This window comes from Cuculus canorus, chromosome Z (assembly GCF_017976375.1).
Source record: "Cuculus canorus isolate bCucCan1 chromosome Z, bCucCan1.pri, whole genome shotgun sequence".
In the NCBI taxonomy this organism is placed as follows: Eukaryota; Metazoa; Chordata; class Aves; order Cuculiformes; family Cuculidae; genus Cuculus; species Cuculus canorus.
This window is the reverse complement of record NC_071441.1, coordinates 13,063,864-13,135,952: the sequence shown is the minus strand read 5'-3', so window position 1 is coordinate 13,135,952 and position 72,089 is coordinate 13,063,864. Positions and strand designations below refer to the sequence as shown.

Here is a 72,089-nt window from a genome sequence, read left to right as displayed (position 1 = left end):
GCATGCATAGCTCTGCTGGGAGCATCTACTCATTGTACACCAGTATGCAGTTCATGTTCTCATTCTTAACATCAGGAAAACTCTGTCTGGGTTTGTTTAAATGATATACCATATGGGAACTGAAATATTATCTTGGTAATTAACATTTTGTCAGAGTAATCAAGACTTCCATATTTCATTTCTTAGTTCTGTAAGATCATAGATCATGGCCTGAATTGGTGATGACCTCCTGGTAGCCATTGTAGTACATATTGACTTCCCATTTGCTCTGCGGTGCTGAGAGCTTAGACGATCCCAAACACTGACATCCCCTTCTTTCACAGTCTGTGCAGCTAAAGGTGGGACCATGATCGGGGCCATAGAGATGCATTACTGCCACTGTCCCCTAAGGTCCCTTAGCTTGTGGAGACCTGTAGTGCTCCAAGAAGCTACCTTCTTCTCAGTACTGATGCTATAATGTATGAGGAGGTGGCTGTACCAGCATAACAGTTGCTTTACATGCCATAATACCTGACATGTTTGCAGCGTTGCTGGGTAACGCTTTCAAACTTCATATATTTTATTATTAATGAAGAATATCATATCCTCAGCACAAGATATCTTCATGGAGTTTTTAGTGTAACTCTTTGAGATAAAGTCTAGGAATGGGCATTTTCCAGCTTGCTCATAAGTAAAGCTCAGAGTTTTTAATATAAAAAACTTCGAGCTGCTCTCTGGGAGGTAGAGATACCATCATAGAAATACCATGAAGCAACAAGGTTCACCTCAGACCTGCTTTTCAACCCTTGCCTGCTCCTGATGGCTTTACCCTCTGCCTCGAACATATTTTTCTTCAGTAGCTGAGCCACTGGGACTTCCTTGCACTTTCCACTTTGTCCTACCCACCTCACTGAGGGCAGGATGTGACAGTGCATCTGTCCAGGAGCAGATTCCTTTGGGTTCACTCTTGCTTTTCTCCCAGTCTTGAAGACTTGTTACTTCCCACAGATAGTTTATGAACAGATTCTTGTTCCCTCTTCCCAAATTGTCCCTTTTCCTTGTTCGTAAAAAGCTGCTCCTACCTAGCTGTTAGAGAACTCAACAACTGCAGATAGGAACCAAGTATTGGTACTTCAGCATAAAATTCAGAGCAAGTTTCTGTCTCTGCAAAGTGCACTGCTGCATTCTGCACTTCACCCTTGTGCATATCCCATAAGAAAAGCAAAAGCAAGAGACAAGGGCTCGGCTCACTGCTTCTCATCTGGCAGAGTGCTCTTGGGGCAGATGAGCCTGCTCTCCATCAGAATGACCTAATTCTTCATGCATCCATATTGATTTGATCTGCGTCATCATCAGTTCAGTGTTCATTAATGCAATTGGGTGCAGAAAGCTTTCAGGGGAAATAATTGAAGAGAAAGAACAATATATGCTATCCTCTTGTAGGAGTGGAATTTGATTAATTTTGTGCCTTTCAGTTGAAACCTACTCAGTGACATTTTCAAAAGGCTGTGTGCAAAGCGCCCGCCTGCCTCCATCCCTCTCTTAGCTGCTGGAGCCACTTGAGGCCATTGTGATGGAGGTCTTGTGTGCTGCAGGTTGCCAGCATGTGGGCTCTGCCCTGGGCAGACAGCAAATCCTGCCCTGGGGCAGGTTTGCATTCAGTTCTGACTCAACAGTTCAGGCAAGCAGTTTCTCCCAGTGGGGATACAGGTCAGCGTGGAGGCCTAAGGCATAGTTCTCTTAATTGTGCCTCTGTAACTACATTTTTCCAATGGAGCGATTTGAATTTTTTATCTGTGAAAGACAGCACAAAAGTTGAATTGACCTCACAGGTTTTGCTCTGTGGATTACACTGTGTCAGGCATAAGATGATCCACAGAGGAGGAACAGCCTTCTTGCATAGCCCCATAGAGCCTTAAGAAGTTGTATTTGCTAACTTCCTGCTTCAAGATGAAAAAACTTTGTTTCTTCTTGTTAAGTGTCTGATTAGAATCAGAACTGCTGGATTTGTTAGTGTTATAAATGATATGTGGGTGTAGAGCCACTCTTGATGAGCATGAGAAGTTAATGAGATTGCTTTATGCTAGAGGCACCAACAGATATACGCTCCCAATTGGTATGGACATTGCACGCTTGTCAGGCGAAAACTGAATGCATAAGAAATACTTGATGGAGTGATGTGAAAGCTTTATGGGTGTTTAGTTCGAAACATAGACTATATGTACCAAATAACACCATCATAAATTTTTAAAACTGGTATGAGGTAGGACAAAGAATAGTGCTCTGAGATTCAGTGCAGGCATTACTGGATGCTGGTTTCATTTAATTTTTTTCAAACTTCAGTTTTTTTCTTCTCACAGGCACTGTCTCTGACCATTGCTACTTCCATTGTTTGACTGCTGAACTATAGCTGAACACAGCAGTAGGATATGTGACTAATGGAAAATAGACTGAAATTAGGTAGATGTGAGCCGTATACGAAAATATTTTTTTGGCCATAATACAGCAGTTATTTTGTTGTGCGATATTAATAGCCTTTTTATCACTTTACTTCTAATTGCAAAAGGAGAGTATAACAAAGATGATACAACAGTGTAGTTTACGTAAACAAATCTTTTATAAAATAGAACTGGAGAAAACCCCTATTGGTAACAGCTATTCAGTTCCATACACAGTGTGCAATGCATAGCCATACTCAGAACAGAAGAAATGAAACAGAGAACAAAGATTTTTGAGCACTCTGTAGTAACTGCCATTTGCTGTAGGTATTAAAAAAAAAAAAAGGCTTTCTGGTGCATATTTCTCTCCCTCTCTCGGGAGTTTGCTTTGCGTGGTTAGTGAGTCCAGTCTGCAGTTGCCATGAGGCATACCTGACCCCTCAATCACATTGATTCCCTTCCCAGGTGGGCATACAATTATTAATAGAAAAAATCCTGTTCCAGGACAGAAGAAAGGGAAGTTTTATCATGTTGGCTTTCAGGAAGTGGAAGAGGAGTATTATGTAACACTGCCTTATATGTTTCTGTGTTAATATACTGCAGTGGTCTTGAATAGTTCTATGAAATTTAGAAAAGCACCGAGATAAATTCTTTTGCCTAAGCTTCTATTTTTGACATGGAAGCTTTTCAGCTAAATGAACGACAGGGAAAATAAGTGGTAAGGGAGAGAGAGGAAAGTACTTTGTAGGTGCTCTGATCAATTTACCAATGCAGCTGACATCAACGTGCGTTAGAGATTTATCCTTCCTAGATGATTTGTTCCATGAGGGCTGAGCTTCAGTAAAAAATAAAGCCTGTATAAAGCCCAGGAATTAACCATCTTGTGGGTTTTTTTAAAGCTTTCTATGAAACATCTTATCTCGGGAAGCCAAGATATGGTACTTGCAACTAGCATCCCTGCATTGTTCGTGTCTTGATGACTGACACTATCACTGTGTAACTTGCTACATTCCTGCTAGAGGGAATACTAGGATAAATACAGTAACACCAGCGTTGATGAGCATATAGTATATATAGTTTATAGGATAGTATAATATTAAGAGTAGCTTTCAGAATTCGGCTGAACCTGGGATAATTCAGAGTAGTAACTAACCTCTTTGCAAGACAGCGTAGTTCTTAAATAACTACGATTGACTCTTTCTCTAGCTCCATTGAGAACACAAGGCAAGCAAACCTTGGTAACAGCAGCAGATATCCAGCACCTGACTCCAGCAGAGTCCTCTATTTCAGCAGTGGAAGACAGATATTAAGAGCTTGTGAATTTGGGTTAGTGCTGAGCCTGAACCAAACAATTAACCCATCTAAGAGAATTGATGGTTGGTCACCAGCAGAAACGATATTAAGCCAAAACATAGTATCATGAGGGGAGTGCTAGTGGTATCAAGGGGGACAGAGTTGTGACACTTGTGATTACTACAGCACGTCATCAGTCTTGTGGAATTTGGTGTCATTTATGACGATGCACCTGCTATAGGGATATGTTCTTGAATGCAGGGGACACACCAATCTTCACTAAAACTTCCACACTTACCAGCCGTTACTACAAGAGATGTTTGGAGCATGTCTACTGAGTGCAATGGAAGCTTTGCAAGCAGTTTGGTGCTGAGAAAAGATACCATTTCGTTTACCAAAAGCAGTCCTGGAAACAAGTAAATTATCTGTCCTTGGCCTAACATGCAGAAGTCATTGTGCAGGTCTCTCTTTGCAGTTACCATGTTTGATGTTACTCCAAAAATTTCTGTACTATCTTCTACTTCACGATGCAGACAGACCCCTAGATATCAGCATCTCCCAGATATAGATAAAAATGATGGCACTTCCACAGCACTGCTATGTTTGCACATAACTTAGTGTTGAGCTGCTGTTTATTTTGAACACTGAAATGTTCCTAGTCTGCTACTGGAAGGCTACCATGAACCTTCTGGAAGTCTTAGCTCACTGTTTGATGAATACTGATATTAGGCACTTCTATGAGTGTTAAAGTCACGTTTTATAAAAATCTCGGTGTGAATAGGTGACAAAATTCCCTATCACATTTATTCACCTCATTGGTTAAGCACAGCTTGCATCGCACCTGGATTTCTAACTCATCAGCCATGCATAACTTTGGTGCTCCTCTGGCACTCACCCTCTCCAATTGCTGAGACTTTCTTGGAGCCAAGGGCTAGGAGAGAGACCATTCTGCTGGACAACTGTGAGTTCCTGGGTGCTGTCTAGATGGCAGATGGATCCTATGCAAATAACATGGAGATTCAAGCTAAAATGGGGTAGGAGCTAGGAGGCAGAGAGAAGAAGGAGAGCAACCATCTTCATATGCTGCCTAGTCCCTAAATCTAATCTTGTGAGTGAGCAATTTGGGGGCAAGGCATGCAGGTTAATTCACACCACCTCCCTGTTCTGGGTAAAATAATCTTTTTGACCTTGGACTGAAATGTGAAAGACATGCTTATGATAACTCTTTCAACTGAGTGGTGATAATGAGCAGCTGAGAGTTCAAGCAAGAGCCCACAACCAGCCTGTTCTGGTAGAGCTGCGAGGGCAGTGCCTGCCCTGGAGAAGCAGTTAAATTCTGCAGGGCTAATCTCAGTAATTACAGCTTCACAAGAATGGCTGATCTGGAATGTACTCCAGAGTTATGCAGTTGCCATAAGAATTATTTTGCATAATTTTTTAGATGTCTAGAAATAATGTGAATAAGAAAGTAAAATGCAGGGTTAAATTATAGTAAAATACAACAGGCTTTACTGCACTGACCAATAGGTCCCGTGAATGTGAGGTAAATCCTTTATTCTGGTGACATTTACTTTTGGTTATTTTTAGGATTCACAAAGTGTTCTGAAATGGACAAGACAATAGTAGGTGCGAAAGAGATTCATTTGCAGGAAGATGGGCTATATGATCTTTAGTTATTAGTAATCATGGAGACACAAGAGCTTTCTAGAGATAAAAAGACATGCTGCATATCCTGTAAATCTGCACACTCTGAATTGTCATTGAGAGGAATAATAAGATAGTTGTGGGTAGCAGAAATTTTTTTTTTTAAATAAAGACAGACAAAGTGGTGCTTGTAAAATAAGGATTTTGTACCTTATGGTAAAACCATAGCAATTCTGCCTTTCTGTTATGATGAAACATACACTTTAAGATACAGCGGGTTTGTTTTGTTGTGGAACCAAGTAAGTGAGCCTCGGAGTCAGGTAAATAATAAGTGGCTGCATAGAAAGAAAACAGATCTGGAAGAGGAGCTTGAATTAGGAAATGATAAGGCATGGCATTGCATGCCAAATCAGGAGGGGCATACACAGCACAAGGCTCAAAGAAATCTTCCACTTCTGAATTCCCTGGGACTGTTAGATCTAGGACGCTAGATATCTTGGCTGCGGAGACTGTTATTTCTCATTCAAATGTCTAATCCTTTTCTGAATCTTAGAAAGCTGGTCTCAAAAGCAACCCCACGACAAAGATTTCTTCCCTGTGAGATGAATTGTTATGTTGGCATGATTTTCAATAGCATTATAACAGCAAGTAGAGCATACAGATTTTGTATAGCAAAAATGTATACTATTTTTGTATGGCATGTTTGCTTTTGAGAGTTCTTTTGGATACATTTCAAAGAGAATATAAATTACAGGCATGTTTTTATTGATCAGAGCCATGTCCTGTTTTGTCAGGGTTTTGTTGTTCATGGTTTGAGGTGTTATTAGCTCTATCCAGCAAACTGTTTTATCCTGCAAGTGTGTTGTGTTGCTATAGTTTAGGAAGGCACTGCTGCTGGACACCGCAATGACAGAGGTGTGAGTGCTTTTGTCTGAGGAAATGTTAAGAGTCAAGACGGGGAGGCAGTTACACGGATGATTATGTGTGGTAGAGAGCCGCAAATTATAAGCCAAAAAGATCAATGCATTTGAGAAGCTGCATCTAGTTACTGCCAGATGCTGCTGTACAATAGCTGAAATACAATTTGTACATCACCAAGATTAGAGGAGAGCTTATGAGAGCATGCATGGGAACATCTCCTGGCCCTGACCAGACATAGCTGTCCTGTTCGTGTAACTGCAGCTGTGACACCAAGAGCCTGGTGCAGCACTGCTGTTTCTGTGGATAGCCCATTTGCAGATCCCGAATGACCCTAAATCCATTGAATAGGACTCTATTCAGAGAGGGTATTGTGCTGCAGAATTATGGCCTGACTCAGATTTATGTCTAAACCACACTATACCACTTTGGCAGTGCCAGCAGGTCAGTCAAGTGGGTATAAACGGGAGTCAGCATCTGAGGCAGCTCTAAAGAACAAGGAAAGCTCTGACAGCTGAGCAATGGGTATTTGAGCTGCAGCATTTTTTTCTCTTTATTTTGTTTGTCACTTTATATAATTTATATGGCAGCTTGAGTGTTTGCAGTGCTATGTAACAGATAAAACTTTCTATTAAAACTTTCTATTAAAACTTTCTATTAAAACTTTCTATTAACCATGAAGGGACATAGGATGTGAAGAGACAGACAACTGTGCAGGTGGAGAGGATGCCTCAAATATATGGAAAGGAGAAAACCAAAAGAGCTACAGAAGAAATAAAAGAAGGTATTCAGTGGTGTGGGAAATAGAATGGCAGCAACACTGGGACAGGCTTAGGGAGAGAAATGCAAGAAAGTGAAGACAGGAAACAAAGGACCATTATCTTCATGGCAGACATAGAAAAGGCAAAGGAAAGGCAGTGTTGCAAGTAACTTTGGAGGGAATTGGAAGCAGAGGTTGCCCACACCAAGGAGAGGCTGCAAGTGATGGGCAAGTATGTGCAACTTAAGTCTGTTTCAGATCTATCACTACCACAGCAAATAATTTTTGAATTTAAATCTTGTCCCAACTACAGACCTTATAGAGCCTGGATATTCTTGAAGAAGCAGGTTGGTCAGAGGACCATAGGACGCAGAGGTCTTTCTCTGCTTCGGCAAAGTGAACCAAAGGAAAGAGTATAAAATGTCTTTCCACATTATCTTTTCCCTACAGAGAAGGGATGGAGGCCACAACAACCCCATGCAATGCTACAGGTTTAGGGACAAATGGCTGGATAGCTTCACAGTGGAAAAGGATGTGGGGATGTTGGTCAACAGCTGGCTGAACATGAGCCAGCAGAGTGCCCAGGAGGACAAGAAGGCCAATAGCGTCATCTTGGATCAGAAATAGTCTGGCCAGAAGGACCAAAGAAGTGATCATCCCTCTGCACTTTGCCCTGGTGAGGCTGCACCTTGAATACTGTGTTCAGTTGTGGGCCCTCAGTAAAAGAAATACCATGGAACTGCAGGACCACGTGCAAAGAAGGGCGACAAAGCTGGAATAGGGTTTGGAGCACAAATCTTATGAGGAGCAGCCAAGGGAACTGGCGTTGTTTAGTCTGGAGAAGAGGCCAAAGGGAGACCTTATCGCTCTCTACAACTACTGGAAAGGAGGTTGTAGTGAGGTGGGTGTTGGTCTCTTCTCCTAAGTGACAAATGGTGGGATGAGAGGAAATGGCTTCAAGTTGTGCCAGTAGAGGTTTAGATTGGATATTAGGAATACTGCTTCACTGAAAGGGATGTCAAGCACTGGAATTAGTTGCCCAGTTTTGAGTTGCTCTGGAAATACTTAAAAGATGTGTAGATGTGGCACTTAGGGACATCATTTAGCTCTGGACTTGGCAGTGTTGGGATAAGGGTTGAACTCACTGATCTTAAGAGTCTTTTTCAACTTAAACCATTCTGTGATTCTGTGATCTGTGAGAAAAATGTTCTAGAAAAAACAGGTTCTTTTTTCTTCTAATTAGTATCTACTGTTTTCTCATGTGCCTGTAACAAAAATTCAGGTTATAGAAAGTTTGCAAAGTTTGCATTGTCCTGATATGCTAACTTAGTGTTACTGCCAGGAAAGATGTAGGAAGCAGGATTATCTAAGTAAAATGAAGTCTAGTAGTGAAATTTATGTGTAGGGCCTCATTGCTCTGGTGCCAAAGTCCTGCTGTCATCAAGTTCAGTGGGAATGGGCACTACTGAGAAGTAATAGCTTAGGATTTCCTTGTCTTGAATACATTTGTGTAACTTTTGGTAGCTGGCCCCTAGCCAGTGTGGTAAGAATGGATATTTCTACAAACACTTACAATGGAAAATGATGATGCTTAATTGTAGGAAGATGTTTATGTAAATCTCCACAGATCAGCTTTGTTTGTAATAAATCACTGCTTAATATTATTTAGAGTTCACATGGCATAAAGTGCTGTTTATTTGGAACAAAATTTGGATTTTTGTTTTATGCCTCATGCTTTCAGAGCCATTCTGAGTGGGTTGACATTGTTCTTTGTTTAGTTTTAAGGGAAATAAGTCTGGTTTTGATCAGCTTTCTCCCTGTTCTGCTAAGGATTTTTGATGGACAGCTACATTCTTTTTGTTGACAAGTATGAATGAGAGATCATCTTAATGCATTAAATTTAGATACAGATCAAGGATAGCTCCACCCACATTCAAAACACAAAGATGTTCAATTAACTGTATTTTGACAGTGCTGAAAATGGTCTGCTTTTATCAGGGTGACTCAGTACACTTTTTCAAAATACACTGAAGAGGCTCAAAGTATTTAATTTAACATCCCTTACTTTACTGAGACTTTGCTAATCAAAATTAATTACTTCTGCCTTGTACAACTAGGTCACCTTAACATTTTCTCAGATTTATATCTACTTTGAAGAAACCACACTGGATCAATTCAAAGTAGATAAGATATGCTGACAAGCTATTCAGCTCTCAAAATATGTTCTTTCCGTGAGATGGTCATTTTCTTATCCAGGGAAAATCAAAGCTGCTTTTCATCTGAATGTAGCAATGAAAGCATATTCAGCTTAACAAGAAACAGCAACTGTGTATTTGTGATCTCCTTTACTATTCTAAAATGTTTGATTAGGTCTTCTGTTAATCCAAGTAAAGCAAATAAAATGAGACTGAAACTCCTGATGCAAGCCATACTTGTATTTGCTCTTAGCCTTGCTTTTCTATGGCACATTGACACTGGAGGCTTGGGAATTATTCATACATTTTGGTAATAGTTATTTCTTTATTAGAAGCAGTATTATACTATGTGGATTTTTGTAAGTTGTGGAATATGGAATATTCATAAACCACTTCCCTGCATTCATCATCATGTTAGCTGAATGTTTAGAGATGTAATACTGTAACTACTGTCAAATGAGCACCAGTTAACTTCATTCCACTCTGCATCCCTTTCCTCTTCTGATGGTTGAGGTAATTAATTAGTTAACTAGTTAAGGCTGATGGGTTTAATATACTTAAACTCATGGTCTGGGTCATGGAATATGCAACTTGATCTCTGTTGTAAAGTACCTAAGGCAAGTCAAATGTACATCATCTGAGAGATGGAAGGCTGAAGTCCACATCTAAAAGAAAATGATGGAGGGCAACCTTGGTCATCACTGACTTGCTCCTTGAATGTCTACAAAGGTTTTAAATCATAACGTGTCTTGTGGGTCCTCCCTGCCCCACTTGCATTTGTGTGGCAGACTGTACCATATCAAAATCTCCATGATATTTGAAAATTCCTGGCAATCAGGTGAAGTCTCTGGCCACTAGAAAAGGGGAAAAATTGTGCCCATATTTAAAAAGGGTAGAAAGGACAACCCTGGGAACTATTAACTTGTCAGCTTCACCTCTGTGACTGGGAAGATCACAGAACAGATCCTCCTAGAAACTTTGCTAAAGCACATGGAGGACAGGAACGTGGAGACAACCCGCATGGCTTCACCCGGGGCAAGTCCTGCCTGACCAACCTAATGTGTTTCTATGATGGGGTGACCAGATCCGTGGACGCAGGAATAGCAATGGATGTAATCTATCTGGACTTCCGTAAAGCCTTTGACATGATCCCCCCACAACATTCTTCTCTCTAAACTGGAGAGATAGGGATTTGATGAGTGGACTGTTAAGTGGATGAGGAATAGGTTGGATGGCTGCATTCGGAGAGTAGTGATCAACAGCTCAATGTCCAAATGGAGATCAGTGATGACCGGTGTCCTTTAGGAGTCCATACTGGGAGCAGTGCTGTTTAATATTTTTCATTGATGATATGGTCAGAGAGATTGAGTGCACCCTCTGCAAGTTTGCAGATGGAAAAACTGAAAGGTGCAGCTGACACACCAAAAGGCTGATGTGTCCACTAGAGGAGCTTGGGCAAGCTGGAGAAGTGGGCCTATGTGAACCTCACGAAGTTCAACAAGACCAGCTGCAAGGGTCTTACACCTGGGCTGGGGCAATCTGCGGATTCAATACAGGATGGGGATGTTGTGGTTGAGAGGAGCCTTACAGAGATGGACTTGGGGATACTGATGGGTGAAAAGCTGGATATGAACTGGCATTGTGTGCTTACAGCCCAGAAAGCCAACTGTACCCTGGTCTGGATCAAAAGAAGTGCAGCCAGCACCTCGAGAGGTCATTCTACCACTCAACTCTGCTCTGATGAGACCTCACCTGGAGTAGTGTGTCCAGCTGTAGGGCTCTTAGCACTGTCATCTGAGCCATTCAACTTTTTTTTGGCACATTGAGGTTTCATTTTGAATGTTGTTTTGTTCCTGCTTATAAAACGGAAAAATTTGTAAACACAGGAAACGTTACAGAAATTAATGAATTAAATACATAAGCTTCTAACTTATCTTCAGGTTTCTAACTTCTTTCTAGAAGCCATAAATACTTTGTTGATATGGACATTTGCTGGCATAGGGCCTATGTTCTTTCAGATGATGGAATTAATATATTCTTGACTCCCACACCTTGTTTTGGGGAAAACATAGTTTCCTTTTATCTTACAGTATTCTTTGAGAGAATACCTTATTGACATAGAATCAGAGAATTGTAAAATAGTTAGGGTTGGAAGGGACCTTAAAGATTGTCTAGTTCCAACACTCTATAACCCATGCAGAATGAATAAAACTGGCTAAACAGTCTTCTGCACTTTCTGAGGAGGCTGAATCTGCCCAAAGTCAGGGTATCACTTCAGCAAACTTGTTCTAGCTCTAGTGGCATTTTCTTTGATTTCTGCTTTGTTTGGGTTTTTTGTTTCCAATTTTCTTTAAAATATTGGTAGTAATTATGGACTGCCTGAATCTTAATGTTAAGTATGCCCTTAAGTCGCAATATCTTCTGGACCCCTCACCACAAGAAGGATGTTGAGGCTCTGGAGCGTGTCCAGAGAAGAGCAACGAAGCTGGTGAAGGGGCTGGAGAACAAGTCCTACGAGGAGCGGCTGAGAGAGCTGGGGTGGTTTAGCCTGGAGAAGAGGAGGCTGAGGGGAGACCTTATTACTCTCTACAACTACCTGAAAGGAGGGTGTGGAGAGGAGGGAGCTGGCCTCTTCTCCCAAGTGATAGGGGACAGGACAAGAGGGAATGGCCTCAAGCTCCATCAGGGAAGGTTCAGGTTGGATATCAGAAAAAAATTCTTCACAGTAAGAGTCATTGGGTACTGGCAGAGGCTGCCCAGGGAGGTGGTCGAGTCGCCTTCCCTGGAGGTGTTTAAGGAACGGTTGGATGAAGTGCTGAGGGACATGGTTTAGGGAGTGTTAGTAATGGTTGGACTCGATGATCCAATGGGTCCTTTCCAACCTTGTGATTCTGTGATCTTTAAGCTTTAATGTAGATTGCTACAATTTCACAATCAATTTTACTTATGCTCACTTTTAAGAGGAAAAAACAATGTAACTCAATTACACATCACATTTAGAGATAAAATATTTTTTTTCCTTAAAAAGAAGTCACCCATTTTTCTCTGTGTTAACATTCATTCAAAAGACAATGTTCTTGTGCTAATTTAAGTTACAGGTGAAAAATAAGAACAAGGCACATTACCATCTGTACGCTACTTAGTCCTCTTAGATATAGGATTCTGTTGATGGCTAACTTTGTAAAACTGTTATCTCCCAGTAATTCTCAATTTTAGTATGCAACTGGTAAATGTCATCTTGATTTTGTTGCATTCTAGTGGATGATCACTTTTAAATTAGATCTCTGCCTGTTCTGAAATTTCACATCATCAAATTATGCTCTTTAAATTCCTCACTTACCAGCCCTAGCTGCTTCCTAAAATGCAGCACCTCCTTTCTTTATGTTATTTTTAGAAATAACAAGTACTGTGGAGAATCTCTTTCTAATCACTTTGCAAGTACCTCTTACACTGGGAAAAAATGGCATCTTCTGCACTTGTTGAAAACCAAAGTTTCTCAGAAGTCCTGAAGTACTGTCACAGATTTCTCAAGTCTCGTGAAATGAAAGAAGGCTTTTACTATTCACAGGATTTGCTGGCCAGGTATGGCTGCCATTTCAAGGAAATTTTAACTAACCTGAGTACAATTCAAAATCTTTTCTGTGATCTTATACTGCACATATTAGAATTACAGGCTTAAACATAATTTATAAAATGTCAAGTTTTTCTTTCTTTTAGCAACTGAACTGTCATCTGTCTTTCATATTTCTCTCTTTTAATCAAAAATGTTAATTTCAGAGCAATGTATTTCATAGGCTCCTTTGCACAGGACCTAGAACTTGTGCTTCTTTTTCTCTTCCTTATAGCAACAGCATCTTCTAATTTCATTTTATAATCCAGGAAGTATTTTATGTCATTGCAACATGCTGATTTAAAGAGGCAGTTTTGATTATTTTTTATGTGCTTTCCATCATCATGTCATCAGCAGAAAGAGAAAAAAAATATTTTCATGTGCTTTCTATCATCACATCATCAGCTGAGGGATGTGTGCTGAGGGTAAAGATACCCTTTCACTGAAGCATACTCCAGCACCAGCCTTTTTTATTTCTGTGGGGTGATGAATCTGATGTGCTTGAAGGTACACCCTTGTCCTTGGGCCAGGCAGAGCTCATCATTGAGTAAAATGACTCTGACAGCTTGAGCAAGTTTTGAAGGTCTTCTGCACTCTTACTCTTCGTGTTTTTCTGGAAAAAAAAAAAAAAACAACCAAACCAACAAACCCCAAACCAAATCCAAAAGCCAGTGGATCCAAGAGAAATGAACAACTTCATCCCCACAGTGGAGACACCAAATAGCATGTGAACTGGCATAGAAAACTGAGAGGATGAAGTATGCGCCACCCAAAAAGTGACTAAACTTACCTCTTTGTGTTGGAGCATGGAGTCCCTTGTGTGGTCTCTTATGCACTGTGCACATGAAATTTCTTGAAACCAGCTTGTCTTGTGTCTGCCCTGTCTGTTGTTCGTCCGACAGGGGCTGCATTTCACCCCATCACTTCAGTGTGTCTCTCTCCTTGTCACCCATTCAACTTTTTGAAAAATAGTTTGGTAAAGCAGCAGAATGGCTATGAGTGCATTTCTAGTTGTCAACTTTGAGATCTCTCCTTCAGAGAGGGAGTAGTTGTGTTGTTTAGCTTTGAACATGTGAATAGCCAAGCCGGACACAAGTTTTGTGTTTTATTCTGCAAGTAGTTGGGTTCACATTCATTGTCTCTCTTGCAAAAGTCAGTTCCTTAAGGACTTCATGGCAGCCACAGCTCTGCCCTTGGATGTACCCCCAGCTTGGCACACTGGTAAGCTCCTGAGCTTCTCTAGCCCATGGCTCTTCACTGGTGTCTGAAGAGCCTTTGGTATTGTATAAGTCTACGGATGGTAAAAATAAAGACTATTGAAACAAGCAGCAGACTGTTGACATAAATATAAAAGGCAAGGCAGCTAAGCCCATAGAGAAGAATGAAAAGGAACTATAGAGAAGTCTGTTTCTTCTTTCATATAAAAAGTTTGTGCCATCAACCTTCCTTCACACTTAGTGCTTTCTTTGCTGCTTCATATGTGATTCTATTTCTGTTCTCTTCTCAAATCAGCTGCCAAAATTCCCATGCATGGAGTAACCTCAAAATGCACATTTCCTATTTATGCGTCACTTGTGATTTTTGAGTGCTCCCTTGTAGTGCATGCACACTTTTCTCTGTGGAACAAAAATTCCTTTCATGCTAGTGACAAAGCTGAGGAAAATGATGCATAAACTAACTGGAAATCAAATATTAATATGAAGATTCTCTCCTGCTAGAAGACAGGGAGATACATGCTCAGGTATGAATTCAGCTTTAGATGGACAGTGGATGCTGGCCGTGTTCAAAGATCTAGTCCAAGGGAGGAGGGATGGATGACAGACCAAGCAGGATCTGGAGTTAGCAAGATATTCCGAGTGTTGGGCTGCTCCTTTTTACCTCCATCAAGGGTGAAGGTAAGATCAATGAGAACTTTAAACTTTGTTGCTTCCTAAAAATCTTCTTCCTTTTGTTTGGCCTATATTTAGGTTTTAATTTTTTTCCTAGTGTTTCTGACCTGAAGAGAAGGATATGGGCCTTGTAAGCTCGATCTACTTTTTCCAGCTTAACCAGTTGGCCTGTTAGAATAAATTCTCTCCCTTCCCATGTAACATCTCTTCATTTATGTCCTCAGACCATCAGAACTGCAATTACTGCTGTGACAGGTATTTGAAAGGGCTTCCAACCAATGACAAACAAGGCAAGTTTTTATGAGGCTCTCTTTGGTGACTGTCACCTTTTGAAAACCTGGAAAATGACTTATTAGATAAGAAGTGACAATTACTGTACGATGTCCAAAGCAAGTATATATTGTATTATTGCATTGTTCAAATGGTATAGCAATAGTATTTATGGTACGTTTGCACAGTGAATAACAGCAGAATACAAATGAAAGTTGTGGCACAGTAATGACTAAAAAAAAAACCAAATTAAGCCTTTTATGCTAGACCTAGTACAAAAAGTGGCTTACATACTACACACAGAACTGATTCACGAACTATTAATTGTCCTCTGGATTATTCTTTTTTTTTTTTTTTTGTTTGCTTATGTAATAATCGTTTAACTTTTTTCTTGTTGCACAGAATCATAATTTTGTTCTGATCTTACAATTCATGTAGGATGTACCAAGGGAGGCAAAATGCCTGTCTTTCTATGAGATGCAGAGAAAGTTTTCAATTGCTTTTTAGAACTAATGTAAACAGTCTCTTTAATACTGAACATTTTTTGTTCCCATCAAAGCTTGTCCTTTAAATGACCTTTGAGAATTCTTCCAGTGATTCAGTTATGCACCAAATTAACATTTCTAAAACTCTGGGCAAAAGGTGCAAAGGGTATTGGGAGTTTCTGAGGGTGGATTAGGAATTGCCACATTCAAGAAATCTGAAAAGGTGTTAGCTGTCTCCCTGTTACAATTGTACTCCTACTAGCATCATTCACAAGCCTAGCAGTTTATGTATCTGTACTGGAACAGCACACACCTCCAGAATATGAGGGGCTGTTGCCTAGTTACTTGTGATTTTATCCCTTTTTCAGCTGAAATATACCCAGATGCAAATTACAACATATGGTGACACTGACAAAACTCTGTTGAGCATGGAGTCTATAAAAAATGGTTTGCATTCATCTCTGGTCATTTTTGTCTTATGACAGAAGAGATAGAAGCGGTATTCTTAATTCATGGTACTCAAGACAAATTATGGACACAAGATACTGCAGATACTCTTTTATCTAGTTGTTCAGTTTTCTAAGAAAAATGTATAACAGAAGCCAATTCTAGAAGAGCAGAGAGGAGCCTGTCTTTTGTTATGACGTGTTGTATTTCTCAGGAAAGGGAGAAGTATTTCACGCTTTGTTGTTTTGACCAAGGCATGACAACTAATCTATGGTATGTAGCAGCCAGACAAACAGCTTGTTATATACGTATCACTTCACTATGGGGCATGCCTGGCAACTCAGATGATACCCTGACTGCAAAATTTTACAAGGTCTGTTTCTCAGGAATGCAATACTTCTGGCCCATCTTTAACTTAATACTGCAACAGCTGAAAGTGGCACATAAGATGTACAAATACACATCAGAAATACTGTGGTAAGTTAACTAAGCCTATAAATGAAGTTCTATAATTAACAGCAAATTATTAGACTGTTGTAGCTGTAGATATGGAAATAGCCCAGCTTCTTTTCTTACAAACCTCAAAAGCTAAATTGCATTCAAAGCTCTTGAATAATCCTACAATCAACATCCCAGTTTTCCAGGTGGCAGGTCAGGAAAACAGGAAGGATCAGCACACAGTGAGGGATAAAATCATGGGCTAAGCAGCAATAATGATCTTATTCTCCTTGTCGTTTGAGAACATCTCTCTTATCTCAGGGACTTTCTGCTGTGCTGGCTCATAAATAACTTTTTCTCAGTTTTAGCCAGACTTTCTAATGGAAGAAGACAGTTCCAGTCTCATTGGCTGTCTGGTTTTGCTGGTCAGTTACCCCAGTTTTCAGATTTCAAACAAGTGCAGTACAGAACAAAATGTCTGAAAAGTGAGCAAGGGCAGTTCTGTAAGTTTTTTGAAATTGAGGTCCTAGATGGAAGAGAGAGAATCAAATGAGTACTACATGGAGGGAACAATAGGCAGAGCTTCACTACAATATACATTATTTTGGCATAGGCTGTCTGGGTTGCTGCCCTTCATGGCATGGATGAGTTGGTGGAAGAGTGGGTTGTAAGGAGCTGAGTTAATTTCAAGGAAACCGTTCAAGGGGAACATTATGGGACAACACGTACAAATCCTAAGAAGACGAAGCTTGCTTAGCACAGTTCTTTTCATCTCCTCAAGTAATTTTAGATGATGTATATACTTTCAGCTTTAATCTTGCTCCTGTTTCCTTAGCTCGTGTGCTGAGAGCCTTTTGAATCTACTTTGAATGTAAGTTTGATTGCATCAAAAGTAGGTCCTTATAAGTAAACTTGTGTTATACAGGAACATACTTGTAAAAAAATGGATTTACATTGCAGGAAAGCAAAATACAGCTGCATTCAGATGGGGTCCCTCCTTACTTCAGCTGTAATTTCCAGGTTTTCACTGGCAGTTAGTGCGTAGCTAATTAATGTCAGTATTCTTTCATCATGGCTAAAGGGGAGTTTGACTCAAAGCTTATTAACTAGGATGACTATATTAATTACAGGGAAAATAACATAAGGAACTCTGAGAGGTCTCTGTATTTCCTCTCTATCAGGCTGCTAGCCCTCACTCACACTTGCAGATATAGCTTGAAATGAATGCTTTAATCTCCTAAGGGGCTTGTTGCTCACACTCTAGTCAACAGTATAACAGGGAACCTAAGACTGTCTTTGAAAATCACCCATAAAAGGCAATACTGTTAGGAAATGGAATATTTAATGAACTTTCCCTCCAAATAAATGAGAACCCCATTCTTGGCTTTGTATAGATGTCATGCAAATCACTTAGATGACATGCTAGACTTCTGTCCAGATTACTGGCAGGATTTGGTTTGGATATGAACAGTAACTGGCCAACAATCTCACAAAATAATGGTTGAAGTTGGTGATTTTAACTCACTGGAGGTATAATGTGTCTCTCTAAGCATCCTGGAAGAACAAGTAGATGCCAGCTATGATTAGTATATATCCTCATGCTGCAAATAATGAGCAAGCAGGCTGGACATGTGCTGTACTGACTCCCACATGGCAGGAGAATATCACTGTCTGCTTCCTGGTACTTTGTCACATGAATGAACCAGTTCTTGGGTAAGAACAAATGTCCTTGTCACTAGCGATTTACCTAGCTCAGCAGATTTTCCTTGACTGTAACTGAAAAGTACCAGCAGGGAGTCTGCCTGGTCTTTCAGCAAGGCTTATCCCACTTTGCCATCTGACCTTGGCCAGCATCCTCCCATTCTTTTTACCAATGTCGGAAAAGTGCTCTTGCTTGGAAATTGTGCAAGGCACTGCTAGACCAATGAGTTTCAAAGCTGGAACTAGGGTTTGAATCACTAATCACTATGCATACAGAGACTTTTCTGGGACTAGCAACATGTAATATTACTATCCTTTTTTACTTAAGTAGCATGCAGACTTCCAAAATGGTGTCAAGGTATGGTGGTGCTGAGTGCAGGTAAAACAGAAGCACAGAGACAATCCCTGCTGCTTTCTGGGTGAGAAAATAACAGTGACACAGAAGCATTATTACCATCTGCATTTTATAATGGGTGATATGAGGAACAGAGGTGTCAAAATGCTGATCCAAGGAAGTACATAGTGTCTCCAGTTTGTTTTGCCACGCTGTATTCCTGAAGAGAGAATCAAATTCCAGCTCTGGGCTCCTAGACAGGGAGTACTGTATATCCCAGACACAGCACACATGCTGGTTCTCTTTCTAAGGCTCAGCGATGCCCAAGTCTCATGCTGATACCACAAAGGGACACATCTGGGTCAAACATCAGTGTCTCTGAATTGGGAACTTTTCATAAAACAGATGTAGCTGTCGATATTCAATACAGTTGGATTGAGAAGCTCCCTGCAGATAGATCTGTCTGTGCAAATAGCATCTAGGATGAGGGGTTCCTGACAAGTTTAAAGTTGAATAGGCAGGCTTTTGACTACAGTGTGGGAGAAAAGTCCTCCTGCATCTTTTAAAATATGTGAGTGGTTTTTTTTTTTGATCCAGCCCTACATCCAAGGTCCAGGTGCAGTTTTGAGTATCTTGCTTCACTGCATGAACTGAAGATCATCTGCCTTTCTTTGCTCATTTGTACTCTGTCTGTACCTAGAGGGTACAACTGCTGGGGTGTCAGATCTGCTTACTGAGGAGTCCTAAAATTATCGTGAAGCAGTGGTGCCATTGGAGCAGCCGCATGGCCTCCTGCCAGAGCAAGGCCTCGGGGATCTTGTTAACTCTCTCTCTATCCATTTTCCTGACAGTTTCCCACTAGTAAGTTTTAAGCCCATTTGTCAGTTGCAGCTGTACTTCGAAGAGAAGCAGAAGTCTTAAAGATGATAAATAAATTCTTTTAAGTTTTATGAAAGTGAATGGCCAGATAGAACAGAAAACAAAAATAATGATTTATCTGAGAGTTAAGACATAAGAAGGAAACTGGGGAAGTACTTTTACAAAGGCATGTTGTGATAGGATGAGGGGGAATGGCTTTAAATGTGAGGGGGGAAGATTTAGACTAGACATTAGGAAGAAATTCTTCACCATGAGGGTGGTGAGACACTGGCACAGGTTGGCCAGGGAAGCTGTGGATGCCCCATCCCTGGAGGTGTCCAGGGCCAGGTTGGGTGGAATTTTGAGCAGCCTGATACAGTGGGAAGTGTCCCTCCATGGCAGGGGGGTTGGAAGCAGGGGGTTTGGAAATGGATGATCTTTAAGGTCCCTTCCAACCCAAAGCATTCTATGGTTCTATCATTTTAAGTCCCTTCAAGCGTTTGGCAGTAGCCTGTTAACAGAGCAGTGAGCCCCTAGTGCTATCCTGCCTGATTTGTATTGACATGTGTCCAGGCCCAGCTTGGACTAAGCACTGAGCGTGCTCTTAGCTGGTAAGGATGCGTGCAAACCTGGTGGAAGTTAGTTTGCATTGTTAGTAGATGAAGATTTAGGAGAAAAACCACACAGACTTGCAGGAAAAGAGATTCAAGTAGTTTCTAGAGCAATGCAACTTAAGAAACCCTAATGACAAAGTGACTAGCTGAGTTCTTATTTTATTGCTGGCACCTCCCATGGCAGTTAATAGGATTTTGCTTCTTTGTTTGTGGTGGTAAATCTGTTCCTCTAAGTCTGTGCGCTACTTGTTTTTATCTTCTCCCTTTATCTTTGTTTTTCTTTATTGTATACTTAGAGATTTACCTCACACGATCCACCGGAAAACTAAAGGCACACTAAATCTTTGCTGAAGGAAATTGCCTGCAAACAATAATCACCATTATAAGTCTGACTTTTGAAAAATTTACCCACCATTTGAGAAGATGCCATTTTTTATTTCCTCAATGAAAAGCTGGAGTACATAAAAGAAGGAAATAATAAAAGGAAGTAAATAATGATGTCTCATGTAGTGCTGCAAAATAACCCTTGCAAATACTGACTTTTCAAGTGACTTCTGTGGAGTGTATGCATTTGTAATGCATTTCCTTCCATCAGCAGTCACCATGGCACACAATGTAGTACCTGCCTGCCAAACACTTCTCAAGACAATGAAATACAACATGATCTCATCTCAGTCTGTAGAGTGCCCAGTTCAGCTTGTTTTCTAAATCACTTCACAGAGTGCAATAGTAATCCTTGATTTACAGCCCAAAAAACAGTGAAGAAAGGAAGAAAAATTAATTGTCAAGAGAAGGGAGTTCAGATAAGCTCCTAGAGCCAAGTGCCATGGGACTCAGCTGAGTTGAGGTCTGTGGGTCCAGATGGCTCAGGCGGGTGAGCTGGCGGTGGCTGCTTCGACAAGGGCAGATTGTGCTTCAGTGCAGAGGGGCAGCTGGTACTGCACGAGGAGGAGGAGCGGGGCGAGGACGAGTATAATGGACACCAGTGTGTAACGCGAGTGGGTCTGCGGAGGGTGGGGATTTTATACTGATCTGGAAATGACAGGGAGAGACTAGGGGGCTAGTTGGAGGGATAGATGTAAATGCTGTAGGGGAAAAAGGAAAGGAGGAAGGAAGGAAGGAAGGAAGGAAGGAAGGAAGGAAGGAAGGAAGGAAGGAAGGAAGGAAGGAAGGAAGGAAGGAAGGAAGGAAGGAAGGAAGGAAGGAAGGAATAGAAAATATAGCCAGGCCTGCCAAGTACCCAAACCAAGCAGCCAGACAGCTTGCAGAGAGACGAACAACAGGTAGCTGTGGCAGGAAAAAAAGACAACATGGAAGTTTTTTATATCTTGCAGCAGAAATGTCTGATAAATTATATATAGTATGGGCTAAATGTGCCTTAGGTCAACAAGGAAGTGTTTTCTTTCACAAGAAAGGTCTCAGTGTGAGACAGGTGTTGCCATCAGCTGAGCAGAGGAAGAAGGGGGCTCTGATGCGGAACTTGCACACTTTCTTATGAGCCTGACACCTGCTTCCTTGACCAGCCGCCTGGAAAAAACACATTTCAGTGGGGTTTTTTTCTCAGATGAGGAAGGAAGTCTATACCACTTCACTTTCCCAGGGGAAATCACTACTGGCAGAATATTAGTCAACAGCATACTTTAGCGATGTATTAAACAAGAAAATGTCCTTATGTCAGAAATCTTCTTGATTAAAAGGGGAGGTCTAATGATAGGTTTTTCTTTAATAAGAGTAGAGACTTTTTTCTCTCATAACTGCACTGGCAGTAGAGATTTTAGAAGAGAAAAAAATGTTTTTTAAAAACCTCCTGAGGCACATACTTAACATCAGATCAAATTTCTTGAAAAAATGATAGCCGATTATACAGAATATACTGTACAAGCACAGATTTCTGTGAATTAGTTACCGTGTTTTCAGAAGTAGAAAAACATTTGGAACTTTGAAACACTGGAGGAAAACAAAAAAGAAAGGACAAATCTGTCAGTCTGTAGCAATGGAGCCATGGCTGCACAGAGGCTGTAGGATTTATACCGTTTGCGGATTTCCCAGAGGCAGCAGCTGCCTGTGCCACTCATTTGAGAGAGGCACTCTGTGCCAGTGGTCCCACTGTCAATGCCTGGCCCCAGATGTATAGAAACAAACCATGAAAAATCAGTCTGGTGTGAAGGCAAACAGCCTTTATTTAAATATTATTGTCTTCTTTTTAAGCTGACTTCTTCTGACTTCAGTAAAAAAGCACTGCAACTGTGCCATGAACAGAAGTTTAGCCACACAGCCATTATAGGTATAGGAGAGTTACTCTTCTCTCATTTGCTTCTTTTTTTGCTGCTTCAAACCACTTTACCCAGGCTGACTGTTGTCACTTTGAAGTAGAGGAGAGGGCAGGGTCTTTCTGCAGAAAGGTGTCAGGCTGTGGGTATGAGAGCCTCAGAATGGTGCAGCCATCAGTCTCTGCAGGCAGACACAGTGTTCTCTTGCAGTTTATCTGTGGCATTTACCTTTTCTTATCTGCACTAATACAGGCTCATTATTTTTTGTAGCTTGGAGTAGGAGCAGGAAGAGCTCATATTTGCTCACACTATAGTGTATATAAAGTCCTGTAAAAAGGCTTATTTCCATGCAAAACGGGCTGAGCTCAGGTATGATACATTGCCTTAGATTACAGCACTGGGTGGTTCACTTTGTAAAGAGACCAAGACATTTACAGTTTCTACTGACAACTATTTAATATTTTCATCTGCTTGAGCATGGCAGAACTTATCTGCTTATATAGGCTCCATTACCATAATAACTGCAAATATTATAGTAATTAAGATGCTTAACTTAAGAGTACTCTTGAGACATAACCATATTTATTTTTCTTTTATAGCTGAGAATGTGAGGCAAAAGGAACAAAGTATCTTAAGGTCACTAAAGAGGCCATGAGGCTATTAATGCTCCACCACAGCTCCCCACCTTCATCTGGTAGCTCTATGAAGTCCTGTCTCGGACCACACACAGGGCATCAGGGAAACATCAAAGTGCAAGTCTGATCAGAAATCTCCAGGCTTATGGAGTTCCCCTGAACATCACCCCTGTGAATGGCCATGTCAGAATGGCTGTGATTTACCAGTGCATTCAACAAAATAGGTTAACACTGTCTTTATCTCCATACCAGAGCATGTGTGCCCTCCATGAAGTCTCCATGGAACAGAGAAGCAGAGCTCATGTATGCTCTTGTGACTGGGATACTTGGCTCAGCCACCATTCACAGCACAGGCCATTCACAGCAGTCATAAGCAGCCACTGCTGGCTACGTGCATGCTCATGGCACCCCATTTTCTTGCTTCATCTGCTGTTACCACCAGAGGTGCTGCCACAGAGCCATCTGGCACCCTACCACCTGCCCTTGCTCTGCTGAGCAGTGGTGCAGGGCAGACCCCAACACACCAGCTGGGAATAAGAAGCACGGCTGCAAACAGCTGCTGCAGAAGAATGTTCATGCTTCCATGTGGAGGAAAGCCAGGCACCAATGGTTTTACCAAGGACATCATATATCTTGCAGGGTCCACATACCGTGTCATCTTCACAAGGCTTTTGCTTGGACACCCTTTTTCTCCTCTTCATTGGCACAGCTGCTTCGCTGGAGGGATGGGACAGCTTAGGAGTGTGCATCCCATGCTGCTCTGGCTTGTCACAGGTTCAGTTGTCCAAGTCTCCAGTTAATGCAAAGGGGTGATGGCAATCACATTGGCCCTCCCTTGAAAAAATGCCTCTGTACTTCAAAATTAAAACTAAGCATTATCTCACACAGACACAAACCCTGCCCTACCACTGCTTTTGTGCTGTGCATTGGCCCCTTTTTCCTTGTCAGCATTCCCCAAGCCAAAGTGCTTGCAGCATGTCTGTGGTGCAAGCTGGAGGACACAACTCCATGGATGACCGCCAACTCTTCAAGCAGCACTCGTTGCCCTGTTCACACCCTTCCCATGCTTGGGGAGCCATGCCAGGCTATGAGGCCATGGCCAGGGACTTACATCCAAAACACATTGTCACAAAATGCTTGATGTTTACTCTCATTTGGTTCTTCACTCTTCTGGAGAAGGTTGGGAATGCATTACTTTTTCTCTGAGTCATAGGAGTGGGGCTTCATCAGTGCTAGAGCCAGAGCTGTGTTTGAGAAAGACTTTCCTCCTCACCTCTCTGAAGACAAGTCTCCTATAAGCTTGGTAGTATGGTGGTTCAGGACCCCCAGGGATGGGAACAGTCGGCAAATAATGGCAGGACCTGAAGGAAGACAGGACAGACACAGGGAACTTACAGTGCCTTTATGCTGTTCATTTTTTCCCCAGAATGTCCCTGTGGTAACTTTATTGCCTTTTTCTTTCTAGGTGACATGCTTGGATCTCCCAGGCTGAGAGCTGTCATTTTGATCTGGAGGCGGATCCAAAGGGAGAAAAATGACACTTACTTTTCTGAGGGGCTTGTGTTTCCATGGGCAAAACATTGCTAGTTCCAACACACATTCATATGGACATGTCCAGCACTAGGTAAGCAGCTTTTTAAACACTGCTTCTCTCCCCCTGCTATCTCCAATGCAGACATTTGAACCTGGATTCCCATTAGGGGCCTGTTCCAGAGCACACAGGACGGGAGGACTTCACAGAATCACAGAATCACAAGGTTGGAAAGGACCCATTGGATCATCGAGTACAACCATTCCTAACACTCCCTAAACCATGTCCCTAAGCACTTCATCCACCCGTTCCTTAAACACCTCCAGGGAAGGCGACTCGACCACCTCCCTGGGCAGCCTCTGCCAGTGCCCAGTGACTCTTACTGTGAAGAATTTTTTTCTGATATCCAACCTGAACCTCCCCTGACGGAGCTTCAGGCCATTCCCTCTTGTCCTGTCCTCTGTCACTTGGGAGAAGAGGCCAGCTCCCTCCTCTCCACAACCTCCTTTCAGGTAGTAGTAGAGAGTAATAAGGTCTCCCCTCAGCCTCCTCTTCTCCAGGCTAAACAACCCCAGCTCTCTCAGCCGCTCCTTGTAAGACTTGTTCTCCAGCCCCCTCACCAGCTTTGTTGCTCTTCTCTGGACACGCTCCAGAGCCTCAACATCCTTCTTGTGGTGAGGGGTCCAGAACTGAACACAGTATTCAAGGTGCGGTCTCACCAGTGCCGAGTACAGAGGGAGAATCACCTCCCTGGACCTGCTGGTGACCCCATTTCTGATATAAGCCAAGATGCCATTGGCCTTCTTGGCCACCTGGGCACACTGCTGGCTTATATTCAGTTGGCTGTCAACCAGCACCCCCAGGTCCTTCTCTTCCGTGCAGCTCTCCAGCCATTCTTCCCCCAGTCTGTAGCGCTGCATAGGGTTGTTGTGCCCCAAGTGCAGGACCCGGCATTTGGCCTTGTTAAACCTCATGCCATTGGTCTCGGCCCAGCAGTCCAGCCTGTTCAGGTCCCTTCGCAGAGCCTCCCTACCCTCCAGCAGATCGACACTTCCTCCCAGCTTAGTGTCATCTACAAACTTGCTGAGAGTGCACTCAATGCCTTCATCCAGGTCATTGATAAAGACATTGAACAGAGCTGGACCCAGTACTGAGCCCTGAGGAACTCCACTTGTGACTGGCCTCCAGCTGGAGTTAACTCCATTGACCACCACTCTCTGGGCCCGGCCATCCAACCAGTTTTCAACCCAGGAGAGTGTGCGCCTGTCCAGGCCAGAGGCTGACAGTTTCTGAAGCAGAATGGTGTGAGAAACTGTGTCGAAGGCTTTACTGAAGTCCAAGAAGACTACATCCACAGCCTTTCCCCCATCCAGTAGTCGAGTAATTTTGTCATAGAAGGCGATCAGGTTAGTTTGGCAAGATCCGCCTTTTGTAAACCCATGTTGACTGGGCCTGATCACCCGGTTCTCTTGCATGTGCTTCATGATAGCACTCAAGATTACCTGTTCCATGACTTTCCCTGGCACTGAGGTGAGACTGACAGGCCTGTAGTTCCCCGGATCCTCTCTGCAACCCTTCTTATATATGGGCACAACATCAGCCAGCCTCCAGTCTAGTGGAACTTCCCCAGTCAGCCAGGACCTCTGGAAGATGATGGATAGGGGTTTGGAAAGGACATCCGCCAGCTCCTTCAATACTCTTGGGTGGATCCCATCCGACTTGAGGCAAAAGCTCACCTGTCCGGCACTCCACATGGATGTGAGAGGTGGGGACTGCAGAGGGGCAGACTCTGGCACCTCTTCTCTGCCAACAGCCTCTGCAAGCTAGGAAATTGATCATGGGCTGTCCTGAGAGTAATGAACTTTTTTTGCCTCCTGTTGGGGACAAACATGCTTTACCTGACATTGAGTGGTTTTATTTCCTTACACAGCACCCAGGCAGGAATGTCCTGTCTAAAATCGTGCTAGAAACATGCCACAGTGGCTTGTGAAACAGAAATGGGAAAGCTGCTGGCAGCAAGGACATCCCTCAGAAGCTATGGATATGCCTTAAGGGCCTGCAGCTTGGGGAGAACAAGGGTATTAGAGCCCAAGCTTTCCTGTAGAGCAAGCTCAAAAAGCAGCATAAATGGGATTACAGCAGGTCTATAGCAGTCTCTCTGCTTTAAGCCTTCCCACTCCTTCTTATTTTTTTCCCAAACTAGTATATTAGTGTACTTTTTCTCTGCAGGTGACCGGTGACTGATGTTTTATTAAAGATGTGGTGAAAGAGCTGTATTGTTTCCCTCAGCTTTGAGGCAGTCTAAGCCTGAAGTCTGGCCTGGTTTGCAGTCTGGCGAGCCTGTAAAGACCTTCCTTAGTCTACTCAGAAACAGTTTGGCACAGAAAATTTAGGCCACCAGGAGAAGCATATTTCAGACAGAAATTTGTGCTGGCCATGGAAGATACAGTTTAACCTGAAGACTCAATTCACAGAAGGCTTTATTTAGTTCTCGGAGCTTTTATGTTAGTTGTTTTCTGTTCTATTAAGAAGTTGCTGTAGGCATCTTTATGAATTGTTTCGATTTCTGTGGACTGTTACTACCAGAAAGAATATTCATAGCGCTTCTTATTTTACCTGCTCCTTTTATATTGGAACCAGCACTCCAGTTTCAATATGCAAAACTGATATATGAGTGTTTGCCTCACCATGATTGCTAAGGTCAAATAGGTGATGGTGTTTTATCCAGATTCTCCTGGCTGGTTCTTTTGTTGCCTCTGACTATTCTTACAAGTAGTTCCATGTTTCCACATTTCCTAGGATAATCGCATATTAATAACCTCTCCTTTGAGATCTTCCCTTTTGAGTCTTGTACAGCTCCATACCACCTTTTCCTGAGTTTCTGTATGACCCTAAAAACGCAGAATGCCTGTGTTGAAATTTATGTCAAGTAGGCATGAGAAATCTGGGGAAGAGGGAAAAACCCTGCAGTACTAAGCTAGTTGATGTGAAGAACAAATTCCATTTTTACTTCTTTTCCCTTCCCCCAACACTGTAAGCTTTTTTTCTTTCTTTTTTTCCCAGAGGATTAGATTTTTCTAAATTATGTTGATGAGCACATACCTTCACCAGACAGGCAGCTCTCTGCTGGTTTTCCATATATGTTCTCATGGTTTCATCCCTGTAAGAATCACAGTACCTGTGAGTGTTTTCCATTTCTGCTGATCATCTAGCCTTTCTACTCATCAGGCAATGGTGTGTTGACAACCCAAGTTAATAACTTACCCTCCTAAATTTATCTTTCTTGTCATGTACCTAAGAATTACCAAATGCCAGAGAGAACATCTGTCACTAGATTGCATAATTACAGATCTAATTTTGCATATATCTAATAAAAGAAAGTCAGATGCAGTAAAGCAGATCTTCAAGGAAGTCAGACTGGCCTTGTGGTCTGTCTTCCTTTTTGGGGAGCCACATACTGTCAGGATATATTTTAGCATGTGTTCTGCGCTGGCACTTTCCCTGATAGTGTGGAGAAGAGTCATGATTAAGGACATTCAGAACTTTTGCCAGCAAATAGTTAACTGACATGAGCTGCAAATAGTTGCACAACAGGCCGTATAATCGGGATGCCAAACACAGAAATTAGATAAAACTAGAACTGGATTCTGGGAATAGGACTAAATCCAACCCATGTTAATAGACATGCAGAGGTAGAGGGCATCTTACACAGTTTCCAGAGAGAAATAGGAAGAGGACCGTGAACAGAATTGCACTGAGAAATCAGACGTGTACAGAGACATAGAAAGACTATCTGTTTGCAATCTTAGCTATAAAATAATGAATTGAGATAATTTTAACATGAGGGAAAATAATCCTAGATGCTGATATTAGTTCTGCAGATGGTATTGCAGATCCAGTTGTAGATATTAAATTAAGATAATGTTACTGCCAAAAAATTAGCTGGTTCGGTACTAAGTACATAGTAATATCTTGTAAATTGAGGAGGGAAAGGTAATTTTTACAGACCTCTGTGATATAAGACAAAATCTTTTTTATCAAAATAAATTTTTAGAAGTCCCATTGAATTCAAAGGGTTTAAAATTTTGCAATTACCATCCACATTCTGCTGCTGGACAGCAGCAGAAATCATAGAAGGAAAAGTAAAATAATTTTGGGTTTAGATGTGTTTTAAGAGGGAAGATTAAGCTTCAAATATAAATGATTACTTTAAAGATCACAAAAGGGAATGGTTTGTATACTTAATAGTTGTAGAGCTCAAGTTTGATATGATATGAATAATAAATCATGACATGAAAGTTTACCATGAAATGACACAATGAAATTAAGGTAGCAAGTGTTTTGCCTGATAATTAGTAAAATCTTCATACCCTGAATTGAGGAGTGTCTTACAGTAAGCTCATTTTGAGGATTTGTTCTGGGATGTAGCCTGGCACACCAGCTGTGCTGAGGGGTGCTGCTGTTGGAAGGATATGGGACTGCTGCAGAAAAGGGTAGTTAAGGGTGAAAGGGGCTCTGCAGGTCATCTAGTTCAGCTTCTTGCTTTATGGAGGAAGATTTTTTATTTCAAAGTCAGCTCACTCTGTTCAGGAATTTGTTCAATCACATCTTGACAGTCTCCAAGGACAGAGATTGCACAACATTTCTGGCCAACCTGTCCAGTTCTTAAACCACTCACCTGGCAAGATTTCTTTTCCCTTATATCCAACTGGAATTTCCCTTGCTGCGACTTGTGACTGTTGCCTCTTGTCTCTCTGCTATGTGCTTGATCTAATACATCTTTGTCTCTGACTACCTGCAAGATCCACCCTCTAAAATTCCCATGCCCTCAGACAGAAAGGAAATTTTTTATGTAGGATACTGGAAGTTTCACACAGAAATATTAGTGGAAAGTAACTTGGTAGAAACCTGAATGCCAAGGAGAGCAAGCAGCTGAAAGCCGTGTAAAAATAACTGTGAACAGAATTGCACAGAGAAATCAGACATGCGTATAGAGACACAGAAAGGCTATCTGTTTGCAATCTTAGTTATAAAATGATGAATTGAAATAATTTCAAAATTGTTGATTAAAACATCAGAAAAAATAATCCCAGATACTGATATTAATTCTGCAGGTATTATCACAGATCTAGATGTAGACATAACGTTAAGCATGAGACGCTCCCTGCCAGTTCTCAAAATATGCTCAGAACATGTCTTTGGGACGTAGGTTTGCAAGTCAGAAGTAGCAACTATTTTAAGAATCACAGTAAGAATACTTCACTGCTCTGAAATAGGCCCCAGAGACCTGGTGGGAATTGCCACAGCCACATGAATTCCTAGTCATCGTTCTTGTACGAGTGTAATATGACAACACTACTTCAAGTCAGTTAAGGAGTATCTGCATTGTGGGTTTGCAGAACCAGGGAAGTGGAATGGTTAAATTGCGCAGACTGCTGTGATTGTGAAAGGCTGGGTTTGTGAACACTTCCATTATTTAGTGAAAATATGGCCATCAAATACCTAACATCTTCAGAAGTTTTGTTGAGACGACTTCGGGTTATGCATGTTGGTATGCTGTCTGTGGTATTCTCTCTTTTCTATTTGCTGTCCTATGGATCCTTTTAGCTGCAGTTATGCTTATTCGTGTGCAAAGGAGATCTGCTTTTAGAATTCACAATCCCTCTCCTTTTCTACATGGCAGCCCATCTGTGGTAGCTCTGTAGAAGGGAGGTAGAAGCATCACACTAAGTGGGACACAATTTCTATGTATGTCCTAAGATCTTCACCTACTTCAATGTTACTGTGGATTTAGGTACTTAATGAGGATACAATTGGCTGAAACTCTCTTAGTCTGATACCATACCCTGAATGGGCAAATTTGTCACAGTGCTCGTTAGATTTGTCAATGGCATGTGTTCATTGTTTTATATATCTGCCATGCATATTTTTTGAAGTATATGGATAATACTTTGCATATACAATCTGAAAGGTAATCATCCTGTCAGATACAAGTCCAGAAGATTTCCACTGCTTTCCACTAGAAATAAAATCACAAAACTGGTAATACTTATGACCTTCTTCCCCTATTCTCTCTGAAAGATGCAGACACATTTGCAAAAGGTGTTGAAAGATGTGAAACTGGAAATGTTCGGTGTTGCCTTTTGTGAGCATATCCAAAACTGAAGACAGTTTGTCAAGCAGATGTGATTAATTTCTCTATTGCTTCTATTTATATTTGTCAATATTCACATTAGGGATTTATCTGAGATTTTGGTTTTAAATAGTATTGCTGGATGGGAAAAAATTTTTTAAAACTGAAACTGAATTTATAGATCTTCAAGATATTCTTCAGTCAGGTGTTATTTAAAAATAGATTTTTTCATGTTTATTCATAAAACTAATGTTTGTTAGCAAAGTCAATGTGCTACTTGATTGTAAAAACAGATTTGTGGTGTTTCTGTAAACATAGTGTAAAGCATGAGGTCACTTCTGCAGCTTTCATAAGTTCATTTTAGTTTTAGAACTGAAATACAGGCAAGTTAAAATTTAAGATTATTTTGAAGTTTCAGAACTTGGGAAGCTATTCCCAACTTATTGCCAGGCATAACTTGTTCCTGTTTAGAAGTCAGTGGAAAGGAAATACTTTTCTTCTTTCTTCCCTTGCTGGTGTTGCATACTTAAGAAAGCATACTGCTGCTAAAAATTCCATCACATACACATGCACGGATGGAAGAGGATGTTGGAGTCTTAAGGCAGAACTTTTAAATCAAATCCTGTCTTTGCTTTGCTCTGCTCTTTGCACTGTAATTTCTGTGAGGCATTGAGTGGTAATGAATTCTAGGTTTGCAAAGGAGTGTTATTTTTTTTATTATTTTCATTGAGGTGTATGTGAGGCTTAGCTATCTCTCTTTTTGATGTCCAAATATTGCCAAAACATTATATCAGGCAGGAAAAAAGTCATGGTTTGGGCAGATACTAAACATTCATAAGCCATTGATAATGCCACATTACTGGCATTGTGTGTGTTGTACTGCCTACACCTCTCTAATTCAATAATAAAGTCTGATAACTATTTGAGAACAATCATTGCTATAGAGCAGAAAAAGATTCTGAATGCGGAGCTATAAGACTCGAGTAAAGCCTCTAGGAAACAGGGCAGTGCAGGAACATCTGCAGAAGGATACCTGAGGACAGACTGGAGAAAGGAGTCACAGTCTGTTGAGAAGAGTTACAGGCACGCAAGATATTCTCTGTGAATGAAACTGATTGCAGCAATGCTGTGCTGATTGTGGGGGCAGAAGGAATGATTTGTGCTGTAACTCTGGTGTTCTATTTAACTTCATGTTATCTCTCTTAAGAAGAGGAGCAACCTATTGCTTTGGGTGATCCTTCAGTGGTGTCCCCTCATTCCTTTTGTGTTGTTCTGTTGATGAATAAGCAAAACACTATTTTCATTGCAGCCTTAAGAAACGAGTGCAATCTCTATAGTTTAGCAAGCTGAGGAATTCACTTCACTTTGCTGCCTGGCATTTGCTTCACACACTAGAATTCTCTCTCTCTCTAATGCACTGTAATAAGGAACTAGTGCTTTCATGTGATCTCACAGTGAAGAAGTGATACTAAAATGTACTGTGTGACTGCTTCTTGTTTAATTTAAACCAGATAATGTGGCTGATAGCAAGTGGATCACAGCCTACAGTTTGCTGCTATTTAATGTCTCTTGAATTGAGCAGTCTTCATCAATCTGGAAATTTCTAAATTACCTTCGAAGAAAACACTAGACGTAGGGCTTTGAAACAGACTGTTTCTCAGCTTCTTCTGGGTAAGGTATTAGCCAGATGATTACTCAAGTTTTAGTTTACACACTTCTTAACACCTGACACAGTCTGCACTGTAAAGTAAAAATCAGGTAGCTAGAGTCCATTCTGTCATCCTGACCTGAGTAAATCTGAGGACACCAGCAAGTATACTGGCAGAGCTGCAGCAATGAATAAATTTTAGGTCTCAGCTTTTCCATACAGTTCCATCATTAACAACCAGTCTTTGGAGTCTTTGCCACCTCTCCAGATTGCAACATTTTCTGTTCCCCCGCCCATCCTGCATCACCTCCCCCAGCCACCCTACTTCACAAACTCCTTCTCACCAGCTCTCAGGACCAGAAAATAAAAAAGAGAGCTGAAACTTTCATCTTAAAAGCAAGCAAATATACAAACAGAACAACAAGGACAAAGAAGATGTTTCTAGTACTATTGCATGGGAAGATGGCCTTAAGTCTGTGAGCCATGGCAAATCAATGTAAACAGTTGCTGGAATCAAAAGCTCATTGCTGATTGTTGCAGAAGATCAAAGGCTGTTTGTGTCCCCCTCTAAAAGCTGAATTTTGCAGCCTGGGTAAATATGTAAACAAATAAGCAAAGAAAGAAACAAACTGTGCATCCTTGACCTTGGAGAGAGCCCAGATTAAGGGAATGGCACATTGACGTCCAGTGTGCTCCGTCATGACCAGATCTCTTGCTGAGGAGGCTGTGTGGAATGAAATTACATCAAATGATGAAGAGATGGAGGATTAAAGGGTAATTCCACATTCAAATCTGAGTGCAAGTTGAATCCATTGCCAAACTGCAAAAGCAGCTGCCCAGAGTTAACTCTCTGACATGTAGGTTTTAATGTCATTGCAACGATAAGTGTATTTGGTGTCTCTCTAAAATATAAGATATAAGAATGATTCTCAATTGTATTGTACTCTTCTGGCTTGCAGGCAAAGTGACCAGAATGCAGCCCATGAAAGACCCAGCAGCTGCTTACATGGCTTGTCTTTGGCCTCTTTAAGGCTTGCTGCTTGCAGCACCCGCTGCGCCAGATCTCACAGACCCTAGCCCTACAGGTGGGGAAAGGCTGGCTTGAATGCCTCATCACTGGAAGGTGTCAAGGCTGGCAATGGCTTAGTTAATGCCAGTGTGCCAGATGGAGTTCTGGTCACTGAATCATCATCTCAGCTGGATCTGTTGGGTGCCTGTCTTCAGGCAGATACTGAAGAAGGAACAGTCAAATCCCTGTCTTCTCTACATCTATCAAGCACGAGCCCTAAAGACAAGGCAGTTTTCAAGGCACGTTACCCATTTCATTTGTCTGCAAGGCAGCAGATCCATGCTCAGGCAAGGATTTTCTCCAAATTATGCAGTCTCTGGACTGTATAATAGAGGGGAAAGATGCTTTGGGGTTCAGTAGGGCCTTATTTTGGGACAGATTCATAAATAGCTCAGATGGCAAAAAGGAAGAAGGAAGAGCTTAGTGAAAATCTCTGAAGTTACCATGAAGATTAACGTAAGCCATTTCTTCTCTCCCTTCTAGAAATGTCCTCCTCCATTCCCTGCTTTACTGATCCAGCAACATACCTGTGCATCGAACTCCCTAATACCTTGCCCTGAAAGGTCTCATCTCCACAGCAAATGTTCCTGTGTTTTGATGACATACAAATACCGATTTCCTCGGCAGCATCAGTAGTGGAGCTGAGGTACCTTGCTTTAAACAGATTGCATATAAACTGGTATGATTGAAAGGCATTTTTCCATGAACAGTCTTCCTGGATCAATGGAGTGTTAGTGGAATGTTTTCTTTCTCAAGGAACTTGCTTGTTCTCTTTTCTGGTGTCCTTGCAAGCCCCTGAAGAGAAGGCAGAATGCACTGGCAAAGCATTTCTCTTTGTCTGTGCTTGTCATGGTTCTTCACTTACTCTATTAATCTCTGCATGTTTTAACACCTTTTTGTACCCTTGCTTTTGGAAAGCTATCAGGACTTTCTTGTGCCGTCTTGAATTCACTTTTTAGCCAGACAGCATGTGTAGTCTTGACTTTGCTTTCTTACAAAGCTTTTCTGCTTTTTGTGTTTGGGATTTTCTTTGTTTTTCTATCCCCCTCACTAGTGTCGTGCAGGGGAAAGGCTGCTAGTGTTGGGAAAATGCAAGAAAACCCTTTGCCTCTAGGTCTGTTTTCTGGAACAGAGTCCAAGTGCTACCATTTTTTTTAGGAGATGGTTCCTGTCTGGACTGTGTTCATAATGTCAGGTTGGTTTATACCCTGTTTTACTTCTGAGTTCTGATCTCCACATTCCAAACAGAATGCATATGCTTTTTGCCTTCCCCACCCCACACACAAATTCTCCTTTGTAAAAGGAAAACTTTGTCACATGCAAATTGATTTTCAGTTATGGTCAGTTTGTATGACGCCACACCATCTGTGTCTTTGCGGTGGTGCTCTCTGTATCTTCGGTACTTTGTGGTCATTTTCAGAGGAATGTTGCTACCTCACAGGGAGATGCTCTCCAGCACTTCTTGAATAAACCTTGATTATTCGCAGTCAAAGAACTGCAGATTAACTAGACAATGTCTTCTCTAATGTTTATTGCACCTGCCCAAACTCAGGTGCTTTACCTATTGCTTCTGGTTTTGGACAGATGTAATTCTCTTTGATGGTATCTCCATCTCAGTTTGGTTTCACTGTAAAGTGGTTCAGCTTTTACCTCTCACTCTTGTGTAACATGACTGCTGCTTCTTTCAACTGCTTATTTCAATGGAAAGAGTTTTGTCAATAACCCCCTTGATTTCTAATGAGTTTCTTACCTCCATATTCTACCTGTTCAGTTTTTCAAATGTTCTGAGAAGCTACATCTAGTGAAAATCATGTGACCTTGAAGGTGCCCAACTTATCAAAAAAAATCAGCAAAATTGTCTTTCAGCAGGATTTCCAAAAAGCACTGAAATATGTACTTTCACAAAAAGCTGAAGTCTAATTTTAGCCAAAGATGTTGGCATATATGTAGATCCAACAGATTTCTGAGACTGCTTATGTATATTTTTTGTACTGGGTTGATTGCTTAATCCTGAAGAATATAAAAAGCTCAAAATGCAAACTGCTACATTATTGTTTCCTCTTTCTGCATACTGTTGTTTTTCCTTTTGTATTCTTTTTCCAAACTTTTTGTCTTCTTACTAATAACACAGTATATGATTTTACTGTAGGTGAGAAGAGATAATTGAATCATAGAATTTTAGAATAATAGAATATCTCAAATTGGAATGGGCCCATAAGGATTATCAAGTCTGACTCCCTGCTCCTTGCAGGAGTACTTAACGCTAAACCATATGACTATCTCCTTGAATGCTAGCAGGCTTGGTGCCATGACCACTTCCCTGCCTGTTGCAGTGATCGACTGCCCTCTTCTCAGTGAAGAACCTTTTCCTAATGACCAGTCAGAACTGCTCCTGACACACCTTCATTCCATCTCCTTGTGTGCTATTGATGGTCTCCAGAGGGAGGAGATCAGCACCTCTCCCTGTACTGCCCCACTTGATGAAGCTGTAGTCTGCAATGAGGGCACCTCTCAACCTTCTCTTCTACAAGATAAGTGAACCAAGTTACCTCAGCTGCTCCTCCTAAGTCTTGCCCTAGAGACTTTTCCGCATCTTGAACTCCTTCCCTTGGTCCCACCCTAGTAGTTTGATGTCCTTCTTATTTTGAGGTGCCCACAACTGCACACAGTCCTCGAGGTGGGTCTGCACCAGTGCAGTGCAGAATGGGACAATCACCTCCCTCAACAGGCTGGCTGTGTTGTGCCTGGTGCATCGCAGGATATGATTGGCCCCTTTGGTTACCAGGACACACCATTGACTCGTATTCGATTTGCCATCAACCCAAACCCCATAACTCTCTCTATGTGACTACTCTCCAGTCTCTCATTCCCCAATTTGTGCATATAACCAGGATTACCCAGTACCAGGTGGAGAACCTAGCACTTGCTTTTGTTAAATTTCATATGGCTGGCGATTGCCCAACTCTCCAGTCTGTGCAGATCTCTCCATAAGCCCTCTCTGTCTTTAAGGCAGTCCATAGTTCCATCTAGTTTAGTATCATCAGTAAATTTACCTAATGTATATTTGGTTCCTGCATCCAGATTATTTATAAAAACACGAAAGAGCACTGGACCTAAATTCAAGCCCTGGGGAATCCTACTGGTGACTGGCCAGCAACCTGATATAACCCTATTTATGGTAACTCTTTCAGCCCAATCTGTCAGCCAATTATTTACTGAACATATTATGGACTTGTCTGGCTGTGTGCTGGATATTCTGTCCAGCAAGATACCATGAGAGACCCATGAGAGACAGTCTCAGAAGTTTTGCTAAAACTCAAACCCTTCACATTTAATAACACCCCTTGGTCAGCTAGATGGGTGACCTTGTCATAGAAGGAAATGAAGCTGGTTAAGCAGTACTTTCTCTTTGTGAAGCCATGCTGGCTATTACCAATGACTGTGTTGTCCCTCAAGTGTTTTTCAGTAACTCTCAGAATAAAGTTCACCATAGTTTTATTAGGCACTGAAGTGAGACTGACAGGCATGAAATTACCAGAGATCATCTATAGTAGCCCTGACACTCCAGTCCTGGGTTACTTGATGACTTCATAACACAATATGCGTTTATGTTCACAAAAGAACTATCCTCATGGGGTAGAAAAGTGCTTTTGTCCCCAGTAAATAGGAAACTAGAGCACAAGTAGCTGAATCATAATAACTGAAAGCTGGAGTTTCCGTGCAAGAAACCCACCAAATCACCAAGAAAATTCATTTTGAAAAGAAATCCATATTTTCTCCTGAAATTATATTTGAAAAATAGTAATATTTTGAATGTATAGCTTTTTCACAACTTCTAACTGAAGTTTTGTCAGGAATCCAAAGTTCCTGTCTGCCAGGGCTCCCATAACCCCTGTCAAGGAGGTGGGAGCCCAGGTTTTGTGTTTTGCTGACAGAGCCTGAGTTTCATCACCTTCTCATTCTCCAGATTTTTGTCTTGGAGCTGAATCCCCAGACATTCCACAAGGAGATATTGCTAATTCTTTTTTTTAAATATTCATTATTTTGAGAGGTCAATGCAAAATTAAAATAATCCAGAGTCCAATGCATATTTCCAGATTATGACCAAAGAGTAAACTACCTACTACAAAATTAAAAGTGCTCCTAGGTCAGATTCAATATCTGCAAAAATAGTTGTCAGAAGTATTACTAGAATTAAGAGAACTTTGTTTACTATAATAAAGCACAAAACATTTTTTCCTGTACTCAACATATCTCTGCTACAACCCCAAACTTCATTACATTGTTACTTTCTCTCTTCCTGAAAAGAGAAAATACAAAGAATTTTTTTTTATTTCTAACTGTAAAAATAGTCTAAACTTTCAGTGAGATGAACTGGGGAAAAAGGCACCAATAAAGAATATGATTAATGCAGTGTCATGTATCTTGTTGCATAATATGACACATGCAGTATACAAATCCACTCTGTCTCTTTTCCCGAAGCAAATTCTTTAAATACAGCAGGAAGAACACAACATCTTTAAGTAGTGTTTCTACTATACTTTCATAATTTGTGTAAAAATAAGTCTGTTCTCGTGTTTCTAGTACCTGAAGGGGACCTTCAGTATCTTAAGGGGACCTACAAGGGAGCTGAGGAGGGACTTTTTACAAGGGCGTATAGTGATAAGACCGGGGGGAATGGGTATAAACTGGAGAAGGGCAGATTTAGACTAGACATAAGGAGGAATTTCTTCACTGTGAGGGTGGTGAGGCACTGGCCCAGGTTGCCCAAGGAAGCTGTGGCTGCCCCATACCTGGAGGTGTTCAAGGCCAGGTTGGATGGGGCCTTGGGCAGCCTGATCTAGTGGGAGGTGTCCGTGTCCATGGCAGTGGTGTTGGAACTTGATGATCTTTAAGGTCCCTTCCAACCTAAGCTATTCTATGATTCGTGGCAGAGATAATTACCTGCAGGAGTGGAAAGTTCTTTCTCCTCAGTTCATCCAGTAAATCGTATTTTCAAGGACATACATAGAACTAAATTTTCTCTGTTTCATCATAAACAGATCTAAAACTGGAGGTAAGTTTAAAAAACACAACAAACAAAACAATATTCAGGCCATGTAAATAACTGATTTTCCAGTTTGTGGCGGTTCTTCTAACAGCTGGGAAAAAAAATCAGCCTAAGTCAACAACAAATATATTCTTTCAACATTTTCAACAAGCTGAAAGATTGCAGAAAACAGTTTCTTTGTAGTTTAAAATCACAAGAGCTAATGTTTTGCTAATATTCCACATTACATTACATTTTGATTGTGAATGTTTTTCAGAATTAAACAAAACATTAGATGGAATTTCACAGTAAAGTATCAGTGAACAGAAAACTAAAACCCTTCTGCAGACAAAACAAACATAAACAACCTTTTTTGTTTCTCTTTCCATGCTCAATTACATCTTCCCTGGATTCTGATATGAAAAGTTAGCTTCTTTGAAATTAATTTTAAGTGTTGGAAATATTGAACATTTTCTACCAGAAAAGTTTTGGCCACAATATGTCACCTAGTTCTCTTCAGGCTATTGATGGAATATTATTGCCAAGATCTTTTCAAAATCCATCGAGACATGTCAGACTGGAAGTCGTTATGGGCAGAGCACATTTGAACAGGCACTTATTCATGTGCCTTGTTGGAAGCAGAGGTTTGAAAATTTGGCCGCAGAGACACTCATTACATGGAAACCAGGAATAAACTGGTGAGTATGCATAACTATTGACATGAGCTGTCATGCCATTCAAGCCAGATGGCCTATGTATGAAGATTTATAGTTTTTCACACATTTTCAATGTTCTTAGCACTGTATAATAAACAGAAAAAGAATACATGGTCCTGCCCCTGATTTTTCCTAGAAGTCTGTATTTGAAACAGCATGTCATGTTCAGGGATGTCCACCTGACCACACTGCCTGTCACCTGAGAAGGCTAGTAAATTTTTTATTCTACCCTTGTTTCTAAATTTATTGCAGGAACATAACTTCCAAGGGTACACTTTATTTTTGAACTGAACTATTTAAAGATCTTCTTTTCTAGATTTGATCTTCCCCTGCATCCTGGTTGAGAGTGCAGTCTACTCAAAAATACAGTAGCATGGTAGCTTTATGTCGTGAACTTCAGGCTAATGGATGCTGCTGTGACAATGCCTTTTTTGAAAGTGAATTTTCTCCTACTGGTTATCTTTTTACTGAGCCATCTGGCACACTTAGGATGCTAACCAATGGAGCTGTACTGTGCCATTAATGTGGATCTCATGAATCACTCAACAGGTCAGATTTAGAAAAACAGCAGACTTCCACTAAAAATGCAATGTCTAGCTAATTAACAGATTCCCTCCCTGACAAAATGTGCAAAAGGGGTAGAGGGGTGAGGCCTGTTAAAATAAAATAGAGGGATGGGAATGTTGAGGGCTTGTGACTATTTAAAGGAGATTGTGTTGTAATATGACTCAGTCAAATTTTCTTTCCCTTCAAAGGTCTTCAATGTAGAAGCACCCAGGATGAAACTCTCTGAGCAAGGAGTTAGAGCTGCCAAAAGGCAGCTTAACTTCCTAGCCGGTAAAGGTATTGTGTATATGCAAACGCTCCTTTTGTGCTGTCTGTGTTTCTTCAATTCCTCTGGTCTAGGGTGGCATCAGAAAGAGGAGACAAGCCTCTGTTTTTAGCTGCTGGACTGTGAGATAACTGCAACCTCAGGAAGGGGAAGTGTATCATAAGTAGCTGCTTTTGAGCAGACATGTCAAAGTGGAGCTGCTTCTTTGTAAGCAGCACAGTGGAGTCACAGCTGATTTTTTCATGAGAGGTGAAATTACTTATACGCTCTTTCAAGGAACCAAGACCGCTGTAAATACCCAAATGACCACAGGGAAATATTTTGATAATTTGTCTGAATTTCTGTTCCCATTGAACAGGAATACTCCTATACTCCTTTATTTACTAATGGGAAGCAAAAAAAAAAAAAAAAAAGAGAGAATCAGAGAGAGACAAATCCTGGATCTTCTTGCTCTGGAAAACATACAACATGAACAGTCAGAAGCATACAATTCTAAGAAGAGAAGGGCTCAGATCTGAGCTAGGGTTGTGCTCCATCTCTTTTCCATTCCCCTATTCCCCTCTTCCTAAAAAAAACAGGGTGGAAGCAGTGCTGATGCTTCTTTGCAGTGCTGGGGTTTTGCAATAGGGCCACTATTTCTTCTGCCCTGACACAAGGAGAGCAGTGAGGCAGGAGCACTGCCATCACCCCAGCCCCTCGCCTGGTTGAGGGAAGACACTCCCTGTCCAACTTCCGCACATGGGCTGAGGTCCAACTGCTCATAACTTGTGTCACCCTAAGGACTGTGAATCATGAAACTGCATCAACAAAACTGTTATCAGCTGCCTCAGCAGAATTTTAGTGTTGATCATGAGAATGGGAATGTCTTATTCTTTTCATCTGTTTCACATTTGCAAGTATTATTGATTGAATGATGTAATACTTGCCTTCATCATCCTCCTTCCAGCAAAGTGGCAAGAGGAGACATTTTTATAGTGTTCGGATAGCCTAAATGAGGCCTTTTTGCCCCTTTTCAAAGTTTGTCTTTCCCTGTTCTCCTTTCTCATAATTTGTTCCTCTGCTTTTCAGTCACTGTAGCTTATATATTGCAGCATATGTCTGTACCTATATGTAGGCATATGCACGTGCATATACATATACCTTTACATATATAGCTATTAGGATTCTAATGGTTTCATGTATTTTGTCTATGGCCAGTGTTGTTGTTGGACCACGCCACTTCCTCACAGGGGAGCAGCAATGCTCTCTTGAGCTCATAAGCACCTCAAACATCACAGTATCTTTTTGTTCAAATCTTCCTTTTTGGTGGGCCATGACGGTGAGCATGAGTTCTTCCTTGGTTCTCACAATGCCTCTAGAAAAGCATCCAAGACATCATGGTGGGATTATGGAAATGAATATGAGTGTCAGCATATTAAGTAACTCCAAGTTGAGGGGAACTGGTAGGATGTTTTTCTCCTCCAAAATCATGTGAGGGCTCAGGATGACTTTTCCCCTCCTATGTGAAAACCTTTCTTTTCCTGTGTGCATGAGTCAAAGTCTTTCTGGAGGTGCTCTGAATGCAAGAGTCATTTCCAGAAACCCTAGAGAGAGGTAACACTCTTGGAGGGTGAAGAAGTTGTTCAGAAGCCACTTTTCCCAACAGACACTACACACTGCATAAAATCATTCAGTGTAATAAACCCAGGTAAAGGAAATGCCACATTGGGCTGTGTCATTTTGATGTTGAGCAATTGCCCAAAGAATGGTGTCATAATCTAGCTTTCTAATGTGGGAATTTATGCCTTCTGTATGGCTTTATTATAATTAATTTTCAACGTAAGCTTTTCAGTTGCAGAAGATCTAATACCTGGCAGCAAAGGCTGCAAGAGGCTTAACAGCTGTGAAGTTCCAAGGTAACTTCTGGCAGTCTTGAGGCTCCTATCTCTGCAAGTCCCCATACCTAGGCAGGCAGCATGGGCAGGGCCTTTTTCTGCCTCTTTGCAAGGGGACTGTGTGGTCTCCCTGTTGTGCCTGGGTCTCTCCTGCTTGCTGTCGTATGAATGGCCCCTCAGACTTACCCAACCACTTCTTTGCCTAATCTGACCATTTCTGCTGCTCAAGGACACAGAATTTTCCTTCCACATGCCCTGAGGCCCCATTCATACCTGTATGGTTGAATAAACTTTCCTTTTTATTGTCTGTTTTAAGTCAATGGAGGTTGTTATCATCTATGCAAGAGGTGTTGCTCTCAAAGGGTTACAAATGACAGTTCCTGCACCACAGACCAATGTGCTGATACATGCTAAAACAAGGTAGGTAAGGACAGAAATTAAATGAGAGCAAGGAGAAAGAGCTAACATACAAACCAGGAACAATCTTTGGGTATCCAAGCAAGCAGCTCAGTTTCTGCTTTTTTGCCCATACTGCTGGGTGATGGAAGAAATACTAAACTGCTATACTGTTCACTCTTAGTCCTACTCTTTCATTAAATTTCACAGGATCTAGTTTTGCAATGCACAAACAAGACTGAATGAAAAGGAAATAGCTTTGCAGAGACTGATTTGCTTATCAGAGAAATTGGCTTGTTCTACCTTTAAGCAAGCTTGTGATATATTGTGTTTATCCAGCAGATAGTAAGTTGAAGCAATTTAAAGCAGTTGGCCAAGAAAATCCCCAGCATATTGTACTTCCCAAGAAGTGAAGAAGACATGTGCAAACATGAACGAACACCACTTAAGACCTTCTTCCTGATCTTGTGCATTCCTGCACAGAGTTGCTCTGCTTTACAGGTAGTTGAACTGAATAAATGGCCTGTCTTGAATTACATTTTGGATTAACTGGGTGTGTAATGTATCCAGTCAGCTTTGCTGTTCATGACTGTCACTTGTACATCTAAACAGCATGTTTCTTAAGCATTGCCAGGTTCAGAGACCTCTCACATGGACAATCTGTTCTTATAAACAAGCGGAAAATGCGGTGAAGGAAGATGTCAGGGACGAGGGAAATCAGTGCTTAATATGCATATTGCCTATATTGTATAAGGATTTCAGTTCTGAGGGCAAAATAAGGGAAAATTGTTCAGGTTTCAATTGTCTTCAGCAAATTTCTAAAACATTCTGTGATAGCAATGAAGGGCAGAAATTATTCTTCTATTCTGTTATCCTTGGATTACTTCCTGCCCTAAGACTCAGGGGAATGGGGTAGCTCACAGTCTGTACCCCTCTTTTCCCCAAACTATCTCTGCTTCCTAGTGGCAATGAGTAATATCCTGTTTCTTTGCATGCACTAGATCAGAGAGTCCTTCTCCCACCTCTGCAATAGCATTGGCTCCAGGAGTAAAGGCAGCAGCTCTTCAAGCATTAGAAGCCAAAGCCTAAGCACATTGAAATATCTGAGCAGTGCAACTATTTGTTGTGAAGATTTGCAGTCATCTCTCCCATTCAAGCTTAAGATCAGCAGTCTGGTGGAAGTATATGGAAGGGCTGTACTTCAAGCAAGTCACAGGTCCATAGCAGCAAAACTTGTTCCACACAGTAAAAAACCTTTTCTCCTTCCAGTCCCCTCTCCAGTCTTGTCCTCTTTTCCCAAGCCTCACAACCTTCCATCTGGTCAGATAAGACTTGTTTTGTTGCTCCCAAGCCACTTCAGATCTTAGGAGGTAACTGCTTCTTCGTTGTCGTCCTTGTCCCACCACTTAGAAGACTATCACTGGAGGTTGCAGCTGTTACTTTCCAAGTTCTTTGTCACATTAAACTGCCTCTCTTCCTCCTGGTGCATAAGAAAGGTCAAAAGAAGTGGCCTGTCTTTCTCCTCTCAGGAAAAGGCCAGAGCTGAGTCCTGCACAAGGGTGAGCAAGTCTTTCCATTAATTGTCATTTCCTCCAAAAAAAACCCCTACCATGGTGTCATAGTCAGAGCTGGCATAGTAGAGCATCTTCTGCCTTCCATTAAATCAGGGTTATTTCTGTTACTGCTTAGATCTCAGCAAGGTTTAGTTTCCATGGAAATTGTGAGTTAAAAAAAGAGATGGATAGATGAGAAAAGAAAATTAAAATGTCATCTGCTGTAGGTCTAAGATACGTACATCAATTAAAAACTGTTTAATCTCTTACTGGTCCTCGTTCTTTAATACATTTCAAGGTGCCCATCATGTCCATAGGCAGTAGTCCAACATCCAGACACAGACCAGATGGACTTGCATATCTTAGAGTGAACAGATTTAAGAAGACAAAACTGGTGATTCTTATTTGCCTGTTATGACTTTCTCCATGGTGTCTACCTGTCACTTTATTCCCTAATGTGATCCTTTTCGAAGACTTTTGACTTAAGCTGCAGGTGACTTTGTATTTGTGTTACTCAGCAGCTTAGTTTTTTTAGGTATTTAGCTAGTTCTTAAAAGCGAGATGAGCTCAAGTGTAGAAGCAGTGAAAGAACCATATGAAATTTGCATTGCATTTCCATGAAGCATTTGCAAAACCATTGTGAACTAAGTCTAAACCAAGCACTCTGAGTCTGTGTGCCACAGCAGTCGCTAGGGCCCACAGAGAGGATTCAGTCCATTTCTCATACAACAGAGGATCTGGGACTCTGATTTCAAGGTAATAACCCTAAAGTGTCTTTTTTACCTATGAGCTCATTGGAAAGAGGAATGGGCATGCAAGTAGCTAGCATGGCAAGAAGTGATAAAGTTTAAACTCTGTTTAGCAGCAGGGTGAGTGAGAACATTCCTGAACTGATGTAATTTTGGTGAGTGTTCTGACTGATTTTGTAGGAAACTAAATCTACTGCCAAGCAAAGTTGTTTTACTACAAAAGCTTTCTGCAGCATATGGGCCTCAGAAGCCACAGTGTAGTTTCCAAAGCTTTGTAATACTACAAAAATCAGAAGTTGGAAATTTTAAATGGCATACATGCATATTCCACTGGAATAAGGAGGTGGTATTGTTTAGTTTATTGCTCATTTCTGGCATTGTGATTTAGCTAAACAATAGTATAATTGCTTCTTTAAAGGCCTGTGCAAATTGCTGTACAATTGAAGAGAAGAGGATGGAAAATATCAAGAAAAGAGCCCAGAAAGGAACTTTAGGTGTTACTCCAACTTCTCTGACCTTCAGTGTAACATATCACAAACAAAACCCCACTACAAAACATCACGATTCTTCAAACTGTCCTGAGAAAAGAGACAAAGCAAATGCATGCAGTGGGCCAAAGTCACAGGAATGCTTGAAATAACCAAATTTATCCTGTCTCTCTCAGATGTGACTGTCTAAATGGAAAATCAAACGCCTTTGATGCATGTCTTCTTACCAGCAAGTGCCTTGCAGCCGCTACACACCACCTGAATTCAGCCAAATCTGTATAACCACGCATAAGGATTTTTCATAATTCCCTGGCTACCTGTGTTAACATGTTAAGCATTATTCTTTGAATAGCAGGCACAAGCCACAGGGAGCTTTATTTCTCCTTTTTTTTTCTTTTTTTTTTTTTTTGCCAGGCCTTCTCTGAACTAATATCAGCAGGTGAAAACATTCTTGTCTTTATTTGTGCTTGTAATAACGCTGTTCCCCTGACAGTGAGGGAAACCTAGTTTGCTTGCACAGTATTTTTCCTCCTAGCATGTTGAGGTACACCCAGAGGGGCCATGAAAATGTTTTGCTTTTCTTTTGTATGTGCATTGTTGTTTTGCTAGCAGTATTACAAATAATAAGGTATTTGTGGCAGTGCCATTTTTTTGTTGTTGTTGTATTCGTGGTAAACCCTGATGTTCCTGGAAGGCAGTCTCTTCAGTTAGATTGATCTGACCTGTTCTGGAGAAATGTGGGGAGAGCTTGGTGGAGGAGACTTTTGCAGCCTTCAGGTCCTTGTGAGGATCAGATCTCTGAGCTTTCGGGTGCATGAGGCTGCTTAGTATAGCAGCCAGGCTCAGCTCTGCCCTGAGCCATGCCTGCTCTTGAGACTTGCTGCCAGTACATACTGTTCTCATCTAGATATCCATTGATTCTGCAGGCAGAAAACAAAACAGGGATAGTCCTTTTTTGCTTTGATTCCAGGTTTCATTCTTCATGGCCCAAAGCAGAAGTATTTTCATTTGTATTTCAGTAGCCTGAATGTTTCTTCCCTGCAAGAATTGAAAGAATGAGACAAGCCTGGTTTTCAGTGATGTTTACCTGCTTGTGGCTGCCTTGCAGAGGCGCAGTTTCAGATCGATAGAGAAAGCAACGTGAGGCTGACTTCATCTTCTATGGAAATCAGCAAGTACATCTGCTAATCCTTAACGGCATTTGCCAAAACCGTACCATTTTGTAAACTCTTGTCATTCCAGCAGCCCCTGAAAGCAAATATTACCTCTGAAGCAGCCTTGTCTTTGTGGGTTCCTTCTCAACAAGTCCAATATTTTCTTTGGGTTAGGGTACTTGCCTGAGTATTTGCAGGGTACCAGTACTGTGTTTCTTTTGGGTGAAGTGATTATACCAGATGAAGGCACAAGAAACACCGAAGCAGATTCATGAGAGATTTGTATAACAATGGATTCAGAGCCTAATGGACAAAGCCAGACTATGTGGAGCTGTAGCTAGGACAAAAAAAGCCAGTAAAATCAACAACAATACCTAAAAATACCTGGAGAGTATGTGGACAATGACTAACCATGTTATTGGACAAGATTCTGATTTTACTGTCTGTAAATCTTTTGCAATTTGCTGCCTGTACACAGATCTGTGTAAGTGCTATATATTTTTATTTAATCAAAGTCCAAAGTAAACAACCAGACAAACAACTATCTGTTGCATAGCAGGCCTGCAAGACAGGAAAATTTATGCTGTAACAACAGACACCAAATGCAAATTCTATGGTCCAGAGCTCACCTTGCCAAGGAGCAAGACCCCACTGTCAGATGTCCTCAGGGCAAACCCAAGGAAGGCTTGCTCATCTTGTCTGCATCATACCTACTAGTCAAAAGGAAAAGACAGCATTTTCCCCAAGAAGGGTGCTTTGATAGTGCCAGTACTGACTGCCTGTATACTGCTGCTTTCGCACAAAATTTGAACCCATGACTATGAGATCTTTGCCGTATTCTGCACTGCTGAATCTAGGAGCACATAGCAAGAACATCATGGAGGTTTCATGACAAGATGCAGGCTGAGGTGCAGGGGGTTTCGCTAAGTCCTGGGCCGTGCTGGACTTCTAATACAATTTACAATCAAGGCAGAGATGGGAAATAATGCAGAGATATGAGCATCTATGCAAACACATGGTGAATGATATTACCCACATAGTGAATTAGTTCGTGCTGCTAATTCAAGGTCAAATAAATGAGTCATCAAAAGAATTAAAAGCAGTGGGAAGATTGAGGCAGCAGTGGTAGGGAAGTTATTCCTGCAAAAGTTAGCACACATGCAGTGGGAATTGGACAATGATTTGCGATTTCATTGTGTTCAAACTTGTCAAATAAGGTAATTATATCTTTTAATTAGGCATTTGCAGTCAGAGTGGGCTTCAAGGAAAGGCTGAAGATCGCAGAATCACAGCCTTAAAGGATGTGTATTGAAACACGTGCATTCAAAAAGGACAAAGTGAAGAAAACGTGAAGATATCTTTTTGGCAACAGGTCAAAAGGACACTGGAGACTATGTCACTACAGAGATAGGAGGATACATAAAAGAGAGGAACTGGCTGAGCTCTTGCACTACGGGAGGTAGTAAAAGTACTGTCTGGAAATTTGACCTTGGGAAGCCAGGTGAAGGTCACAAAGAGAAAGTTTATTTGCTAGGAACGGCGAGGCTGGGAGATGATCTTAGAAACTTCTTTATGTGTCTGATGTGTTTTTTAGATCCCAGCAGAATGCTGGGGATGGGAATGTGTGAAGATGAAGATCTGAGGGTTTTAGAAATATGAATAGAAAAAGAGAGCTGAATGCTGATGATGGTATGTAGGAGTGAGCGTCAGCACTTTCACACTGATTAGATGTTAAAGTGAGTGGAAGGAACATTGTGGATCTATGAAGAGATAAAGAGTAGGAACAGAGTTAAAATAAGAGGGAAGTGCAAGGACTGTGTTTTGACAGTACTAGGTCATACCTTCAAAACTTGTTTATTGGTGAAACTTCACTGATGTCAGCAGAGCTCATCTCATCTCCCACAAGCCAGGGATCTTAGACTGCCGAAAAAAGGTACAGGTTAGAAAGTGGAGACTCTGAGGACAGATAAAGGCTGAACAGCTTGCTAAGATGAGCTGCAGCCTCTCCAGCATCAGAGGCTTTAAAGAACAGCTTAAGCAAATTAGTGACAGTATTGACAGTGTGGCTCAGTCTGCCGTGGGGCAGTAGGATGGACAGAGGTTTCTGCTCATATAGGCTGAAGAAATGAGATAGAAATGGGTATGAGGACATGGCAGCTCAATTGAGCAGCAGATGACTTGAGTCCTGCTCTTTCCAAGCGCAGCACGGATACTTCGTGATAAAGTTATTGCTAAAATCAGTAACCTGAACAAAATGTTCTCCTCTTCTACAGACCTCAACCTGTGAAAATGTACTCTCTTGGCTGCATTTTGCCCCACAGTGACTAAGAGCTGGCAATAAAATACCTTCCTCTCATTGGACACTAAAGTCTTTCAGTAAACAAAGAGAATCTGGATGAAATAGAGTGCTGACAACTCAAAACAATTTCTTGCGGTTGGGAAGTTACATCTGAGACTCACTGGAAAAGCAAATGTGACAGAAACTAGAAGAATAACAACATTCAGATAGAAGTCCATCAGTTGCATTCCCTGATCCAAACAGATTTTGTGAAGGGCTTCTTTCAAAGCCGTTCTGCACACACACACACTATTTGGAGGTAACATTAACATTTATGTGCAATGGGTTTTTTTTTAGTTCAAGGAATTTGTATTGCTTCAGAGAAATACAGTTCTTTTTATAACACAGGAGAAAGCAAGCTGCTTTCCTCTCAGAAAGTCTGTTTTGCCTGACTGATGCTGCTGCTTCCAAGTGAATTGTGAGGACCGGAGGGGGAAGAGAGAATCTTATTTTTTTTCATAGACATGCACAAGTTCAGACACATGCAGTTGAGAATAGGTAGCTAGATTGTAAGTGTAACTATGTCCTGATTCTGACAATAAAATATTTGTACCAATTTGTCAAAGTATGAAATCCACACCCTGCAGAAAAATTATTTCACCAGGGAGAGTTAAGGCAGATATTGAAGAAGTAACTTGGAGACAAAGGAAGACAGATAGTTTTCTGAAATGGTTTATTCTGTTTTAATGCCTTATGTTTTCCTCACCCCTACTCAGTCAATGGGCAACAAGATGGGGACCAGGGGGGTAAAGCCCCCACCACCACAGTGGAGAATCAGATTCATGACCACCTGAGGAACCTGAACAAATATAAGTCTACGGGACCTGATGAGGTGCATCCCAGAGTGGTTCGCTGATCCCAATTGGCTGATGTGGTTGCCAAGCCACTCTCCATGATATTTGAAAGTCACGGCAGTCAGGAAAGTCCCTTGTTACTGAAAGAAGGGTAACATTGTGCCCATTTTTAAAAAGAGTAGAAAAGACGACCCTGGGAACCACCGATCTGTCAGCCTCACCTCTGTGCCTGGGAAGATCATGGAACAGATCCTCCTAGAAGCTATGCTAAAGCATGTGGAGGACAGGGGGGTGATCAGTGGCAGCCAGCATGGTTTCACCAAGGGCAAGTCCTGTATGGCCAACTTAGTTTCTATCTACGATGGGGTAACCATAGCAGTGGACATGGGAAAATGGATGTGATCTATCTGGATTTCTGTAAAGCCTTTGACACAGTCCCCAACAACATCCTTCTCTCTAAATTGGTGAGATACTGATTCGATGTGTGGACTCTTTGGTGGATAAGAAATTTTCTGGATGCTCATGTTCAGAGAGTAGTGGTCAGCAGCTCAATGTCCAGATGGAGATCCATGACAAATGGTGTCCCTCAAGGGTACATACGGGGACCAGTGTTGTTTAATATCTTCATCAATGAGACTGACAGCAAGATTGACTGCACCTTCAGCAAGTTTGCAGATGACACCAAGCTGAGTGGTACATCTGTCGCACAGGAAGGACAGGATGTCATCCAGAGGGACCTGAACAAGCTGGAGAAGTGGACCTCTGCAAACAGGTTCAACATGGGGCCAAGTGCAAGGTCCTACTCCTGGGTTGGGGCAATCTGCGGTTTCAATGCAGGATGGGGGATTATATGACTGAGAGCAACCCTGAGGAGAAGGACTTGGGGGTGATCATTGATGAGAAACTTGTCATGAGACAGCAATGTCTGCTTGCAGCTCAGAAGGCCAACTGTATCCTGGGCTGCATCAAAAGAAGCATGGCCAGCAGGTTAAGGGAGGTGGTTCTGCCTCTTTATCCCTCTCTTGTGAGACCTCATCTGGAGTATTGTGTCCAGTTCTGGAATCCTCAGCATAAGAAGGGGATGGAGCTGTTGAAATGGGTTCAGAGGGCTACAATGATGATCAGAGGAATGGAGCACCTCTCATATGAGGACAGGCTGAGAGAGTTGGGCTTGTTCAGCCTGAAGAAGGCTCCAGAGAGGGCTTATAGCGACCTTTCAGTACCTGAAGATGGCTCACAAGAAAGCTAAGGAGGGACTTTTTACGAGGGCATGTAGCGATACAATGAAGGGGAATGGCTATAAATTGGAGAGGAGAAGATTTAGACTAGGCATTAGAAGGAAAATATTCACAATGAGGGTGGTGAGGCACTGGCACAGGTTTCCCAGGGAAGCTGTGGCTGCCCCATTCCTGGAGGTGTTCAAGGCCAGGTTGGATGGAACCTTGGGCAGCCTGGTCTAATAGGACATGTCCCCGCCCATGGCAAGGGGCTTAGAATTAGATTATCTTTAAGGTCTCTCTCAACTCAAATCATTCTATGATTCTAATAAAGAAATAATTACTTTACTTCCGGGGATACAGTCCTGGTTTTACTGCTTATTTTCTTCATCATGAAAAGACATACCATGAACCTCAAAGGCTTGAGCCAAACGGCTTGGATCAGGATCAAAAAATCCACAAAACTCCAGGGGTTTTCTGATGGAAGGCTTTCCTCTCTCCCCTTTCATACAGAGTAGCTAGATTAGGGTTCCAGGTTTGACTTTATCTGGAAGGAAATCTGTGGCTGAACAGTTTTCCTGTGCTGTCTTCTCCCAAGGTATCACAAGAAGAATTTCATGCAAACTGGCATGTACCAGAGATAAAAGAAGAAGGAAAACTGTAGGAAATATTTCTAGACAAAAGATTTGGTTCAAATTGAACTTTATCAGTGCTTACAATTCAAACCTTCATTATTAATATTGGTTTTGTGTGAGAATTTTTGTAACTTTATTCTGACACATCCTAATCTGGGCATAAGAGGAGAGGACAGCTGCATGTATGACTCTTACACGTCAGCCAAGTGCAGTCTCTTGATCAAGCAACTGAGTGAATAGCCAAGTTTTTTTTATACAGGCTGACAGAAAAATAGGAAATTAAGTAGCAGGCTGGGATCATTTTACAGAGGAACAGGGTTGTCCTGGGCTTCATGTCGCTCTCGTCTATCAGCAGTTTCCCAAATAGCTTGGCTGGGCAGAGACTTGCCCTTTAGGTGATGAGTCCAAGAGCTGGGCCGTATAGGTACATAGAAGTGCATGCTAGCCCTCTCTCTCTTTGTCTTTCCCCATGTTCAGATGGTGTGTGTTGTGGACCCCAGTTCTCCTCACTGTGGTCATGCTGCCAGCCCACTCATCTGCCCAACTTGTGCTGTGGAGATCTGCTAACAAGGCCAATACCTGTGTTCCCACCCATTCAGAGGACAGGGCTTGCACTCACTGCTTTGAGAGCTGCTCCTTACTTGCCAACACCAGCAAAGAGAATCCATAATTTCTCCATGCACCCTTGGCCCCCTGAGCAGCCACAGGGCATCCTTCTGCGAGGCTTTGTCTGTGCTCTGAGAAACACATAGGCTGCACAAAACCTGGGCAATTTCTTCCTCAGCCGGGGTCATCTACACGATTTTAAATTGAGGGCGGACAAATAAAACTTCAAGAAGGCCGGCTAACATGGGAAAGAGGACCGTTCTCTCCAAAGAACACTGGGAAGAGGAAGCAGAACAACCTATACCGGGGGATGGCACCTGAGGGTCACCTCCACCTCAGATGCACTTCGTATCTATTAGGCACTCACTGCTACACTGATGTGGGCTTATGTAGGCAGTAAGGAAATAGGTTTGTGCTGATTCCTTTGTTCCCTTTTCTTGTGCTGTGCAACATGACAGTGATATTTCTCTTCCGTGCTTGTGATAACAAGTACGTCTCTACCAATGCTGGCCTCAAATTCCCACACATGCTTTTTGCAACCAGCATGAATTAACCAGTGTGGAAGGAATGCTAAATATTAGAAGAGCTTCTAGGCTAACAGATCATGTACAAAGTAAGAAAAACCATGAAAAACTGAAAAAAAAGAAATTCCTTGCCTTCAGCAGAGCGTTACTCAGTTGTAAGCTATGTACTTTAGAGCTTCTTTTACTCCCCTGCCAAGACTCTGAGAGGCGAAATCAGGGCAGATACATGAAAAGAAGAATAAGGAATCATAAAGAAAAGGGGAAAAAACCCCAACCTAGCATGTCTTAGATCAACCTAAACTTCATGTATTGCTATCTACCCATCTGACATTTTGACGATGATGGCAATAGAAACTATGTGCTTAAACTTTATTTAAAAAAAAACCTGACATCTCCAGAGCATCTCCATTTTATCCCCTTGCCTTGTCCTGTTGTATAATTGCGTGTCAGGCCAGGAGCCAGAGCTGACATCACGCTGCAGAGGACTGACCCGGGTCTTGCATAACCTTAATAGGACAGCCACTTGAAAAGTGTTTATGTGCCATTAGAGAGGTTGCTCTTCTAGGCAATCTACTGCATTAGGGGAGCAGAGTCATTATAGAACAAGCAGAAGTATTAATTACATTTGCAACACTGATGTCCACCATGAGGTATTTCAGTGGGCTGTAATACTTGAAAGCCTGTTCCTGTGCCCCTAGATGCAAAACTCTATCCGTGTTTAGAGGCTGCAACTGACTGCTGTTGCATTCTCCCAGAGGGTTTTGTTACCTCAAAATGATTTTTGATTACTCTGAAGGAGTAATGACAAAAACATGTCCAGTGGGCTGCAGGCAGTTTCGGGGTTCATGCCCAACAGTTTTGGTCTCTGAATAACAGCACTCCTTTTTGCCAGTGGTATGCTTTCTGGTTCCAAACCTGCTAATGCTCTTGTTCTTGATAGCTGTTATTTATGTTGCAATAGGTGGTAGCAGCCTGCAGAAGGTCAGGTGTGAGGGAACTAGGAAGGGAGTAAAATAAATGCAGCTCTGCTTGGAAAAAATGTGTCTTTCCCCTTCCTGTTCCCATTGTGACAGTCACATCCACTTTCCTGCTATGTAACATGCAAAGTCCAGGTAGATGCTGGCTCTAGCGCTTGCTGTTTTCCTCACCTCACTGCTAGGATGAGTCCTGAAGCAAATTAAGATTATTAAATCCTGATGCAAATTAGGAGCCACCAGCCTGTATCTGTCCTTAACACTTCCTTTTCACTTGAAAAGAAGAATTCAGGACATGGTAGTGGAAATGAAATACAGCAGATGGCTATGTTGCTTGCACAGTGCAGAAGGTGATGTGCAGCTTCCTCTAGCTTTACTTTAAGGCTGGCTTTTACCTTCCTGGTGTCTACTTATTTTTTGGCGACTGGACACATGAACCTTCTCACATGCCCAAGGAAGATAGGATGCTATTCAGGGGAAAAAAAAAAGGAGGTATAAGGTAACAGAGATAACCCCCCACCAGTTGAAATGAGGCTCAAGCCTCCACATCCTGCAGTACAATTTAATCTCTTTGAACAAGTACAGGTGAACTCACTCTAATTAGTATCAACAGGAAAATGTATGCCTGTTTTTCTTCCAAGTGTCACATTATGTCCATTCTTATTTAGCAGGGCTATGGTGTTATTTTTAGGGTGTTAAAGAATATATAACCATTCTCTGTCTCATTCTCTTACTGTATTGTATCTAAACAGTTTTAAAGATGATGGCTACTAACATTCATTAAGTGAAGATTTATTTTGGTGAATTTGTTCCCGCAGTAATTATGCTGACAAGTCCTCAGCAGAAAGATCTCCCCTAAAAAAATTGAGTTGCTTTGATTATACTTTAAGGCCGACTGAGAGCTAATCTTCTTTGCTGCAGAAACCTATATACTTTTGTATGTAAGCTGTTGCTGTTCTGCTTCCACACTGCCTAAGACATTCTCACTTTCTTAGCAAGGCAAGTTAGGGCAAAGAAAAATATTGGGCAACGTATTCTCCAGCATGTCCCAGCATTTTCTCTTTTCGGTTATAATATTTCTTCTTTGGCAAGAGCAATGACAATGCTTTTACAATGGATGGATTACCACCACAAGATATCACCTCACAGAAGAACATTTTGCCCTATGGATCCTCATGGAAAACCATTTGGGTCACTGTAAAATGCTTTGGCTTAGAGCTCTACCTTTAGCTGGTTACCCACAATGGTTTACAGGACTTACAAGGCATTAAGTATCTAAACAAGTACTCCAGACTCATTAATTTTCAAATAAGAGCTGATTTTAATTTTTTCTTTAGCATTTATACACACATCCTATTGCAAGCTTGATTCATTTCTTTTTGCACTGGAAAAAGATGTTAAAGCTGGAATGGGAAGTCAAGAATGTTGGAATTCATACATCACATGCATATGTGGTTTAGTGGTGTATGCCATGTGTACACATTACTTACTGGGGAAGTTAAATCACTTTTGGATACAAATTTCAGCAACTGGTTCCAAAACTCTATTGACTTCAAAACTTTGAAGTTACATTCTCCACAACCTGTTATTGAAATATTTGTTGCCAGCTCAAAGCAAACACTATTTTCTGAAGCAGAAACTTTTCTTATTTTGCTCTGCAAGCTGCAAAGTGACCAATTTTTTTTTTATTTGCACTTACAGACTGTCTCCTCCAAACTGAAACTGTCTTCTCTCTGTTAGGAACAGAGGGGCTCTTGTGTACTGAAGAGTTGGGTTTTTTTTAATCTTCTCAGGTTTTCCTCATCTTCACTGGTGAAAATGAATGCAGTGCTCTTCCTTGTGCAAACAGGACTTCATTCATTTATGCAGTTATTAAGGAAACCTCGGCGTTGTGGACATGCACACAAGGGTCTGATGGTCTCAGCAAACTACTGTTCCTTTGTGGTGGGTGCCTAATGCAGTAGTGACACAGAATTTACATGACAAAGGAATGAAAAAATATCTTTAGTACTGGCTTCCAGATGACTGAAGGCTAGGTTTCAATAAAAGGAGTCATGATTTGTGCACTAGTTTGCAAAATTGCCTCTCTTTGCTGGGGGAAAACATTGTCTGTTTGCTGCTTTCAGGGTGTTTGCTGCTTTCAGCGTGTTTCCTACAACAGAGCCATGATTGGGCACCACAGCAGGTGGTGGTGTCTTTGTGTTGGGCAGCTGTGGCTCCCCACTGAATCTACTGTTTCAGATGTGGATCTGCTACAGTTGCTCAGCCTACTGGGCTTAGCAGCCCCCGCATCATCTGCATGAACTACTTTCAGCAGGGTCAATGTAGTCTTGGGGTGGCAACTGGCACCTTAGAGCTGTCTTCTGTAGAGCTTGCTGAGCTTGGTGGCCACCTCAGTGCACAAAAAGTACTTCTCCAGAGAGGCTGTTTCCACCAGCAACTCCTATAGTGGAAGAATTAATTTAAAAGCTTATTTCTTCTGCCTCTTTTGGTGCACCTCCAGCTATGTCTAGCTTCCCTTGCCCCATGTCTCCACAGGTCTTGCCAAATATTCGGGCTTTTTAGTGCATTTTCCCTCATTCCCATTATAAAAAAATCCAGCTGCTGCAAAGATTGCCTCTCTAGGGGAACTCATCTGTGCTCAGCCATCATTGTCACCATAACCTTCCCAATGGAGTTTAATGACGTGCTTGCGATTAAGCAATTACACATTATCAGGAACAGAGTAAATCAAGCCTTTTATCTCCACTAACAGGATATTTCCTGTTAGTGAGCGTTCCTGCCAAAAGAACCTAAGGGAAAGATAGGATGTTTTTCATGTTATGTAAGCTTATTTATTGAGGCAGCTTGCACGGCCATGTGTTGGATGCAGCCACCTCTGCTCTGGCACAGCCACCCAACTCCCACCCCACATGGTAAGGGGACCAGACCTGCACAGTCGTGAGTGGTTGGGTGACAGTGAACCACAGCCACTTTTACGGCATGCTGCCAAGGCCTGCTCAGAAGCAGGCAAATGGTTTTCTAAGGTGCTACACACTTGCAGATAAAATTCCTGGGCTTGTCAGATAGTTGTCTTGTCTGAAGACACCTCCTTTACAGACAGAAGGATCTTGGAGCTGCTGCAAGCTTTGCTGTGCAGATAAAAGAGGAAAGAGGCCACCCATGCTCTTGCTCGCTCTGCATTCAATTAGCTCGCTCACTGATGGGCTAGCACCGCAGAATGGATTTTCCCACTCATTGATCTCTTAATGTAAATGAGCTCTGGTTTTAAACTCAAACCATACATGCTCTTTTTCCCCTTGGAGCTTTTCTTCTCTTGTATTGTGCTCAGACTATATTTTCCTCCTAGCTAGGATGAGACCCATCATTGCAATTGCAGGCCTGCATTATCCTTATTTATACAAACAGCCCTGATATGGCCATTTGCCTCAAAATGCCTGTATTTATTTATCCTTTTTATTGTCCTCCTCTTATACTGTTTGAGAAGACCCTGTAAATTTGTCTGGTGCAGCTCTTTCCTCTTATTCCCTCAGGCTTTTTATGCAGGAATAGTTAATATCTTGTATGTGTGAAAATTTTCCGTAACTGTCTACAAAAGCATGACTAGCCAATAACAGTGATGTTTTGAGCTAGGTGGGATTCATTCACGTATTATTTAATTTAAGTTTTAAAAAGAGATTGTCCTTTTTTTGTTCTTTGTGATTAACATGTTCTCTGTTGTCTTTCAGATCTTGATTAGGAACGTTACCTTCTGTATCTGCAGGAATAATTACTTAGTGCCTAGTAGTCAAAATATCACCTGAACACAGCCTTTGAGATCAGCAACACTGAAAAAAGCAATAAATATAGTAGAACCCTAAGAGCTACTGGGAAACAAGGCTTAGATTATTTTGGACCATTTATTAGCAACAGCCATATCTAAGAACAGATATCTGATGCGGGAATTTAAGCAGAACAAGGTCTAATGGAATTACGCTCACCTTCCAAAGCAGATTTCATCAGTACTTCAGAATCCAAAATCTTTCCCCCAGTCTGATTTCCGTCTCAGAGAAAAAGAAGCAGCTAGGTGTCATGGTAGAAGGCATTAATTCTGAGTAATATTATAGTTGCCCTCCTTAAGAAAAGGAAAAGACAAATGCAACTTTTAAAAATTTCTATTGTCATAAAAGAAAGTTTTTCTTAGCCAAGTGTGGTACGTTGGAACACTGCTATTTAACATTTAATCACATTCAAATAGGCACTTCATAATAAATATTTATGAAGACAGTAGCTCATGAGTGTTGAGATTATTTCTATTAAAAGCAGCATAAAAAAATCTATCACTTTTGGTTTCTGTATGAAATCTGGCAAGAACATGCCTCAGGTATGACTGAAGATATGAATTCTTGCTGTCAAGAACAAGTCCAATCATGTTTGGATATATAGGTTTTAAAATAATAATTGTGATTGTTTAGATTAAAATTATCCTTTGGTGAATTAAACATTTAATTATGCTACTTTGTTCATTGTTTTCTTTTGCATAGCCAAGGAAGGTGTTTGGAAATAGTGAAATAACCCCAAGGATGTATTCTTGCAGAAGGCTTGAGAACTGTCAGTCCCTGTCCAGAGCCCTGCTCTGACCTGTGCCCAGTCCACCTGGAGAAAAATGTGGTCTTAATGGAAATACTTCTAGCATGAGTGGATGGGGACAAAGAGCAAGCAGAGAGTTAGGACAGAGGAAACTTCCTCCTCAACCACGCAGCAGGACAATCCCTGTGTCAAAGTGCCCTTTTGTCCTAGAGCTCACCCACTTCGCATCCATGTTATCCACTTCCAGCTTCATTTCAGTGTTGCTCCCTGCTCCCCATGACCCTCAAATACTAAACCCGTGTCTCCTCTGCAACAGCTGGATGGAATTCCAGAACCTTACAGACAACCCTGCTCCTCCTCAGTGACACATCAAGGGGACAAAAAGTCATAGAAGTTGAAGAGTCAGCATCTGCAGCACTGTTTTTTAATTTCTTTTAGAGCAGTGCTCATTCCCATGGCTTCACTTTGTCCTGCAGCCCAAAATAGCATTAAGGCCACGCACATTGTGTGTGGTGAAAGGACACCTCACCCTGCCCATACCTGGACCGAGAAGCTTTTCTGCGTAATAAGGAAGCTTGAGAGCATGGACACAAGCTGCAACAGCGTGTTTACACTCAGCAGCTGCAGAGATGAAGTCAATTTTGTGCTCCCAAACAAGGATTTTTCCCAAATTTTGTGTTAGATCGAGAAGTCTGTATGCCTGTGCCCCATGATGTTGTTACTTCAAGCAACAAAATGTGACCAAGAATTCCTGTGAAAGTCATAATCTTTTCTTTATAGAAGGTCTTAGTGACTGGTTAATTTTCCAAATTTCAGTCTGGAATTGTTGTCTGTTATCTATTTGCCCTTTGGATTGCAGATGAATAATCTGCACTGCTTGCAAACTGCTGGACATGCAGTACCTCATCTAAACACAGGAGCTGTGGCACTTTTGAGTCTGTTCACTTACCCTTCAGGGCACTTATTGCATCTTTCCATTTCTCTCTGTTTCCTTCCTTTTACTGTTTGGATTCAAATATTTAGTCTAATGCAAATATTTAAAGAAACAGAGGTCTCCTGAAGTTTGGGAACAGTAAAATCAACAAACGAGGAAGAAGTCTGAAGTGAATAAAAGAACAAAACCCTCCCATGTTATAGCAAAGATATAATTACAACCAACTACTTTTTCTGTGTAATGTTTCATCTTATAAAAACCAAGAGGCAGTTGCAAATTTCCTTGGTTCTTTCAAGATAAGAAGAAAAGAAAATTACAAACACTTCACTGAAGAAGAATAATGGAATTAGGCAGTTATCAAGAATATATAATTGGAAATTATAGCGAAAACACACTTAGAGTAACAGAAGTTCAGGCAAGCTTCTTGCATGATAAAATGGTAGTGTTCTTAATTATAAGCTGCAGTATCAGTAAGTTGTTGACCTGAAATACTAGAAAAATCCACTTTCTTTATTATCCACTCTCCCATGACTCATATCTTCTACCAACACACAACGAATATACCAGATTTTCTCAGGATCAATTATATGTATATCTTAGGGTTTGGGTGGGACAATATCGATGAGGAGAGCAGCCAGATGGCCAGTATAGGCCATATAGAAAATAATTTTCCATTTTTCCTGCACTTTTTCCTACCAAATTTGTATTTCCTTTCAATTCAGTTTTGTAAAGACTTCAGCAGCATGCCATGTGTTCAGTTGCTCAGAGGTCAAAGGATATCTGGTTTTCACAAAAAATCTTCTTCTTCTGTGCTGAGAGTATCTTCAGGAAAAGCCATCCATCCTGCCCACCCAGAGCAGAGATGGGACAGGTTTCTCACATGATTTTTACTTACATGCTCCTTGGCTGGAAGTAAATATATCAAAATAGGACCTCTGTGCTTGAGACTGGATCAATAAAACAATTTTATGCCTTGTAAAGAGATAATGCAACTGCTTGCATCTAAGATGCAACATCCTGGTAATTTTAATATTTCATCAGATCTCCTGGTAACTTTAATATTTCATCAGAATAGACTACTTGACTTCTAAAGCTGTTGTGGGGAAGGTCCAGTTTCCTGAGCACCGATCATTATGGAGATACTAGCAAAGGCCAAAGTCACAGCTACATCTCTTCTCTCCTGCAGGTGCTAAGGCTGGTGTGAGGGGAGGGGAGGCTTGGGATGGGTTTTCCCCTTCTGGGTGATGACTGAGGAGTGAAATAATGTCAAAGGCCAAGATGCATCTTGGACTGTGTTTATTCTGTGGCCAGGCTTGTGCTAAGAGAATTTTCAGCCTTTGGGAAGAACCATGCATACTAATGTGGAGCAGTCAGGGCTCACTTGCTAGACATCACAGATTAAAAGAAATATAAAAATAAAGCAGAGATGTTTTGGCTCAGATAATCTGAAAAGTTCCATTTAGTTTGAAAATTTGAAGAAAATATTTTGCTATTTGGGCACCAGCTATTTTGGCATTTCCCATCCCATTTAGAAGTCTGACAATTTGCATGAAAAAACCAGTTCAGATACAGTTTAAAAACTGTCATGGGAAAGAATCATAGAATCATAGAATTACTAGGTTGGAAAGGACCCACTGGATCATCAAGTCCAACCATTCCTATCAATCCCTAAACCATGTCCCTAAGCACCTCATCCACCCATCCTTTAAACACCTCCAGGGAAGGTGAATCAACCACCTCCCTGGGCAGCCTCTGCCAGTGCCCAATCACCCTTTCTGTGAAAAATTTTTTCCTGATGTCCAGCCTGAACCTCCCCTGGCGGAGCTTGAGGCCATTCCCCCTTGTCCTGTCCCCTGTCACTTGGGAGAAGAGGCCAGCTCCCTCCTCTCCACAACCTCCTTTCAGATAGTTGTAGAGAGCAATAATGTCTCCCCTCAGCCTCCTCTTCTCCAGGCTAAACAACCCCAGCTCTCTCAGCCGCTCCTCGTAGCCCTTGTTCTCCAGCCCCCTCACCAGCTTTGTTGCTCTTCTCTGGACATTCTCCAGAGCCTCAACATCCTTCTTGTGGTGAGGGGCCCAGAACTGAACACAGTACTCAAGGTGCGGCCTCACCAGTGCCGAGTACAGAGGGAGAATAACCTCCCTGGACCTGCTAGTCACGCCGTTTCTGATACAAGCCAAGATGCCATTGGCCTTCTTGGCCACCTGGGCACACTGCTGGCTCATGTTCAGTTGGCTGTCAACCAACACCCCCAGGTCCTTCTCCTCCGTGCAGCTTTCTAGCCAGACTTCTCCTAGTCTGTAGCACTGCATAGGGTTGTTGTGCCCCAAGTGCAGGACCTGGCATTTGGCCTTGTTAAACCTCACGCCATTGGTCTCAGCCCAGCGGTCCAGCCTGTTCAGATCCCTTTGCAGAGCCTCCCTACCCTCCAGCAGATCCACACTTCCACCCAGCTTAGTGTCATGCACAAACTTGCTAAGGGTGCACTCAATGACTTCATCCAGGTCATTGATAAAGACATTGAACAGGGCTGGACCCAGTACTGAGCCCTGGGGAATGACCACCCCTACTGAATACAGCATTCTATGGTAAAAGTAAGGCAACATTTCTGTGCTACCCTAAGAGACTGCAATTCCTTTGTTTACCAGCTTCCATAGCAATATCTCCCAGTATGTGAGCTGTGGACTTTCTGCTTCTTGAGCAGTCCAAGGTTTTCATACATGGTCTTTTTCCATCTTTCCCACACCAAAAATGCATGCTCGTGTCCTCCTCTGTGCATCACACTTCTGCCTGCAGCTGCAATCATCTTACTTGGGGTCCCATTGCCTCTGTACATGTGCAGAGGAATAGTGCACTCAGCAAAGTGTAACTGGTGCATGGTGCTGCCAGATGCTTGGGTTTTGCTTGTGAAAATTCAAGGCAAAGTTTAGCAGCTGGATAGCAACAAGCTATATTTAAGCCAGTGACCTACAAGGTGAAAGGCTCCATAACCCATTACTAATCTCCTGAATCATCTAGTCCTCTCATTTAAGAAATTCTTGAAGATTTGTGACAGCAGCAGAAACTGTTAGAAGCAAAAGATTTTAACCAAACAGTAGAGGAACACAAGAACTAGATAAATCATTCAGTATTTTTCTTCCAGTGTCTGTCTGTCTGGCAAAAGCTCCACATACATTTGGTTCCTGTGCTGTAGCTTGGTTATCCAAACTTCCTGTGTGCTAGGCATATTCTCCTTCTGGTTCAGCTTTGGGAGCATTTATTGACCTCTCTTTACCACCTTCATAGGCTGTTACATAGCCACATAAATGTGAATCTCTTTAGTATGATGAACAGCATCACAAAGACTCTCCCTCAGAAAGAATAACTCAATAGTTATAAAAAATGACAAAGACGCACAACTTCATCACAGACTCATGATTTACAGTTGCTGCAGAGCTGTGTGGGAAAAGCAGTCTGGTGCCCTGGAGTTCAAATCTACGGCAGTGCATTCAAGATGTCTGAGCTCTTGAGAGCATTTGCTGGTGTAGTGAATTAAATTTAGAGCTGTGCAAATCCGGCTTTGGATTTAGATTTGTGAGATTCACCTTTGACCTGGCTTTGGATGAAGATTTGGATGCCCGTCTTTTGCAAATATGCAGGCAGTGTGCATTTTATGCTGCCTTTCTGCACACTGAAGGGGTATAATTTCTACAAGAAATAACTTACCTGCTAGTTACTATTCCAGTCTATGCTCTCTGCTTATGGCTATGTCCTTTCTTTCCTGTAAGGTCAGGTTTTAAGGTGTCTGTGATAAGAATAAATTCAATTGAATAGCCTTAATGCAAAAGGCAAACTGGGAGAATACCATCAAACGTGGGTATTTTGTAGATAAATGCCTAAGTGGATTAGTATATAGACTTCATGTAAAATGTAACAGACAGCTGTTCAGACAGCAGACAGATGTGGCTCGTCACAGAAGGTTAAGTTTGCACTGTGATATTTTGGGGGGTTTCTGTTTCTTTCGTGAGCACAGGGAAAGGTAAACTTGGAAAGAAAGGATTTGAACGTCCAGAAGATGCTGGAAAACACTGTGCCAGGAGACATGTCTATGATGTTCTAATGATTAAAAACCAAAACAAGCCTTGCAACAAGAGATGTCCTCCCAGACTAGAGGAAAAAAGGAGGACTTCTCTGTTTCCTATATGTGGCCAGCACTCTCCCACCAGTCTTTCCTCCCCATAATTAGCACTCAGACATGGGCATTGATGTAAAAAGCTGCATCTCTTTCCTAATCTGGTTTCAAAATACTCCACCATCTCAGCCGTCCAGACTTCCTGTGCTAATGATTGCCATGACAGGAATTCTCTCTTTGATCCCTTTTTGGGGACACCCCTCCATCTGCAGCAGTGATTACACTGGTCACAGCTTCCTGCTGAGCACTGTGTGTCTACTGAAAGGAAAATGGAAAGAAAAATGGAAAACTAGCTAACATCCTTGCTATATTCAATACAGATTAATGCTATGCACGGGCAAAAAATAAAATTACTAAGATTAAATAAGATTTTAGAAGTAAAATAAAATAAAATAAAATAAAATAAAAATGCTAGAAGCTAATTCTAATTTGATGAAAAAGACAAGAGTAGTAATCATGTAATTTTTCAGATTGTATCTGCATCGCAGATTGTAAGGAATCAATTCATCTTGTTGAATCTAAGAGGAATGAAGATGATATAGCAGCTTCTAATCTTGATTTGAGGAGAAACCTCTTGAAGAAAACCTAAAGAGAACATCCACAGACTGCAAATTTCTCAGACATTAGGAGCTAAAAGGCAGCTCCTGGAGCAGATGAGACCTAGACGTAGGCTGTCATGACCTGTATGGTTTGCACCCACCCTTCCTGCCCCAGCACCCTCCAGCCACAGGACAGGGGGTTCAGAATGACATTGGTGTTCCCTAAGCAGACAAAAATTTCCCTTGCACCATCACTGTGGGTTTTTTTAGGCCTTATCTGCTTTTGACTCAGTTTGTGCCAAGATCCTGATCACTGGCAGGTCTTGGCAATGGCTTCGTGGTCGCGCTGTGCAGAAGAAGCACTTGTAGCAGGTGAAGGGAACCGAACATTGTCCATGACTTTGTCTGCACAAACTCTATAGCCCCAGCACGTGGACCTTTCACCCCTCCTCACACAGTCTTTTCTCTGCTGTTGCTTTGCCTACACTTTGTCACACTGTTATTATATAATATTCTCTATATATTGTTACATTAAAACTTTGTAATTATAACCTCCAGGCTGCAGTTAAACAAAAAACACTGCAGTGATTGCCAAGATCCTCATCGGTGCTTTCCCATGCAGAATGACTCTGTAGAGCGCAGTCTGCATATCTTGGGGAAACAGTGCACCGTAAAGGTGGCAATTAAGAGCCTGGTGATACATATAGGCATTTTGGAAGCTTTATTGCAGTCAGAGAGCTCTGTGGATTTATTTCAGCTGAAGACATGGATCTGGTTCAACCAGAAAACAAGAAAGGAAAAGGGTAAAACAAAAAACACGTGAGAAGAACAGCTCATTGAAATTATATTCTACTCCATCTATGACATACAAAGGGACAATGATAAATTTGGGACCAGGTTCCCCTCATCTTTTTCTCCCTCTCACAAAGTGATGTGAAAGTGTGTCCCCCAGCCCCAGGCAGGAATGCAGAACTGGAAAGGATATGGAAAGTATTCAGTGGGCTGGTCCAAACAGAAAGCTGGAAGAGATACAAACACTCGCTGTGATTTCCAGGCATTATACACTCACAGGGGCACACATAGCTCTTGGCATGCTGAAGGCTGCAAGATGTCTGTCTAAGCTTCCTAATTCTATCAAAAGCTCCTACTTTTGAGCCTACTTCTTCCACATTGTTGCTCCCTTCCCTTGGTTTTTTTTTTTTTCTGCCTTTTTTTTTCGTGTAAATACCCTCACAAGACAAGAGGAAAAGGCTGTTGGAAGGTGGCAACTCTATCCTCTTTGAACTTAGGTCTTGCTTCTGTCTTTCTCTTTGACCAGCCACACATTTCCATGAGAGTTTGCATACTCAAGGCTGTCTTCCCTTCCAAGCTTAGCTATATAAAATAAAGCTCACAAGGAATTCTGCTAATCACATCTCACTGGAAAGAGAATTCAAAGCAGAGGATGATGCAATGCACACAAAAATTGTGGAACTGAATAAAGAATCAAGAATGGTTTTTGGATACCTTGATTGCCAGCTAAGAGGCCAAAAGCAATATGAAATAAAGCAACAACTGTGAAAATGAGAGGAAGCAAAGTACATTTTCCTTTCTTCCTCATAGACTCAGTTTGGACTCTTCAGTTACAGTCTATTAATTTCCTGTGTGTTTTGGCATCAGAATCTCACCGAGACATATATTATACTTAATCTTAAAGCTTAGTTTTAATCTTAAAAAATCAAGGCCTTCACATCAGCAGATCTTTGTACACACTGTAAAAATAGAGATATTTTAAAATACTATCGAAGCTCAAGCTATTGCCATCCCCATCTGGAGTCCCCACAGCAAGCACTCGTTGTCACACATCTCTGCTGGTCAAACTATCTTGGCAGAGGAAGCTTCTGGGGTACACTGCGAACGGTGCAGGCACAGTGGCTCTATCCTGTTTCAGACTGTCACTCAGCCACTCCTTCCCTTGACTGAGGGCCATATGTTATGTTTTTCTGGCATGCTAGAGCCTGAGCTTAAAACAGCTTCCCGAGAGCTCCCTTTTTAATCCTTAAGGCTTGAATTGGGTGCTTGACCCTGCTTGAGTGGGCTAGTGGTTCCTTTTCTTCTGCTTTGCCTTGGCTCAGGCATTCTACAGGCTCTCGGGCTTTGCCTCTGCCCCTCCCTCTGCATTCATCTCCTGGTCCCCTGAGAGGGCGTAAGTCCTTATATCTGTGCTCTTTTGTTTGTTCATTTGCTCTGCTAAACTGTACATGATTTGCCTTTGTTTGCTGAAGCATTTTCTGTTCTCCCTTCAAAGCCTGCCTGCTGAGCTGATGCCACCACCTATGGAGCTCAGCCACCTTGCCCCACCCACTCCCATGTGGTGCAGAAAATGGCAAGACCAATGCCACAGTGGGAAGGACACAGGACGGCTGCTGTCTGCCACTGCAGCTCTTGCAAGGCTAGGGGAGCTGCTGTTCCCACGGCCGTGGTGTACCACACTCGCCGTGCCTAGAGCTGGGGATGGTGTTGCCCAATGTACCAGCCCAAGGCACAGCTCACCATGACTGACTTAGTAGGCTTTCACAACCATCTTTCAGGTGCCACGGAGGGCACACTGTACCTGTGTACCTGTGCTGAGCAGGGCAGAAAGCCAGCCTGGCTCAGGATAACAGGCTGCTGGGAAATGGGACAGGTAGAGGGGTCATGTGTTGATGGCCTGTAGGAAATGAGGACTTGCAGAGACGGCCAGAGGAAACTTTTTCCTCTTTCACAGAGAAGTCTTTGTCCCGGATGCGGCATGGGAAAGGTAATGCAACCCATAGTTATGCTGCAAAAATACCCGACGACCTCACTCAAGTTCAGACTGATCCTTGTCATGGCTCACTAGCGATCTGAGGACAGTGATGAATAGGCCTGCAGTCAAACACACTTTTCACAGACCTGCCTTTGTTTGCTGTTTTTCTTGGTAGGATGACATGTCTTTCTGGCTACATTTAGACATGTTTATAAAGGCTGATTGCTTTTAGATCCTATTGTCCAGCCTTTATATAAAAGATGATTGCCTCTTAACCTCACAGAGCAACCTGGCTCCGGGGCATCTTTTGGGCATAGGGGCTGCTGTGAAAGAAGAGGCAGACATGAGAGCTTCTTCGGGAAAACAAACGTCCCTAATGCGTAGTATTATATTCTTCAAGTTTTGAAAGAATTTTTTTCATTCCAAATCACCATAAAAAGAGAAATTCACAAGAATGAGCAGAATGTTTTTTCCAATATAAAGCTGGAGCCTCCTCATTCATCAGTGGCAGTCATTTATGACTATTGGGGAGCACAGGATGAGATGCTACTGTGGGCAGAAGTGGGCATCTCTGGAAATGACTTCTCTCCCCCTGAAGCAGGTGGGACTCTCCCCTTGGACTGTACAGTTGCCTTTTCAAGGGCTAAAGTCCCACACACCATAAAGGGCTTTCAGAGGGAGGCACAGCCTCAACCACATGCTGCGACTGCAAGTGGTTTGCATAGAAGCCAGCTTTTGCTTCAGTGAGCAAGCAAAGGCAGGAAAACAACTGTCAAAGTAGAACTATAGTCTAGAGTAAATACAAGTAATCTCTAGTTAGGGCAGTGTTGTGTTCCTCTATTTACCATATATGTGGAGCAGGTGAGTTTACTACCTTTTTTATCGCCTAAAAATATTCTGTTCAAAAAATTACTTCCAGCCTCCTAACTCTCATAAAAATATCTGCCTCATGACCATTTTCTGGCCTTTTTAATTACCTGCTTTCTACAGGGAGATTTTCAGCTGTTATCAATCAGATGTCCTGTTGTCTATTTACCCATACTAAATACCACATTCAGAAACTTTAATAGGAGCTGGATTGTAGTATATGCTTACCTACTAAAAAGCCAGTCTTTGAGAAATGTAGTCATGACTTCCAGCTGCAAAACGTGTCTCCAGCTCTGCCTGCTAGTAAGTCTGCCTGTTCAGCCCTTGAAGCTGAGGGTGCTTCACGAACTGTCAAACCTGTTCGATAAACTGTGATGATCTTTTCATCTTCTGAATTTCCTGAGTCATCCCAGCTCTGGACCTCAGCTGCCATATGGAATCCTGCTTTGTAATACAATCTGAAACACACTTTCAGCTCATAAATGTGTTTGTGTTTAGAACTACAAAGGACACTTCCTGGCTGCTCAGTAGGACTTTTTTAAAAAAAAAATATGTATGTATTTATGAATTAAAATGTCAAGCCACTTGGCATGCTATTGTGTTCAGACCAGCTTGATTGTCACAAGGTTTCATATGAATAATAATGAAAGTGCTGCTTTATATAGAACAAGGATCCTCAGTTAGAAATTGCTTTTAATCTCGTATTTTCTAGCTCGTGCTTTGCTGAATATATTTTCCTGCTACTTTTAAGAGAAATTTAAAAAATCTTTAATATGTTTGCTCCTGCATCACATTATGAGTTAAAAAAAAGCAGCTGGCAAGTAATGGGTCTCATTCTCAACATTGGTTTTGTAAAAGATTTTTTTTTTCTTAGGCTCACCTTTTTTTGCATCTTCTAGCAACACTGAAATGCTGTTTGTCATTAGTTAACTATAGCTGTTTGTGTCTTGGTTCCTTCAGAGTGAGATGGGAGACTAGATTTGCAGGGCTTGCTTATCTTGGTGACTTTGTAGCTTGGACTTCAGTAAATAATTTGAAAATTACAGACATATAAAGTTGACTTACATTGTTTCTTTTCAAAAACATTTCAAGACTTTCTGTGTTTCAGCTCTGAAAAGCCCAGTCTATTTTCTCTGTTCTGTTTTATGTATTAATGTCATGAAAAATAGAGAAAGGAATACTTGGTGCAGGCTGCACTACCCTGTACTAATTGTGGGACAAGACAAAACAAGTTCTTAAAATCTTGACTTGTAATATAGCAAGGAGGCTGTGAGGGTGTTACTGCTGCCCCCAGTCCAGCTTTGGCCACAGCCTTAATGTGGCTAAGACAATACTGCAGCATGATGCAGGACTGAGTGGTGATGCTGTCTGAGCAGGAGCAGCCAGCCAACCTTGGAACCTGCCTGGAGGGCAGCAGAGATATGCATGAAGGAATTTCAGGTCTTGTCTGTCATAGAAACAGACTGAGAATAGAAAACACCTACCCTCAGGTCAGGCAGCATGGCATACTCTGGGACTGAGAAGCCACACAGAGAAACCCCTGAGTACCAGAGATGCTGTCCCATGCCCTGCCTTGCTGTCCCTGATGGTGGACAATGCTGAGGCTGGAGCCAAGGAGGCAGAGATGCACCCAGCAGCAGTTTCCCCAGCTTTCAATGTGCATTTATTCCTTTGCTAGGTAGCTGCATCAGGTTGTTCTGAAACTTTTCCTCCTCTGAGACTATGTCAGCACCTGTCTTCTGTCTGTTCACCTCCGAGGGATGGGCAGGTTGCTGCAGGGAGCAAGCAGGGCTTCCATAGCTTTCTGGCAGACTGGAGGACTTCCAGAAAACCAGAGATGGCATGTGGCGCCACAGTGTTCTGCCATCCGTGACTGCAACAGGAGCCTGGGATGGAGTGAAATGGATGCTGCCATGGAGGGGTCCTTCTGACCCCATGCTACTCTAACGTCTGCAGCTCCCCACAGCTGTAGGTGCCACAAGCACATCGTGGAGATGCTGGGCTTCTGCACAGCAGATGTGGTCCCTCACCATCTTGGATCCACAAAGCGTGAAAGGACATCAAAAGAGCATATGCCTCAGCAATGGCCTTTTCCAGCAGCCAGCTGTCCCGCCTGCTTAGAACCATATGCACACCCAGCCCCCCAGGTCCATCTGGAAAGGAGCTTTATTTGAACTGGGACAGGCTGGGCACAATGGTGCAGCCTGCTCTCCTGGCACAACACTCAGCCTGACTGTCTGCGCCTTTGCACCAGATGAATTATTAGAGCAACAGAAAGGAGTACAGTAATACAAACCAAGGAGGGGAGTTCCTTCGCTCTTTGGAGTTAGCACAAAGCAGGGACAAGGAGGTGGTCAGAGATAAGGAATGGGTTGCACATAAAAAGAGGTTAAAAGAAGGGATTTTCAGCTTGGAAAAGAAACAACACAGAGGCGACATGGCAGAGGCCTCTGAAATAGCAGATAAGAAAAGTAGGGATCATTTACCATGGAACTGTAGAATCATAGAATGGTTTGGGTTGCAAGGGACTGTAAAGATCATCCAGTTCCAACCCCCCTGCCACATATAGGGACACCTCCAGCTACACCAGGCTGTTCAAGACCTCATCCAAACCGGCCTTGAATGCTTCTAGGGTGGGGACATCCACAACATTCCTGGGCAACAAGTTCCAGTGCCTTCCCACCCTCATCGTGAAGAATTTCTTCCTAATGCCTAATCTAAATATGCCCCCCCCCACATTTATAGCCATTCTGCTTCATCTTATCACTACATGTCCTTGTAAAATGTCCCACCTCAGCTTTCTTGTATATCCCCATCAGCTACTGGAAGGCAACTATAATGTCTTCTTGGAGCCTTCTCATCTCCATGTGGAACATCCCCAACTCTCTCAGCCTGTCCTCCTACAGGAGAACAGCTCCAGAAGTTCCATATTCTTCTTAAGATAGAGATTCCAGAACTGGACACAATACTCCAGGTGGGGTCTCATGAGAGCATAGTAGGGGAAGAGAATCACCTCCCTTGACCTGCTGGCCATGCTTCTTTTGATGCAGCCCAGCATACATTTGGCCTTCTGGGCTGCCGGCGCACATTGCTGACTCATGTCACACTTCTCATCAGTCAGCACCCCCAAGTCCTTCTCTACAGGGCTGCTCTAAATCACATCATCCCCCATCCTTATTGAAACCGTGGATCCCCCCCGACTCAGAAGTAGGACCTTGCACTTGTCCTTGTTGAACCTCATGAGGTTTTCACAGGCCCAGTTCTCCAGCTTGTCCAGGTCCCTCTGGATGACATCCCATTCTTCTGGTGTGGCAACTGCATGACTCAGCCTGGTATTGTCTGCAAACTTGCTGAGGGTGCACTTGATCTCACTGCCTATGTCATTGGTGAAGATATTAAACAGCACTGGTCCCAATATGGACTTAATTCACTGTGGTTCATAGCACAAATACTAAGTGGCACAAAGGAAGAATAAAACCCACCGAGCAAATCCCCTTTCAGAGAGCAGTGTCTAACCCTGAAACTCATTGTCAGGGGATAAGCTGCCAAAACCCATAAACAGAGTAAAAAACGGTTAGACAAAGAAGACATGAAGCAAAGACCATGTAATCTTAATCTCAGGAAATCTTTAAGATGTCAGATACTAGGGACAGGTACTGCATTGTTTATACTTTTATAAGCATCCAGTACTGCTAGAAACAGATCATTGGACTAAATAGATTTGTGGACCAATTCCATACAGCTGCTTGCTCACATGTTCACAGAACAGTTGTGAGATTATTTAATATCTGTTATGAATTATTTCCAATTTCCAAATCATGTTTTTTGCAAATGTATATAAAGGAACTAATTTACTACCATAAAAAATAAACCATGATCATGTGTTTGAAATCATTGTGAAGTTAATGAGGAAGAAACCTATTCCTCATTATATCAGGATAAGAAGAGAAAAAAACAAACAAAAATACAAAAGCATCTAATTCCCAAGTAGGTGGCAAACCACAGCACATTTTTATATTCCTGATGAACAAGTAATGCTATTTAAATGCAGCTAGGATAACAATCCCAAACATGTCATGGATTAGGAAATACCTAGTTTTATTCCAGATTATTTCTTCTTCCTAAACTGTAGCTCTGAAGCTCCAAAACCCAGGAAGACAGGAAGCATCTATAAGGATGCGCTGGTCAGTTAGTGACAAGTGATGCAGTTTCCAAGGGTTTGTCACACTGAAGTAACGGAAACCATCCAGGAGTGTTTTGTGAGACACAGACTTTTGAATGGGGGAAGGATTTATAATTGTATTAAACTGAGTGGTGAAAGCCCCACACACTCAGAGCAGACTTTAATTAATTTCTGTGTGCTGAAACTGAAATATGTGTAGGAGCTTAGTTTATAGATTGCACTTTTAGGCTTGGTTTCTACTTTGACTAGTTTTCTTCTTTTGTCCTCTTTAATAAAGTGTGCACCATTGTGTTTTTTTCACTAGTGGCAAATGAATCTGAAGCCACAGAGGAGGTGGGGATCAGTAGCCACCTGGGTAGTGCATTAGATTGTTCCATCTGAAAGGCAACTGTCACGTTAGACAAAGGCACTGAAAGGCATAGTTGGGGTGACTAGTCACCCCAAGGATTCTATAGCTAGAAAGCTGCAGACCAGCATCCTGCACAGAAAATGGGAAGGCTTTTGATGAAAGGAGGAAGGCATGGTGCCTCATTCAGACCTGCCCCACATGCAGCCAGCACTAGAACCTCTCCTGCTACCACTGCACCTGCAAGGTTTGCTTGCTGATGGAAGTGTCCCTTGAGTTACACCTGCCAGGGTAACCTCCATGGCCAGATGTGGTGACATTTGAAGACAAACCCCTTGTGTCCTGGAATAGTCACAGAGCAGTTTCTCAGGGAGGGATTGGTTTCTCCAAACCCCATTCCCCATCTGTGCATGGCATTAAAGCAACTGCATTGATGAAGATGTGAACGTAACCGTCCTCTTCCTTGTCACCATTGAAGAGGTCCCATTAGTCCATATTTTAGGGAGCAAAACATTTTTGTGACTTGTGCCTGGTCTTGACCTTGCTTTTCATACACTTTCATACATCATACACTTTCATACACTTTCATACATCATCGATATTGACTTTTCTGTATCAGAGGCAGGGCTGGAACACAGGTTGCATCTGCACTGAAGCCCCTCAGAAGCTGTTTT

The 72,089-nt window shown here is 41.9% G+C and overlaps 1 long non-coding RNA gene across 1 annotated transcript; it reads left to right on the top strand.

Moving 5' to 3' along the window:
• The first annotated feature begins 14,448 nt into the window (after positions 1–14,448).
• Positions 14,449–57,424, top strand: LOC128850543 (uncharacterized). The gene is made up of 3 exons (XR_008447970.1): positions 14,449–14,732; positions 24,244–24,402; positions 54,832–57,424. It is a non-coding gene; the product is annotated as an uncharacterized LOC128850543 (long non-coding RNA).
• Positions 57,425–72,089: the final 14,665 nt, after the last annotated feature.